General features: G+C 39.8%; 2 protein-coding genes and 1 long non-coding RNA gene across 8 annotated transcripts in view; 1 reads left to right on the forward strand and 2 right to left on the reverse strand.

Moving 5' to 3' along the window:
• Positions 1 to 11074: 11074 nt before the first annotated feature.
• On the reverse strand, positions 11075 to 29700 carry LOC132477555 (uncharacterized). 5 transcript variants are annotated; one of them, XR_009530289.1, is made up of 7 exons: positions 29604 to 29700; positions 20411 to 20623; positions 15768 to 15850; positions 14744 to 14862; positions 13282 to 13346; positions 13039 to 13189; positions 11075 to 12319 (listed from the first exon to the last, which is right to left on the reverse strand). It is a non-coding gene; the product is annotated as an uncharacterized LOC132477555 (long non-coding RNA). The 5 variants fall into 5 exon arrangements; XR_009530291.1 differs by lacking the exons at positions 14744 to 14862; positions 15768 to 15850; XR_009530290.1 differs by lacking the exons at positions 13282 to 13346; positions 14744 to 14862; positions 15768 to 15850 and having other exon boundaries at positions 29610 to 29700.
• An 18-nt stretch (positions 29701 to 29718) lies between these two features.
• POMP (proteasome maturation protein) lies at positions 29719 to 42427 on the forward strand. Its single transcript, XM_060079967.1, has 6 exons — positions 29719 to 29823; positions 32314 to 32411; positions 34131 to 34191; positions 35948 to 36049; positions 37764 to 37857; positions 42258 to 42427. The coding sequence occupies exons 1-6, from the start codon at positions 29821 to 29823 to the stop codon at positions 42323 to 42325; spliced, it is 426 nt and encodes a 141-aa protein (XP_059935950.1). The 5' UTR covers positions 29719 to 29820; the 3' UTR covers positions 42326 to 42427.
• Positions 42428 to 60782: 18355 nt separating this feature from the next.
• SLC46A3 (solute carrier family 46 member 3) overlaps positions 60783 to 72089 on the reverse strand; it is a 16800-nt gene continuing 5493 nt past the window's right edge. The window contains exons 3-6 of one of the 2 annotated variants that reach the window (XM_060079890.1): positions 69934 to 70804; positions 68381 to 68464; positions 64079 to 64235; positions 60783 to 62079 (exon numbers count right to left, since the gene is read on the reverse strand). In XM_060079890.1, the coding sequence (XP_059935873.1) occupies positions 61995 to 62079; positions 64079 to 64235; positions 68381 to 68464; positions 69934 to 70804 (1197 nt within the window). In that variant the 3' untranslated portion in view covers positions 60783 to 61994. The remainder of the gene's footprint in view (positions 62080 to 64078; positions 64236 to 68380; positions 68465 to 69933; positions 70805 to 72089) is intronic. The other variant, XM_060079891.1, reaches the window with a different exon arrangement.

Raw genomic sequence — 72089 nt, forward strand, 5'->3', positions numbered from 1 at the left:
GTACTTTGTCTACTTCTTTTCTTTCTTTCTTTTTGCACTAGCACAACGTTGGTTAATTGTAATGGGTTAATTGGTTAAGGAACACTGTCGTTCCAGGCATGGCCCTCTCCTGCTCGTCTTTTATTCATATTTTCATTTAAAAAAATGAACTTGCCAATGAACTTTCCACCCAACCCAAGAACCAGAACATGAACAGTAACTCGCATCCATCTCTGTGCTCTGTGCTCCTCCCAACCCATTCTCTCACCCCACACACAACCACTATCCAGAATTTTGCATTTCCTTGTTTTTTTCTACTGTACACCCAAATACTTGATTGCTTAGTTTTAGTTAGATTTGGACTTGATGAGAAGGGTGGCAGGCTTTTGTCCACTGAGCATCACATTCCTTAGGTTCATCCATGCTTTTCACAAGGGGCTGGAGTTCATTCATTTTCTCAGCTGTGTAATTTTTCCATACATTCTTCTGTTGATGGGCATTTCTGTTGCTTTCTATTCTTTGTTATTATGAAGGGCTGTTTCTCTTGGGTATAATGTCAATTTTACAGAGGAAGAAATGGAGGCACAGAGAAGTTAAATAACTTACCCAAGATCTCCCAGCCAATAAGTGGCTGAACCAGGATTTGAACCTAGGTCTCTCTAGCTCTGAAGCATGTCATCTTTCACCACTTTATTCTATAGCCTCTATCAGCCTTCCCATAAGAAAAAGATAACAGGAGGTACAGAACACATTTTCCTTCCTCATTTTACTGGTAGAAAGTTACCCCACCCTCGCTTTGTCTATAGGAGAAGAAAAACTTGTACGTTGAGTTAATTAGCCCTTCAAATAAAATCACTAACTCTCTTGAATGAAGCAGCTATCCACTCCTCCCTATTTCAAAAAGTGACATTGTTGGGTACAGTATTTATCTCAGAGACTACGTGTCCAAATAGTTTGGCTTTACACCTACAATCTGTTTAACTCCTGGTTTGGAGCCTAAATTCCCTTTACAATAGAATCAATTGCATATGCCTGTGTATATTTCTTTTTTTTTTAATCAAAAGTTTTAAAGTAGAAAATGATAGGAAAATAAAGTAAAATGTTCATTTCTACAGCCTGCTATAATGTTCCTAGAAGCAAGATAACTAAATTCAACTCTTTGGGTTAAAAATAGGTTTTACATGGAAAACAGCTCAGTAAAATAAAAGAAGCTCTGATCATATAAACTGTAGATCACAATTTTTAAACAGAAATGATTTTACTTACTTGTGAGGAAACTTTCCAAAGAAAATGCTTAGTTATTTGGAATATAGAAAAAATAGGAATGAATGCAACATGTGTTTGTGTTTATACAGTTTGCTCTTTGAAAAAATAGACATTGCTGTACTTTGGGCACTAAACAGTGTAAACCTTGAATTTGTGTAGATGTTTGATGTGGACCAGATTGAGGTCTGGTTTCTACAAGGTCACGTTCTGGCTCCAGAAACCTCACTGACCCGGTGCTGTCCTAAAACAGACCATTCTGTGGGCAACCCATTTCTTTAACAGTTATTTCTCACTTCTATTTCCAACCTTTCTGTGTATGTGGATTTGAGGCACACAGATGTTTTTACTGTTGCTTAAAAATATAAAACAGAAAAAGTTTATACTCATATAACAACTTTATGGAAAATTTAGAAAATAGAAGGAAAAAAAATCTGACATACTCTCACCATTCTCATTCAAACTCCTGCTATTGTTGTGTTTTTCCTTTTCATCCTGGCCTGTGTGTATATACATCCTCTATAGGGCCAAACAGGGATGTGTCTAAATTTCCCTATGCTGCATGTCTTTGCTTGGATTTTCCCAGCAGCCGACCCTGAGACGAGGTATTCATGTAAAGGTAGTTTATTTGGATGTGTCTACAATCCCCTGTGCTGCATGTCTTTGCTTGGATTTTCCCAGCATCAGACCCCAAGATGAGGTATTCATGCAAAGGTAGTTTATTTGGGAAGTGCAGGCAACACCACGGGGGGCACGGGTATCAACACAGGGAAGGGAAAGCAGCTGACAAAGAGCACCCTAATCAAGTGATAGAAGCTTAACCCCATAGGAAATCTGGGGACACAGTGCAAAACACACAGCTCAAAGGGGTACTGAAGCTGGGGAACTTATACATCGACTCCCCACGGCCATTGTTTAAGGACTGCTCGGGGGTGGAGAAGGGGAGCCAATTTCTAATTAGCTAATTCCTAATTTCTGTGTGTGTGTCCATAATTGAGGGTGCTTGGGAAAGACCCCCCCCCCCATTCAGAGATGCTCAATCTGGCGGCTGGAACTTGGTTAGAACAACTGAGAACGCTTGGTGGCACGGGTGGACCCAGAGTGTCTGCTCTACTGATTTGTTCACTTTACACTCATTACAATACCTACCTACATGTCCTTGTTGTTACACAGTCTTTACCCTTATGAGATTAATTTCTGCACAGTATTTCATAATGGAATCATAATCTAACTATCCCTCTAATATTGGATATTTGCATTGCTTCAAAATGGAACCAGTGAATGGGCAACAAATAGCTAACTCATTTCTGTCCAAGCTCTAAAAGCTGGAGTTGTATACCGGGGGATGGAAACATGTGTTCTTAAAGATATTGGAAGTTCTCTAGTCAAACAAGCCAAGCAGAACGCCTCAGATGAAGACAACCAAGAGAATCATGACCAGGTAGCCCAGCAACATGTGCTCTGAATCGGATGTACTGTTATTTAGAGTGACACTTGAATTGTTGGTGTGTGTTCACATGATAGCTGTACTTTGTTCTTCAAAATGTCTAAAGGTCTACAAATTTTGTACATCAACACTTTGTACCCAGGCCATGATAGTTAGGAAGCACAAAGCTATCAAATCATTTGGTACCAGAAAGTAACACTGAAACAAGAGACCTAGATTTGGCTGTGGTTGGCTGCCATCTTGGGGTGGCCATGTGCTCTCTGTGTTTCACCTGGAAATCAAGGTGTGCAGCAGACATGGTCTGCAGCTTCTCCTACAGCCATACCACCCTCCTCCTTCTTCCTTGCTAACACTACTCTGATTTTATGTAAATGCCAGGTGGAGAGTCCCTCTTCTCAGGGAAATCAGTCCTGACACAACCCCAGGGGAAAGTCATATTTGGTTTGAGTCACTTGCAGTAATTCCTTTCTCCTTAGCCACATACTCACTTTCCCAGCTTCCTCTGAGGTTAGGAAAGGCCACGTTAAAATAATAATTCATAGATGATACAACATTTTCCACGTGCCTTTAGGTACTTTGTGTATATTTAAACTCATTTACTTCTCAAAACAACCCTAGGGGCTAAGCATAGTATTACCATCCTATTTTACCAAGGAGGAAACTGTGCAACAGAGAAGCTAAGTAAATTTCCTAGAGTCACATGGCTAGCAAGTGTTGGAGCAAAGACTCTCACTCAGGCATGCTTCCAAGATCAATGCTCCTTTGTCATATGGGGAATACCCAGGCTTGTCTTTATGTAACCAGGAGTCCATCCAAGTATATGCCTGAAGGAGCAAAGGTTCTCCTGTGGAGACATTGGCTTTCTTGTACCGCCTTCGTCATCACCAGTGATTCCCACAGGAGTTACCTCCTGGCTTTGAATCATCAAAATTCAGAGTTTCTCTTAAAGGCCTCACAATTAATCATAAACATGAGTCAGAATCACCTTTTTGAAAGGTAGCAGGTAAGAATGCTTAATTCCCTCTTTTTCCTACCCTTTTGAGGTTAGGTTGTGTAGATTAGACTGCCTGCAGAATTGCTTTCCCTCCAGTTCCTCCCTTGTCTCACACGAGTGCTTGCACACACACACGCACACACACAGCACCCACATTGGTGGTACTTCAGGACAGGCTCTGCTTCTCTTCCTGATCTTTCAACTTCCTGTTCAGAGAAACTTTTCCTCATACCTCATCCCAACCTGCTCTCAGCTTTTTAGGTCACTGACTTGTATTTTTTCTTTAGTTTTTCTGTTGACTCTCACTTGTTGGCCTAAGGCACACCATAATCTTTCAGGGGAGAAGGATGGGCTCTTTTCACAGAGTCCTTATGTTCTGTCTTAGCGACTGGCCAACACTGCGCCCAACTCCACAGGGCCTTTAGGTCCCACCTACCTTGACCCCAACCTCCAAAGTAGCAACTTGAGCTGGAGCATCAAAGACTCAGGCAGTAACCTTCTAATTGTCAGTTGTCAGTGATATTGGGCCCTCCAGCAAGTACCACATCCTTCATCTAGGTCCAGGTTAATAGAAATACAGTCCTGGGAAAAAAATGACTTGAGTTTTTACTTGAAGAACCATTCTGAGTTCTCTTTGAGAAATCACATAGAATGATAGAGTGGCCAGAACACTGGTTATAGGAAAACATTGCCTCAGTGTTCAAATGGGAGAAGGCTGTATCACAGAAACTCTAACCCTATAGCTTAATCCACTCTGGACATGACCTAGAACATTCTGAGAAGTCCAGGGAGAAGCCCCAAGAACCATCACAAATTCACAAAGAACAAATCAGGCCAGGCTGACCTTGCCTTCACTTTTGAGAGGGCTGGTAAATGAGAAAAGCAAATCTTAACCTCAGCTCTCAATACAATCAGTGCAAGAAGGAGTTATAACTTGCCCTCCAGGGATCAGACATATATTCAGTCTATATTACTCTGTTTCTGGCTCTTAAAATATAAAAGAGGAAGCTTTAAACCAGGCAGTTGTTACTCTTAAATACTCAGAGGGCTGTTGTGTAGTAAAGGATTAGACATCAGAGGGCAGAACCAGGATAAGTGTGCACAAAACATAGGGAGGCTGTTCTACACTCCGTATAGGGAAAAACTTTCTCACACTTAGAATGGGGTTTCTTAAACCTGACTCCCGTACAGACTCCCTCATAGAGAAAAAATAGTCTTGCAAATCCCCAGGGTTTACAAATATTTTTCTACAACTTTTTAAAAATTGAAGTATAGTTGATTTACAATATTATATTAGTTTCGGGTATACAACACAGTGATTCAGTATTTTTATAGATTATACTCCATTTAAAGTTATTACAAAACAATGGCTATATTTCTCAGTACTGTATCCCTTGTTGCGTATCTATCTTTTTTTTTTTTCTTTTTTTTTTTTTTTTTTTGCGGTATGCGGGCCTCTCACTGCTGTGGCCTCCCCCGCCGCGCAGCACAGGCTCCGGACGCGGAGGCCCAGCGGCCACGGCCCACGGGCCCAGCCGCTCCGCGGCACATGGGATCCTCCCAGACCGGGGCACGAACCCGTATCCCCTGCATCGGCAGGCGGACTCTCAACCACTGCGCCACCAGGGAGGCCCGCGTATCTATCTTATACAGAGTACTTTGTATCTCTCAATTCCCTGCTCCTATCTTGCCTGCCACACCCTCCCAACTGGTAACCACTAGTTCGTTCTCTAGATCTGTGAGTCTGTTTCTGTTTTGTTATATACATTTGTTTGTTTTATTTTTTAGATTCCACATATAAGTGATAACATAGAGCATTTTTCTTTCTCTGTCTGACTTACTTCACTAAACATAATACTCTCTAGGTCCATCCACATTGTTGCAAATGGCAGAATTTCATTCTTTTTTTCTTTTTAAAGGCTGAGTAACATTCCATTGTATATACATACATACCACATCTTCATTCGTCTGTTGAGGGACACTTAGGTGGCTTCCATATCTTGGCTATTGTAAATAATGCTACTGTGAACAATGGGGTGCACATATCTTTTCAGATTAGTGTTTTCATCTTCTTCAAACATATACCCAGGATTGAAATCGCTGGATCATATAGTAGCTCTGTTTTTAGTTTCTTGAGGACCCTCCATATAATTTTCCATAGTGGCTGCTCCAATTTACATTCCCACCACAATGTACAAGTGTTTCCTTTTCTCCACATGGTTGCCAACGGTTTTTATTTGTGTTTTTTTGATGATGGCCATCCTGACAGGTGTGAGGTGGTACCTCGTGGAGGTTTTGATTTGCATTTCTTTGATGATTAGCGACATTGAGCATCTTTTCATGTGGTTGTTGGCCATCTGTATGTCTTCTTTGGAAAAATGTTTATACGGTTCTTCTGCCCACTTTTTAATTGGGTTGTTTGTTTTTTTTGGATATTGAGTTGTATGTATGAGCTGTTTATATATTTTGGATATTAACCTTTTATTAGATCATTTGCAAGTATTTTCTCTATAGCCTTTCTTAATTATGGGGCATACAACTAGGTATAAGTCCTTATGCCTACAGTTATACAAATGTGGAAATTAAATTAACAAACTACATTTACAAATATATAAATTAAGTGCAAACAAACTACAATATCAACAATATTGAAATAGCCTTATTTTAATGTGAGAGATGATATCATTTGCCGAAACAAAATCACCCTTCAGGACATGAATACGGTACCCATGATGGCTTTTGCCTTGGGGAGGTGTAGACCGCTGCATACTTTGTGATAACTCAGACCAAACACATTTCTTTTTCTGAACCACAGACAAACCTTCATTTATGAGGCATACGATGATGTCACTTTCCTTCACTAAAAGTAACATCATTCGTTGCCTGTCAGTCCAGCTCTGTTCTTTACTTATTCATCCCAAACAATTAAAGTAGAACTAGTCCCATAACACAGAAACAACAGTATGACTGAAAATATCTCTGGTGGTCCTCAGATAAAAAGTGGTCATTGCATTTGTCAAAACCCCTAGGGGTAAGGGAGGGATGGATTAGGAGTTTGGGATTAGCAGATGCAAACTATTATACAGAGAGTAGATGAACAACAAGGTCTTACTGTACAGCACAGGGAACTATATTCAATATCCTATGATAAGCCATAATGGAAAAGGATATGAAAAAGAATGTATATATATAACTGAATCACTTTACTGTACAGCGGAAGTTAACACAACATTGTAAATCAACTATACTTCAATAAAATAAATTTAAAAAGTAAAATCCCTAGAAAGCACAACACAAAAAATGAATCCTAGCACTAAAGTACGGACTTTAATTAATAATAATGTATTGATATTGGCTCATCAACTGTAACAAACATGCTACACTGATGTAAGATATTAATCATAGGGAAATTGGAGGTGGAGGGGTTAGGGGGTATGAGGTATGTCTAAACTTTTCACTCAATTTCTCTGCAAACCTAAAGCAGCTCATAAACAGAAAGTTTACTAATGAGAAAAAAGTGGTCACGGTGGCATGTTACATATTAATTCTCTTTCAATTGTTGTCCAAATAAAACAACAAAAATTTGCAGATCTTGTTTAGAACACTTAGACCTCCAAAAATATGTCTGTGCGTTCTAGGTTCCTCACCGTGGTTCAAGAAGTGCTGAAATCGGGGTTTAGGAATGGAATGGGGTATTCTGAAAAGTTGCTAGAGCCCTTTCTTCAAAGTGTTCCAGAAAATGCCTAGAAGGTCACCTTTCAAAGACATTCTTCTGGGGATAGTTGCTTTGGGAGAGAGGTCAGAACACATTATCTCTAATTTCAAGATTATGTAATTCCAGTTTTTATGAAGATTTAACCTGGAATTAATTTGCTTTTAGCTCTGCTTTTCACAGACTTCAGTGACCCAATGCCAGAGTTATAATATGCTTGAACCTGCAGCTTTCTAAGTCTTTCTCCTAATTCCCACAACCCTGTCCAAATAGCAACAATTTCATTTAGGCCATCCAGTTGTCAATTTTTGGTCCTGGGAAAGAAAAACTAATAAACCCCACTTCATTCCAGCAAACCCAGATCACATTCCTTTCTGATGGCCTACCGCATTCCACTCTGAGCTAAGTACCATAGTTCTAGCTCTGCTTGACAACTTCGGGCAATTCATTTCCTAACTGTTCTCTTAGAGAAACCCTAGAAAATCTTTTTATTTCATGATTCCCTATGGAAAATATTTCCTTCCATGAATCTGAGGCTAGGATAGATCTGTAAATGACTCCTGTAATTCTAAACTTAAAAAAAAATCCACTTTTTATACTTTATTGAATTCACATGTGTACATCTTTGTTTAGTTTTAGCAAACGGTATTGGCATATTAGAAGCTGTAACATCATGGGCACTGAGTAAGTAAAAACCCTTCTGCAAAGTGTTCATTGGGTCTGAATATTTAATTTCACTTGGGGTAGAATAGTTTTCCATTTGAAAGTAAGGAAGCTGGATCCTAGTCATAAAAGTGGGTGTCTAAGGGAGGAGTAGACACCCAGGTTTTCTGGTTCCCATCTGTCTCTCTCTCCCCTGCCCCATTACATCAGACTTCTCACACTTCTGATTTGGGACTGCCAGAGGATGGCTGGCTGAGAGGCATGGCTTTTCATCGCCACCTACCGTCTACTCCAAGAACTGCATTAATATTTCAGACATCCCAGTCCCAAATCCATGAGTGGAGACAACTTTCCCAACCGCAGAAAGAAGAAACCTATTGGAATAGAAGGAAAGAATAAAATGCAAGAGCAAGTGAACAAAGATTCTGCGGAATAAGCCTGAAAAATGAGGCACCAAGGAAAACCTGTCTCTAACTCTATTTCGATATTTCCAAAAGGGAACCCTTATTTATAAAAGGTTACAATCAAACTCGAATAGGTTGGAATAAGGTGATGTTTCCAGTGCAATAAGATCTAGTAATTATTCTCAAATCGAATTAAAAGCAGTTATTTGATAACATATTTACTGAGCGATGTAAACACCCGTTTTTATCATTGCTATCCCTGTGTGTTCCTTGTCCGAAAGCTACTACAAGGTTAGCATCAAGATATTTTTGAACACAGTAACAATCTAAAAAAAGACAAAACATGCCTCCCTGATGTGTTGAGAGTCTTCTTTTTTCACTTCAGTGGTAATTTTTTTTTCATACTTTCACCAGTTTCAGGAAAGGGTGGGTTAGAGTCAGGGGCTTCCTGAAACTTTACAGAACAAGAATTCTAATTCAGTGTGTTTAGAGGGGCCCCCTGAGAATCGTGTTTTGGAACATACCAACCCCATGTGGTATTATCTTTGCCAATTTTGCAGTTTCGTGTGAGATTTATTTTTAATCTTTAACAAAGCATGCCCGTGTTTATCTTAAGTTAGGAAAAAGTGTAATCGTTTAAAACAAAACTTTTAAAAATAATTAAATATACAATGAATGCTGAAACATAAAAGTCAGACAGAATGTTACCTTAACAAGAAAGAGCTTCCTAAAGATCAAAGGATTGTTGTTTGTTCTATTTGCTAAAGACAAGTAACAAGTACTTTCACTTTAAGGGATTTGGTGGCTACTTGAAGGAGGCTAGGAGAAGTCTCCATTGCCCGACCCCAACAAGATAAACACTTCCCACCCCTCACATTCACAGAGCTGGAAAATTTACTTATTGATGCTAAAAATATATACTTCGTGTTTAGAATGGAATGCTGAGATTTGATTGAAGGCAGTACATGAATCAAGTCAATGGCATTTTGGGGGCACGTCTTTCAATCTTATTTAAAATTATGGGGGAGAGAATACTTTGGGCTTTCCTTTATTTTGTGTATGGGCAATATGTAATCAGTGCAGCACTGAGTAGGAATTAATTGAATGGGCTTCTGTATCCATCATGGAATGCAGCTGCTTCCAAGTTCAATGCACCTCTCATGTTGTGCTGATTTGATGCTACCTTTAATAAAGAAGGGAAGAAATGGGCTTTTAGAGCATGAAAGCCCCTTTTCCCTAAGTACCTACAGATCTGGGTTTTCTTTAAGTCAGTAATACTAGTTAAGTCACTTATGGACTGACATGTCAGTATAGGATAAGATGGAAATACACTCTCAGTTCAATTGGTGGTGGCCGTTAAGAGATGAGTTTGTATAACGGTGGACCCTACTTTTATGAAGCCATTGTAATCAGCTGAAGCAACTTTATTTATTTATTTATTTATTTATTTGTGGTACGTGGGCCTCTCACTGTTGTGGCCTCTCCCGTTGCGGAGCACAGGCTCGGGACGCGCAGGCTCAGTGGCCATGGCTCACGGGCCCAGCCGCTCTGCGGCATGTGGGATCTTCCTGGACCGGGGCATGAACCCGCGTTCTCTGCATCGGCAGGCGGACTCTCAACCACTGCGCCACCGGGGAAGCCCTGAAGCAACTTTAGATGGTGCAATATCAGGCTGTTTCCAATCTGCAGCTATCAGGTGAGCCCTACCAAATGCTGCAAAAACACTACTCAAAGAGAAACGACAGTTCTTTTCATTTATCTCCTATGTGTCCTCTCCAAAGAGCTTCAAAATATGCTTGCTATTTTTTATGAAATCTTTCAACTAATATTTATTTTGCATGTGGCTAGATTGTGATTTCTGTTTTTTTATGGCATTGTGGCTGAATTTTCTACCCAGGAAGTATAGCAAAATGCTAAGAGCTTGAGCTCTAGAGCTTGACAAACTGATTCTGTCACTGGCTTACGAGATCTGGGCAATGAAGTTTTCTAAGCCGTCATCTGCTCATTTGCAAAATGGCAAATGTTAATAGGAATGAACTTGCAAGGTTTGAACATAGGTCGGGGGCTCAGCACAGGGCCTGGCATTCTGTGGTAACTGTTGTTATAATACTGTTGTTATAATCACCTGTAAGTGATTTAGGGTCGTGTCCAAGACCCTAAATCACTTACAAGAAGCCTAAAAGACGTTAGGCAGTAGTTGAGGGAAATCCCATACCACCTCTCTTTTCACCTTGGTTCCTTTCTGCTATAGTCTCACGGGACGATCTGGAAGTTCTTAGTAGAGTGCTCCTCAGGGGGCAGTCCACAGCCTCATGCTGCAAGGGGTGGAAGAAGGAAGAAGGTCCTGCAGCAAAGAGAGTGATCCCGACAAATGCAGACATGACAGAACATTCATACTGAAGAGGGTTTTGCTGGTCCAATCATTCTTCAGAACCCTACCTGGGACTGAATTTAACTGCAGTGTGATAAATATCCCATGACTCTGGGAAATCTTACAGAAAACAAACAAACAAAAAAACCCTCTCCTGGTTGGCAGAGCAGTAATGCAAATATTCCGAACACCAGATACTCCCCGAATCATGGTTTAGGAATGCAATGAATCAGCAGATTACTTTGTTTTGCTTAGTTTACTTTATTTTATTTATTTATTTATTTATTTTCGGTACACGGGCCTCTCACTGTTGTGGCCTCTCCCGTTGCAGAGCACAGGCTCCGGACGCGCAGGCCCAGCGGCCATGGCTCACGGGCCCAGCCGCTCTGCGGCACATGGGATCCTCCCAGACCGGGGCACGAACCCGTATCCCCTGCATCGGCAGGCGGACTCTCAACCACTGCGCCACCAGGGAGGCCCTGCTTAGTTTACTTTAATGGGCATTATGGCAGAATGGTGAAGTCAGGAAGCTCGGTTGTTATTGTTGTTTTAAAAATTATTTCATGGTATTGTTATTAGTAGTTGTTTGTGATTGCTGATTGACAGTTTGTAATTACAAACCCATCATAACAGCTGGAAAGGTAGTTCATATCTATGAGAGATAATAAGTTTTAAAAGTATTGAAGACAGGGCAGGGGACTAGTTATTTTAAAAGGGAGGAAATAGGATAAATTATTTGGGGTAGACTAATTCTGTTAGATCAGGGTTCCAAGAGAGTTGTTTTTGGTTTGCAGAAAGACTTGAGCTTGGATCCTATCTATTAAATATGTTTCATACATAGGTTTCTACTTAGTTTCCAATTGACTGAATAAGTGATTTTTTAAAACCCTTCCTTTCATACACAGCATGATTAACATTAATATTTGGACTAAGTCTACAATGCTTTTCCTAAAGTTGATTTCATAGTTCCTTTGCAATTCTGGATTCGGAAAAGCTTTGGCCTGAGTATGGCTGACTCAGTGAAGGTAGACTGTGCTATGAGATGGCCCTGCCATATCTTTATTGGAAAGTTTTTTATAGTCACATCCTGATCTGCAAATTATTGGTGAGTAGACACTTGTAGCCCCAATTCCATAACTCTACCACAAAAATAGAATTTCAGACTCTGTCAATATGAACATTACCTAGATAAAACTATATCTAGGTCTCCCCTGACAAGTTTTATGATTCAGTGCTTTGTTTCTATATACTAAAGTTAGAAACTCAGAGTGACTCACTTTTCTTTTTTGCATGCATCTAAGTGAACAAGGAAGTTAGACTGCTTCTGGTGTTGCCTTCTTTAATTAAAAGAAAAAAAAAAAGACATGCTCCTTCTCAAGTATCCTTTTTAGGTCAGCAATTTTGAAGTGCAGGACTTATTGGTATCCAAGCGGAAAGGGCTGATGCTGAGTTACTGCGACTCCCTCTGAGTGGAGTTCTTCCATGGCTGGAGAAAGGAAGACATTTGTTGTACTAATACTGAATCTGCTTCCTGTGTAAAATAACCTTTAACTCTGCGGAGATCCCCCATTTTAATGACCAGGACATAGTGGAAATAGAAGGAAATCCAAACACCCCACTGGCAGCCATTCTCTTCCCCAGCAGGTCAAGCTGCAACCCTCCTCAGGACAGAGATGGTTGCTTGGGGAGTGTTCGGCTGGGCTGCTGTTTCTCCTATTTTAAGATATGACCATTTTGATTGTTTAAAGATGTGTATGACACTCTGACCCATTAAGAAGCCTGGGCTCTGTCGATCAGGGATCATGAGGTGGGTGGGCCTGGAGAATCGGGGAGGGAATCTTGTCAACTATAGGACCAGCTCTCAAACCCCAAGCCAGACTGCAGCTTCATATCTTCATTACAGAAACATGATTGAGTCTACAGTGACTGCCGTGACCATCGGAACTTCTCTTTCTGTGTAGAACCTCAAGTGGGATTCCTTACACTGAATGAGGTAAAAACCCAGCAGTGTTCAAAGTAGAGAAACAAGCTTTTCAAGTATATTTGAATTTTTGTAGTAAAGTAGCCCAGCTCTTTAGATTCTGGGAGAGTATGTCTGCGTGATGGGGAAAGGAGGTTAATAAATGCTTTCAGAGCTTCCCTGGAGCACGGGCACTAGGTGTCCTACTGCAGTACACAATCACGTTCTGTCTCAGGAAACCACACCTGAATAATGCAGTCGGTATTCCCAGAATGCAGTTAGCAGTGGATGAACAGGAGAACTTTCCACAGGTCAATCAATGGCATCTCTGCTTCCAGCTCACTTGCAGGTTGCTCCTTCTCAAAAGACATGTCTACTTTCTAAAAGACAGCTGAGCTGATTGGGAGAGAGAAGAAGAGTAAAGGGGTAAATGATCTATCTCTCATTCTCTATCTCACTCTCTCCTTCCTCCTCATCCCCACTTATACCTGCAACTCCCTCAAGCCAGATCTTCTGATTAATCTGGATTTTCATCTGTTTTGCCTCTTCCTCCCTAAGAATGAATGATTTGTCTCAATGAGTACAGACCAAACCTAATGACACAGGAGTCATGTATTTCACATGTTTTAGACTGCATTTCTGGTTCCTAAAACTCCAGCTAAGTCTGACAAACTATGGTGTAGTAGAAGAAACACTGACTGGTACTTTAGCAGGTATTTGATATTAGTTTGTCTTTTTAAAAAAATTGATCTGTAGGTCACCTATAGGTTTTTCATGAAAAATTCTTAAATATAATCAAATTTATCAATATTTTCAGAAATTTTCCAAGACAAAACACAGATTTCTCCATGTACATGATACAAAATGATCAGTAGTCATTTGAAAAATGTTACTGAGCACTTATTCTGTTACAATGTTTGTTGCACTTCACAGGAGAAATAAAGGATCATGTTTTAAGATTAATTTTGAATGTAACAGAATACCTGACTAAAGAGTACATATTAAGTAAAAAGGCAATTATTTTCCTACTATAGCATGAAGCCTAGAGGTAGGCAATTCAGTGCTCAGTGAGGTTATCAAGGACATGGATTCTTTCTCTTCAATTTCTCCATTCTTGTGTTTGTAACCTCATGATTTGAAGATGATTCTCACAGCTCCAGATCTCATAACTGTGTTCAAAGGAGGTGGTGGCAGTGGGGGGAAGGATAGGCAAGGGTAAATGTGACTTTTTTTGAGTGTCTCCCCTGTTTTAGTATAGAAATATGCCTAACAAATTTCAGGCAGGATATATAAAAAGGCATTCACACCAAGACACATTGTGGTCAAATGCAGACAAAGGGAAAATCTTAAAAGCAGTTAGAGAGAGAAATACAGACTATTCACAGAGGAATAACAGACTTTGGGCATACTTATCAAAAGCAACATGGATTCCAGAAAGTAGTGGAATAATATCTTCAATGCAGAGTGAAAATAACTGACAACCTAAATTTCTATACCCAGCAAAACTACCTTTCAAGAATGAGAGCAGGGCTTCCCTGGTGGTGCAGTGGTTAAGAATCTGACTGCCAGTGCAGGGGACACGGGTTTGAGCCCTGGTCCGGGAAGATCCCACATGCCGCGGAGCAACTAAGCCCGTGTGCCACAGCTACTGAGCCTGCACTCCAGAGCCTGTGAGCCACAACTACTGAAGCCTGCGCAACTAGAGCCTGTGCTCCGCAACAAGAGAAGACACTGCAATGAGAAGCCCACACACTGCAACGAAGAGCAGCCCCCGCTCAACACAACTAGAGAAAGCCCGCGTACAGCAACCAAGACCCAATGCAGCCAAAAATAAACTAAAAAAAAAAAAGACCCAATGCAAGCATAAATAAATAAATAAATTTATTTAAAAAAAGAATGAGGGCAAAATAAAAACATTTATTTACAAAATGAGAGTTTACTATCACTCACCAGAGAAATCTCTATAGGATGTACGTCAGGATGAAGAAAACTCATCCCAGAAAGAAGGTCAGAGATCCAAAATAGCAAAGAAAATGATGAATACATGGGTGAATCTAAACAATCACTGGCTGTGTTAAATAACAATAATAATGTCTTAATTATGGGGTTAAGAAATAATACAGAATCAAAATGCTAGTAAAAAATGGCATATAAGTAGGAAGGAGATAATAGAAATAAGGCATTCAAACGTCTGTACTTTGCTCAAGAGGGTAAAACACTGACTAACTTAAGACGTTAAATTACACATTTGATTAGTTATACACTTTACTAAATTACACATACACATATGTATATTAAAAAGTCTAGGACATCCCATAAAATATAAAAAAAACAAAGGTGTAAGTGCTAAACAAATAAAGGGGAAAAACAGATTAAGAGAAAACAGATAAGAGAAAAATAAAACATGAAACTTAATCAAAAAAACATTCAAGGAGATAAAAAAAGAATATAGAAAAAGTAGAACAGAATTCATAAAATATGGTAGAAATGGAATCCAAATATATTAAAATAAGAATAAGGGTTAGTGGGGCCTCCCTGGTGGCGCAGTGGTTGAGAGTCCGCCTGCCGATGCAGGGGACGCGGGTTCGTGCCCCGATCCCGGAGGATCCCGCGTGCCGCGGAGCGGCTGGGCCCGCGAGCCATGGCCGCGGGGCCTGTGTGTCCGGAGCCTGTGCTCCGCAACGGGAGAGGCCACAGCAGTGAGAGGCCCGCGTGCAGCAAAAAAAAAAAAAAAAAAAAAAGAATAAGGGTTAGTGGACAAAATTTTTTATCAGATTGGATAAAAAGCAAAATCTTGCTACATGTTGTTTATGAGAGAGACATAAAACAAATAAGTTCATAAACGAGTTGAAAGTAAAAAGATAGAAAGACATTTAATAAATACTGACCAAAAGGAAACTTGTGTGAATATATTACCAGATAAGTAAAAAATACCTTAAGGTAAAAAGCAATACTAGAGATAGAGGTTCATTACCTATTGAGGAAGGTCCAATTCATTAGGGAGATGGAAACAATTCTACACTTGCATACTTCTAATAGCATAGCTTCAAAAAATATCTAACAAAAAATGACAAAACAAGAAAAAGAAACGGACAAATACACCATTACTGAGGTAGAATTTAACAAGTCTTTGTCACAAGTTGACAAGATAAAAATATCAGTAAGAATATGAATGATTTGACCATCACTATAAACAAACCAGGTCTAATGAACATATGCAGATGCCTGTACCCAGTAACTAGAGAATACACTTCTGTTCACAGGAACAATTATAAAAACTGACAATATACTAGCTCACAGAGAAAATCTCAACAAATGTCAAAGAATCACTATCTCATAGACCACAGTCTCTGACCATTACACGATTAATAACAAAAACAAAAAGACTTGGAAATTTAAAAGCTCAAATCTAAATTGTTCATGGGACAAAAGAGAAAGCAAAGGGAAATTAGAAAATACTTAGAACCAACAATAATGATTATATAGGAAAGCTTGTGAGATACAGCTCAAGTGGTAGATGGAGGAGGTGAATAGCTTTATAATACTTACATTAATAAAAAAGTTGAAATTACAAAAATAACCCCCCAAATCTAAATAGAATTGAATAAAGGAAATAATTAAAAATAAGAGCAAAAATTAACAAAACAGAAAACATATTCAATAGAAAGGATCAACAAAGCAAAATGTTGGCTCATTGAAAAAATTTTAATAAAACTGACAAACCTTTAGCAAATTAATGAAGAAAGAGAAAAAGCAGGTAAAATTTTAAGAATGGAAAAGGAAGTCAAAAATATAACAGAAATTACACAGATAAAACATTACAAGCAATTTAGCAATAAATCTTAAAACTTAAATAAAATGGAGAAATTCCTGGCAACATAAACTTACAAAACTGACTTAAGAAGAAATTGTAAATCTGAAATTTAAAATATAAGGGCTGATACTTAGCTTATATGCAACTGTATGATCATACAGTTTGCTCAGGGCCAGGGTCATTTCTGATTGATTAGTGCAACCATCCTAATTGGTTAAGTAACTTGATTACCACCTAGCTTATAATCATTCATAAAATTTTATCAATAGTTAAAATTTTTCACACAGAGGAAATTTTTCCCACACCAGGGCCAGGCAGTTTTATAGGCAGACTTACCAAGATTCGAGGAATGGATAATTCCAATCTTAAACTCCTTCAGAGAATATAAAAGGAGGAACATCTCCTAACTAATTTTATGAGTCTAGTATAACTTTATACAAAGACCAGACAAGAAAAAAGTTACAGTCCAACTTCATTCTTGATCATGGATGCAAAAATCTTAAACAAAACATTAGCAACTATATATGTAAGAAAATAATGATCAGTTGGGTTTATTCCGAGGATGGAAAATTGTTGCACCATTAGAGAATTTATTAATGTAATTTACCATACTAACAGATTAAAAGAGGAGAACAACAAGGTCATTTCAAAAGAGATTAAAAAAGCATTCAAAAAAAATTTACAAGGCATTTATAATAGAAACAAATGGAAAACTCATAGCCAAAAAGGAATAGAACATCCTTAGCCTACCTAACAAAGGATATCTGCAAAAACAGCTCCAGCAAATATAATACTCCACAGTAAAAACGTTAAAAGCATTTCCTTTAAAAATAAGGACTAAGACAAGGAGATAAGCTATTACCATTCCTGACAACTCTGTGCTGGAGTTCTAGTCATTGCAGAGCATCAAGAAAAATAACAAAGGGGTATAAGGATTGGAGAGGAAGAAACCAAGTTATCATTATTTACAAGTTAAATGATTGCCTATGTAGAAAACTCAAAGAATCTTATTTCTTATAAGAAATAAGAAAATTTATCAAGGTTGCTAGATATAGGGTCAAAGGCAAAAGTTAATTGCATTTCTTTGCATTTCTACATACCAGCAAAACAGCTGTAAATTTTAACTTTAAAAGGATACCATTTACAATAGCACAAAAAATAAGATATCTAGGAATAAACCTAGCACAAATATTTAGGAAACTTCATGTTGAATGCTATAAAAACTTATGGAAATATATGTAAAAACACCTAATGAAGAATATACTGTATGAATGGAGAAGTTCCATCTTTTCCATTAAAGTTGTCAATCTTCCCCAAACTCTAAAGATTCAATAAAAATCCAAATAACCTCTTTAACTAACTCAACTTTAAATGAAAGAGCAAAGTGCCAAAGATAGACAAGTTACTTCTAAAGAAGGAAGTAGAAAGGTTCAATATTAAGAGATCTGTCAACATAATTCATTGTACCAACAAATTAATGGAGAAAATGTTTATATAAGTAGATGATTAAAAGCCATCTGAAAAAGGTGAGCAGTCATTTCAAATATAAACTCTACCTAAACTCTTATTAGCAGATGTACTACTAGCATAGGCTTGCTTATCTTACAAATAGCCCCAGACCTCAGTGGCTTCACATAATAAATGATTTCTCATCACATCATAATCCAATGTGGGTCAGCAATGCAGCTCTCCTACAGACAGTTATTCAGAGACCCAGGATATTTCCATCAGTAGCTCTGCCATCTTAGAGGACCTCAGGGTTCTCCACGAAGTCCTTTGCATCTGAATGGCAGAGAAGGGAAGACAGAGTGGAGAACCACATGGCAGGCTGAGGTAGGACTGGAAGTGTGGCAAATCTTTTCCACTCACATTCTTTTGACCAAAATTCAGTTAGACGGACCTGAATCTTAATACCTGCTATCACCATTATTTACTCAACATCGTTTTGGAGGTTGTAACAAGGGCAGTAAGAAAAGGAAATAACATAAATTTGAAAAAGAGATTAAATTATCTTTTGCTGATAACCTATTTAGAGACTGCAAGATAATGCTTTTAAAAAGAGCATACTACATTAGAATGGGTATCATCAGAAAATCTACAAACAACAAATGCTGGAGAGGGTGTGGAGAAAAGGGAGCCTTCTTGCACTGTTGGTGGGAATGTAAATTGCTACAGCCACTATGGTGAACAGTATGGAGGTTCCTTAGGAAACTAAAAATAGAATTACCATATGACCCAGCAATTCCACTACTGGGCATATACCCAGAGAAAACCATAATTCAAAAAGACACATGCACCCCAATGTTCATTGCAGCACTATTTACAGTAGCCAGGCCATGGAAACAACCTAAATGCCCATCGACAGATGAATGGATAAAGAAGATGTGGTACATATATACAGTGGAATATTACTCAGCCATAAAAAGGAACGAAGTTAGGTCATTTGCAGAGATGTGGATGGACCTAGAGACTGTCATACAGAGTGAAGTAAGTCAGAAAGAGAAAAACAAATATCATATATTAACACATATATGGGGAATCTAGAAAAATGGTACAGATGAACCGGTTTGCAAGGTAGAAATAGAGACACAGACATAGAGAACAAACGTATGGACACAAAGGGGGGAAAGCGGCGGGTAGGGTTGGTGGGGTGGGATGAATTGGGAAACTGGGATTGACATGTATACACTAATATGTATAAAATAGTTAACTAATAAGAACCTGCTGTATAAAAAAAAAATTAAAAAAAATTTTTTAAAAGAGCATACTACAAAAAATTTTTAAAAAATAAAAAAATAAAGGGACTTCCCTGGTGGTCCAGTGGTTAAGACTCCTCCCCACCTCCAATGCAGGGGTCGTGGGTTCGATTTCTGATTGGGGAACTAAGATCTCACATGCCACGGGGCACGGCCAAACAAACAAAGAAAAAAGCATACTAGAATTAATAAGATAATTGAGTAATGTGGCTGGACACAAGATAAATAAAACAGACAGAGACACATACATATACAAATTAGTACCTGCACGCATATAAATATAGTACAAAGAGTACAGAAGCTCTCTTAATTCACTTCTCTTTAAATGACCCTTGGGACTTATGAGGCTCTCAATTTCATCTGTAAAACCTACAGATTATTAGCTACAGCAAGATAAATGTTCTCACCTTGTGAAATAACCATTTATCCCACTTTCACCAGTTGACTGTACACTTACTAATATCCAGTTGTGCTTGCTCCTAAACATTTTTACAACAGTTGTACTATTATTATAAATAAGTAATTTAAAGAAATATTACTGAATCCAATAAACAATAATGTGAAAAGAATGAATTGTTTTTATGAAAACTAAGTTGTCTGCTTTAGAAAGATTAAACAAAGTTACAAAAAATGCTGTTGGTTTGGGTGTGACAATTATAAAAGATTAAGGGGAAGTTGTAAGATTCTGTATTTCTATTTTCCTACAAGTATTTTAAAGTTCTTGATCCATGGTAGAGAAATCCAAACTGGAAACTGTATAGGATGCCCTATGAATGTGGTTTATGCCATATTATGGCATCCAAATCACTGGACCGATCCTTAAAGAACTCTGTCCTACATAACAATATGGATCAATGAATACACACACACACACACACACACACACACACACACACACACACACACACGTTTTTTGTTAAAATATGTAAAATAGGTATGTTGTATTAGTCAGGATAGGATAGGCTATGTTGCAGTAAAACAAACAAACAAACCAAAAAACAAATAAAATCCCTTAAATCTCAGAACTTAAAATCATAAGCTCTTCACCTGGGTGGCATGCAAGGCATCTGTCTTCTATACGATGGCCCAGCATTCTAGCTGCATTGGTCTTTTGGTACTTCCGCATCAACACATACTTCCACAACCAACATGGCAGGGAAGATAATGTGGGGAATCAGTCTCCAGCTCCTCAGTGCTTCCAGGCAAAGTGAAACACATCAGTTCCACTCATATTTTCACTGGCCAGGATCAGTCAGATGGCTGTGTATAATTTTAAGAGACAAGGAAGTATAATCTTACCAACTGGGAAGGAGACAGGGACAGGATATTGTTGAACAGTGATATCTATCACCTAAGTATCACTTTCTAGGATTTCTCAATCTTGCCAATGTAAAAACCAAACACTGTGATACATTGTGTTACTGATCAGGACATTTGCTGCCCTTCACGTTGGAGTATTACTCATCTCCATCCCACTGACGTCAGGCTTGGTATTGTGACTTGAAGGGCCCTTCCCTGTGGGAGGATTATGCATCCTTGACACTTCAGTGTCAGATACGGGCTTGTGCTTTGCTTTGGCTTAAAAAATGTAAGGGGGGGGAGGGGTGTGACATGGGGCACTTCTTTGTAGAAGCTTTATGAGCCAGAAGACGCTGTACCTTGATTCCTTTCTCTCTACCCCAAGGCTGCAATGTGCCTGACAGCAGTTACTCCATTAGCCTGGGTCCCAGGGTGAAGATGATGTGAAGGAGATGCTGCCAGCTTGTGGTGGACACGTAGCGTGAGCAGAAAATTATCTGTTGTTCTATACTACCAAGAATTCAGTTTGCCACTGCAGCATAATTTACCCTAAGCTGAATAATAGACACACTATCCTTACTGCATCAGTAAGAATGCTTATAGGAATAGCCAGAGAGAAGTGAAAATGAAAAAAACATATATTCCATTTCTAATAGTGATAAAAGTACAGAATACTTAAGGCTAAATTTGACAAGACAGGTTTAAGATATATGATAAAATTTACAAAATATTATTGAAGGATACAAAACATGTTAATTTCCCCAAAATTACTGTACAAATCTAATGTAATTCTAATCATAATTCCGACGGTTTCTTTTTATTTGATAAAAGCATTTTAAAGTTCATATGGAATAATAAAATTGACCTACAATGTTACTGCCAGAATTAAATGAGCTGAAATATGTAAAGTGCTTAGGACAGTATTTGGCACAGATATGCCCAATGAATGTTACCTAATTTGGTTATTTGGAAAAATAATTAGATCATTAGAATGGAGAGGCTCAAAATGTATCTTAGTACAAGCAAGATTTTAACATAGCCTCTAAAGGAAAATAAAATCAGACTCCTACCTTAATCCATATTCAAAACTAAATTCCATATGAATTAAAAGCAAAATGTGAAAAACTATTTTAGAATAAAATTTGAGAATAACTTTATACACTAGGAGTCAGGGAAACATTTTCAACTGAAACAGTTAAAGCAGAGAGTTGTAAAGGAAAAGAGACATTTATTCAAAATGTTTAGGTAAAAGATACCATAAACAAAAGAAAAATATTACAACAGATTGTGGGAAATCTTTGTAATGCGTAAGACAAAGGTTAATATCTATAGTATATAACAAGCACCTACAAATTTATAGGAAGAAGAAAAACTCGGTAGAAAAATGAGCAAAGACTGTGTGAACAAGCATTTCCAGAAAAGCAAATCTAAATGATAAATAAACATGAAAAGTTGCTTAATCTTACTAGCAATCAGGAAGACACAAACTAAACTGACAATGAATGAGCCATCACTTCTAACCCATCAGATCAATTTTAATTGTTGGCAGAAATACGAATTTATACATTCTGAATCACTGTTTTCTTTTAGAAAATGTCTCAAAACAATCCTTTAATAAATACAGTGGCAAAGGAATTACTTTGTATTCCAAGTAATCACACACAAACTACAGTATTTTGAAATTTCAGATTCTCAGGGAATATATTTTGAAAAGACTGATTCCTGTTGCTCTATGTATTTCCCATACTGTACGTCTCTCTCAGCTCCAAACAGAGAATTCTGCTACTACTTGTGGTCACTGGACAGTGTCTTTTGACTTCATTACCACTCTGAGCCAGGACCCCAAGGAAGCCCCAGTAACACACCCCTGAATGCCCAACCCATGCAAGTTCCGGCTGTCTGCACCTGATACCGCGCCTAGTTTCTCACAGACCCTGGCGCTAGGGTCAAGGCAATCTTGATATAGGAAATAAATTACACCCATGTTAATCGTGCCCTGAGGCTAAATCCACCCAGTCCCCATCAGACCTTTGAAACACCAGCCATCATTTACTGAGCTTAGAGTACTCTGGAGATGGCATGGAGAGTGGAGGGGGGCAGTCAAGCTGAAAGGCTGTTATAATGTTCCTAAAGAAAGATGAAAACTTCAAAAGGATCTATCAGCTCCCAAAAGATGGTGAATGGGGTTTGCAGACTAAAAAGCTTTGAAAAAGACAAGGAGAGGCACATGTGCAAACAAGTGCAACAACGTGTTACAGATGCAGTGAAACAAGTATGTATATGTGAGGGGCACAAAGGGTCCCCTCTCCCAGAAAGGGGGTGCGCAGAGCAAGTCAGGCAAGACGTCACAGAGGAAGTGATGCTGAGCTGAGACAGTGCAATAGAGCATTCCACAAAGAGGGGGAAACAGGAATAAAAGTGCAGGGGCGTGAAAGCAGTGACATTTTCAGAGAATTCCAAGTAATTTAATATGACTAGTGTAAAGGATTTAAGCATAAGGTTGAGGGTCAGATCACTGAAGGCCTGTTTGCCATTGGACAGAGTCTGGAATTAATCCTGAAGGGCAGGAACCAGGAGCAAGGGAAGGGGTTTAAGGAGGGAAGTCACAGATTTGAGTTTTAGGGGACAAAACATCTTTGGCAGCAGTAGAGAAGATGTTTTGGAATAAGGCAAGGAGTTCTTGTGGCTCAGGCGTCGGGTAATTACTTCCGTTAACTATGATACCCTATTTCTCAGGAGATTTCACTGAGATATTTTAGAAATAATACTTTCCTTTCTCGCTGATGTAAAGATACCTAAGTAGAATGATAAACAAGGTCTTTTTTTCCCATCTAAACTCCATTGTGTAAACTTAGTTGTACACTCTAATTTAATAAATGGAGTGAGGCTGAATAGCCTTTGGCATCAATCCCAGACACTAAAACAGTGAGAAAACAACAAAACATGGAACATAATATCTATCCATAAATCCAATTGTATGGTTAGGGTTATGGAGCATTTTAAGAGTTATGATTTCCCTGGCCAAGTACCAAAAAAACATACCTTCAAAAATTAGAACAGCCATTTGGCATCCAACCATGCTGACAGAATGAAAAATGTTGAGTAAATGGCCTACGTGTAATTCACCGCTCTTGAAGAAGTAAAGGAAGGGTGTTTTCTAAGGCTTCAGAATGACATACTTTATTAAGTAATAACATGGTCATGAAAAAAGCCAAGAGAAAACTTCCCAGCTCACTTAGAAAATGGAGTCACTCTATTTTCTTCAGAATGATAAATAGATATATTCTGTCATATAAAAGAATGTCTCAGATCTGGTGCATTCACAGTGGTTATCTCTGCTCTCCATTCCCTTCTTTTTGCCTTTTGTTGTTTTCTAATTTTCTGCAGTGAGCATGCATTGCTTCTAGAAAGAAAAACAGTGAAATAAACCAGTCATACAATCAGAGTGACTTAGGCTGTCTTTTTCAGCTTTCTGATTCCAACTAAGATTAATGTAAATTGCTTTTGAGATAACCTTCTAGTGTGCTTGGAATATAGGCAAATTTTCTCTCAAGTCTTTGTCTTCAAGGAATAAATTTTTGAATTTTCAAAAATACAAAAACTTCCCTTCTCAATTATTCATGCCAGTGAAGGGAACACTGACAGTAGTATTCGAAAACAGCATCCAAATAGAAAACATCCAGCATATGGGTATAATATATTAGGCTTTGTAAGGCGCTGTACAATGTTTTTGGCAGAAACGCTTTCTGAATTACATTTTTTAGTTAATATGAAAATGATTCTATGCTCCTACATGTGGGCTGGCAAATGAAGGGTAAAAGAAACAGGTCTAGAATTTAAAATTCATTGCATATAATCTACAAGAGGCATGCTCCACAGGCAAATGAATAAAGACTATGCTGAAAATATAAACCGCTTCCTAAAAACACAAACCTGAAACAGGGCTATGAAAGCATGGAAAAATGGAACGCTAACCTCAGCTGTGTCTGATGCAATGCAGATGTAAAACAGTAAAACAAAACTCCTGGATTCAAAAGAGTCAACTTTAGTAAGTACTATCAAAACCCAGCTTTTCATAATCAGAGGACACTCTTTTAAAAGCAGCTCCAACTGAAGTCAGAGTCAGCAAAGTACTTCAGAAGGAATATGAAACATCTCTTAGGGTTAAAGAGAAGCGTCTGTCAAATAAACTTGATGTAATGGATTCCTCCATCTCTTAACACTTATAAAGGGACTTGCAAAGAAAAATGTGTAAATAGGATTTATCTTAAATTAAGCACATTGAACCTTTCCCAACACTGTAAGAACTTAGATAGTTTAAAGAGGATCTGGATGTACTCTTTATAATCTGTAGATTCTTTTCAGGTCCTCTGAAACACAGTAACTTTCTTCCTAGTTGAGATGTGTACGCCCTTGCCAAACTTTGTAGGGGAGCAATTTCTGAAATTTACACTTAATACAACATTCTAAGTTTTAGGTACTTTGAAGAGAGTATGTCTTACAAGCTTCCCACACCAACTGAATTACTTTCCCTCCCGTATCTCTCATTCTTCCACCCTGAACGCCGAGGGAAAACCATCACTACCTACCCTTGCCGCCAGCCCCTCTCCAAATCCCCCCATTCTGATTTCAAAGCTCTACAGAATCCATTTGGCTGAGAAGAAGTGCCACAGAGGCTGGGAGGGAGAGAGGCCAAGTGGGCCAGAATTGGTAGCTGGTGGGGGAGAGGAAGGCTGGGCACATCACACACACACACACACACTCCTGATGTTCGAGGATGTCAGAATTGTAGACTTTGTGGTGGGATGCCAGTTTTTGTTGAGTCTAGCCCCAGGGGAAAGGGCATAACTGTAACCAGACAAGGATTTAGGGCCTTGGCGTACAGTCCTGAGCTTTCAGGTTGGGCTCCAGGCCCAGGAAGGTGCTTCTGGAAACTTCTCCAAATAAGTTATCTTGGATCGCCCATATCTACCTCCAGCCTATTTCCCAACCATATTAGTCAGTCTTACCTATTAGGCACAAGTATCCATTCATCCATTTTCCCCCCACTTTTCATTTAATAAACATTTACTGGGTGCTTTCTATGTGCAAGGTGCAGATACAATAATGTGTAAGACATCGCCCCTGGCTGTAGGAGCTTGTGGGAGAGAAACAGATAGATGTGGCCACAGATCAACACAACTGAGTGCTAGAGGTTATGGTAAAGGGCGTAGAGGTTGCACGGGGGCAAAAAGGAGAGAATTAACTTCTCTGCCCCACGTACTCCGCTGCTACTGTTACCTGCTCAGGCCCCGAACCCCCTGAAATCACTCGTCTTCCCTCACAAACCCCTGCCACTGTGTCCCTTGGAACATGCAACCAAACTTCCCGGTATTTTTTTTTTTTTTTGCTGTACGCGGGCCTCTCACTGTTGCGGCCTCTCCCGTTGCAGAGCGCAGGCTCCGGACGCGCAGGCTCAGCGGCCATGGCTCACGGGCCCAGCCGCTCCGCGGCACGTGGGATCCTCCCGGACCGGGGCACGAACCCGTGTCCCCTGCGTCGGCAGGCGGACTCTCAACCACTGCGCCACCAGGGGGGAAGCCCTCCGGTATTTTTTACTTTGCTACAAGATCTTTGCACATCTCAGCCCTGGCTAAAACCTAGGTTTCTCAAAAATGATGCCACTTTCCTCAAACGCTTGTCCGGTGGTATCTACTCTTTCTCCCACTTTCGCTGACTCACGGGGCAAGAAAATGTCGACGCGACCTCTCGCTGCCGACAGTTACTGCTGATTCTTAACTTCCTCACTCAACTACCTCTTCTCGAAGTGCAGCATCTGCTCGACTCCACCCTTTCTCTTCTTTTGGAGGGAAGAGGATTCAACCAAAGTCATGGGGATCTTTCAACTCGGCACGCTCTTACGTCTCCTAATAACCAGCTCAGCTCTTGTTTGGCTGTGCTCATTCACATGCTTCTCAACCATGTTTCATCACCGGCCTGCAGTCTAGATGGGAGTTTTTTTCTACATTCAACAACACACTTTCAACAAGTATTTCTGCCAGAGAGGCCTAAGAGTAAGTCAAGAAAGACAACAAAAAGTAAAGTAAAATGGGGTACTTGTTCTCATACAAGGCACATAACAAGGCTTATTATTTAAAATGTGGGTATAGTAGGACCTACATCATAAGAGTAATTGAGGATTAACTGAAATGACATACGTAAAGAACTAAGAACAGGGCCTGACACATAACAGATGTTAACTATTATTACTGTATCCTCCAAACTATATAACATACACAAAGCTTAAGCAATGATATCAAACCATTCTAGAATCAAATCTAATTCTTCAAATTACTTTAGCATACTCAACACTGTCTTGTGTTAATTGATGCTATAACAATGTGTGAGCTGCTCAAAATGAGGTGATTTTTCTCCTTGCTTGCCTTCACATTGGTCACAAAGGCCCATTTTTAAGACTTCATGATTTTTTTAAGCTATTTTAAAACCACTTTCTAACCTCTCTTTTGAACTGCTTTCAACGCCTCAGCACTTTCTTCCCCTTTGGATTCTAAGACAGCAGTTTGCTTTTCCTTCTGCCTCTCTGACCATTTCTGTTTTGTCTCCATGGCAGGCCCCCCTCCCTCTGGCTTCCCCTTGCAGTCTATGTTTCTCAGGGTCATCCCTCCTTTTTGCTGCTTCTCAAAGTCTTTCCAAGATGCTGTGCCACCTTCATTTATACCTTTACCGTCTCTGCCTTGAACTACTGCAATGCTCTAGGTGGTATTCTGGTGTCTGGTTTCTCCTGACTGCATATATCCCTCATGCTGCCACCACAATAATTTTTTTTTAAATGTCAAGTGTTTATGACAAGGCCTCCATCATCCCCTGTTCCCTGTAAGAAAAAGCCCCAAACCTCAGCACACCATCCAAGGGCCCTTCCCGTCAGCTCCGACCAATCCCTCCAGTCTCATATCATCTTGGTCCACCTACTAACCCAGAACTCCAGCCCCATGGAAACAGTCTTCAAACGTGCCCTTCTGCAAATCCTCACCTTTCCACGTTTCCTCTTCCTCAAGTGCCGTCCTTCCCTGTTCCCAACCTGATCCAGCTCCTTTCTCTATTAAGCATTGACCACAGTGCATTTTAAATACCTGTTTATGCGTCTATTGCCCCAGGAAAACAAAAGCATCTCAAGTACAGGGAAATGGCTTTTTCTTCTCTTTAGCTCCAGAATCTAGTATCAAGCCAATGCTCAACAAATATTCAATGACTGAACTGTGAGCAATCAACAAACATTAAAAAAAAACTTTTTAAAAAAGATGCAGTTTTTGGGCTTCCCTGGTGGCACAGTGGTTGAGAATCTGCCTGCCAATGCAGGGGACATGGGTTCGAGCCCTGCCTGGGAAGATACCACATGCCGCGGAGCAACCGGGCCCCTGAGCCACAACGACTGAGCCTGCGCGTCTGGAGCCGGTGCTCCGCAACAAGAGAGGCCGCGATAGTGAGAGGCCCGCGCACCGCGATGAAGAGTGGCCCCCGCTTGCCACAACTAGAGAAAGCCCTCGCACAGAAACGAAGACCCAACACAGCCATAAATTAAAAAAAAAAAAAAAAAAGGTGAACTTTAAAAAAAAAAGTAAACTTAAAAAAAAAAGATGCAGTTTTAGAACGGATATATGTGTCTGTATAACTGAACCACTTTGCTGTACACCTGATACTAACACAACACTGTAAATCAACTATACCTCAAAATAAAATAAAAATTAAATTAAAAAAATAAATAGAGATGCAGTTTTAAAATTTCTCCTTAGGTAGAACTGAGTGAAAGGAAAAGGATGCAAATGAAACACTCGATCTCAAATCTCAAGGTAAACATGGATATTCTGAAGAGCGAGAAGGAAACACATGAGGACAGCAGTGCACAATACTCAAAAGGTGGATTATCGCAGAAGTTCAAGGTTGTGGAATCCATGACAGCATCCACTGTCATGCACTGCATAACACATACAACCTTATGACCTCCCTCCTTAACATCCTTCCATGTCTTTTTAAAGATAAAGCCTCATCCTTAATCTGGCACACAAAGGCCTCCACGATAAATCTGCCTCCATCTCCTAAGCCTCATCTCACACTCCTCTCTACCTTACTCACTGAAATTTAGCCACACAGGCCTTCTTTCCCACTTGAGCTTTTGCACAAGCAAATCTACCAGCAATGTCTTTCATATTCTCTCCTAATTCACTCTTATACCTTGACTGTCAGCCCAAGGATTCCTTAAATTAGCTCCACTACATGGTGACAACGCGTGAGTCCGTTTTACCACATCACATTTGGAAGGCAACAGAGTATAGCGTATGACTGTAACTATAATAGATAATGTGTCCTTGGGCATATCTATTTAAACTCTTTTATATCTTGCTTTCAGCGCCTGTAAAACTGAGGTAAGTGTAGAACTCACTTCATAAGATTATTCAAAGGGTTAAAGGAGACAGTTCACGTACAGCACTTGGAATTGTGTTACTACATAGTAAAAGCCCTCAAAGGTCACTGATTATCATACTTACTTAGTTGTCACCCTGCCCACCCCAAGAGTTCCTCTACTGCTGGAGCCCAGGAACGACACGAGCCTGTTCATTTCTGTATTCTTAGTCTCAGCCCAGGGTCCTGAACATAGCTGGCCTTCGATAAGTAATTTAAAAAAATAAAAGCAAACCGGCAAAAGCTTTGGCTTCCACGTTTGCCTCACTAGCTGGATGACTGCACGCGAATCACTCATTCCACCTGGGCCTCGTTTGCCCTTATGAAAAACGTAATCTCGACCTCAAAGAGATTTTGGATGAACAGGGCGATGCATCCAACAAAGTACACTGCCCATCTCCCAACGCCGCACAAGCGGTCGGGGCTGATCACGAACAGAGTGGACACCCGCGTCCCCTCTCCCCCGCCCTCCTCCAGTCCACACCCTTACTGCGCCCTCGGTCCCCGATCCCTCGGGACTTCAGGCGTGGGAGCTCCGGCCCCGCGCAGCTCCCTCCAGGTGCCCCGCACCCTTCTTCCTTCCTCACCCGGACGGACGCACTTCCGGCGGATGTGGGTGGGGGCAACCCCGGAAACGGAAGTGAGCCGCGGGGTCGGCTGACGGTAACGGGCTGAGGAGCTGTTCGCAGAGCGAGTTGAAGATGGTGAGTGAGACCCTGGGCGACCCGTGTGGCCTGCGGGCTCGGGTCCGTGGGCGCAGGAGCAGGCCGCCGCTCCCCAGCCCGTTCCCGGGGCTGGGGCGGCGGCGGCGGCGGGAGGAGAAGGCCGGCCTCGGGCGCCATGATTTGTCGAGTCACGGGCCCGGGGGTTCGTGGCCGCCGCTTCATCCTTTCCCACCGCCTTCTCTCTCCCATCCCCAAGTCCCCCAGTCGGCCCCGACCCCGGTCCCTTCCCGTAGTTGGCGCCGAGCCGGAAAGGACACCCCCCAAAGTGCAACGGTCTGGGGTGCGGCGCGGCCGACTACTCCTCCCCCGAGGGGAGGACCTTTGGGAGCCGAGTGCCGGACATTCTAACCCACCCCTGACCCTCGGAACTGCCTTGATAACAAACCCACGCTGTGGGTCGCATTTCCATCACTCACCTTTACCCCACAAACATTTTTGGGAGCTCGTGGTATGGCAGGTGTTGGAGGGGGGAAAATTGGATAGTTGCTACTCCCCGTTTGTCAGTATTGTTAGTGGATCTCCTCCTGCCCCGCCTTTTCTTTCTTTTTAACTTAAAAGTTTGATATTTGGGAGAGACTCTTGAATCGTCATTGCTCGCGATACCACCAGTACTGCTGCTGGGCCATCCAAATCTAGAAAGTGTCTGTTGGTAAATACTGCTGAACATAGTAAAGAGGTTTTATAAACATCCTCAAGTAACTAGTGTTAATTAACTTTTCATAGATTTGTTTTTCTCTGCTACTTTATTAGAAATATCATGTACTGATTCTGATGTTTTACAGGAGGGAATTGGGAAAGTGATAACAGTAGATCCCAGAGATCAGAATCCCCCTTTTCTTTGTGTGTAGAAGAAACTTTTCTTCCGTTACTCTACAATAAAGCAGTCTGGGAGGAGGAGAACCTTTATGTAGGAAAGGAACAGAAGGTATTTTTGGAAAGGTACAGTCATACAACTCTGGTCCTGGAAAGAGTTCAGGCAGCTGGAAGGATGAGGGAACAGGGCCAGAGAGGTTCTGTGCCTTCATCAGGTTAGTGGCATCCACACCAGATTTCAGTTTCTTTTCCTAATTAACTATGACTTCTGTGTGGGAGAGTTGAAACCTGTTGTACAGCTTCTTGAGTTCCAGGCTTCCGACCTTGGACATTATTCTTCAGGCAAGACATTGACAAACCAGTGAAAGGTTTTTGTTTTTCGTTTTGTTTTGTTTTTTTAACAGCTTTGGTGAGGAAAATTGCTTATCAGGCAAATCTTGCTGTGCAGAATTGGAAAACAGAACAGGCTAGAGGCAGCGCTGTTAACATTATCCAGGTGTGAGCCTAGACTGGGGCGGTAGATTGAAGAAACCCGGGACACTGTGCAGCACCTGACCTAGTAAAATATACAAATAAAGTAAAACATCAATTTAAAAAGCTGGTTTCTCAGAATAGTTTCTCCTAGAAGAGTATAACACTCCATACTACCTGCAGCTGTTTTACGTTTTTCTGCAGAATTGCAGGGATGATGTATTTCAGCAACAAGTAACTTTAACTCAGCATCTTGTGTTTTAACTATGGTAACATGTATTACATTTTAGTTGCATGTTTACTCTATCTTCATTAGATTAAGCCCTGGAAGACAGATATGTATCTTCAGTATCTAGTAGACAACCTGCCACATAGTAGATATTTAATAAATATTTGGTGATTAAATTATAGTATAAAGGAGTAGGGTGACAATGCAGTAGTACCAAATATACCGTGAGTCTTTGTTTTTATTTCTTTTTATTTATACCATCCTGATTAGGTACATTTATTTTTCATAGGTAGTACCCTCTTAGGGGAACCAAATACTTTCTGAAATTCCCTTTTTTTCTTAGCTTCTGTGACTCCTCTCTTCTAGCTGTTCTCTCTGTTCTTAATCCCATTTTCCTTGTTCTTCCTTGTCCATAAGGAATGGTATTCCCCAGGATTCTGCCCTCAACATTTTTCATTCTGTGCCGATCATTCTAACCTAAGGGGGGGATCTTTCCAATAAAAGTAAATCTGATCATGCCATAACCCTTCAGAGGCTCTCTGTCTATTTCAGAATAAAACAGAAGTTTCTTTGCATATTTAAGCCTTTTCATTTTTTCTTTTTGCCAGCCTTTACTGCTCTACTCAGACATGTAGTTACCTGGTCACCTCAAACTACTTGTAGCTTGTTCATTTGTACTTTTACCCATGTTTTTTCTTTTACTTGAATGCCTTTCAATCTGACAGCACTCAGAGACCAACTCAGGAATTCTTCCTACCCCAAATTCGATTTTATTCACTGAACCATGTATATTCCTCTACCATAATGCTAAGGCTCATGGTACTTGTCTAGACTGGGCCCTTTGAGGGCAAAGACCTTATCTTTAATTTCCAGTGCTTAAGCAGTGTTTTTTACAGAGATGTTCAGTGTTTTTTTGAACTGTTTATATTTAATAGTGTTTTTCCTTTCTGTTGTAGAATGCCAGAGGACTGGGATCTCAGCTAAAGGACAGTATTCCAGTTACTGAACTTTCAGCAAGTGGACCTTTTGAAAGTCATGATCTTCTTCGAAAAGGGTATATGGGGGAATTGTGACTTTGACTTTGTTATGGTAAAATGTGAATTATTTCTCACAGTATTCTTTAAATATTTTGATAGGCCATAAATGTATATTTAATTTAGGAGGTAGCAAGTAATACACTTTAGGGGAGGAGGGGGAGGGTAGGATTGGATGTGTTCTGTAGTGGAAGAAGCATCTTATCAGAGTAGTAGGTTCCCAGGAAAGGGCATCTTCCTAGGAGATGTTATCCAGTAGCATGATTTGGTCGGATTCTTCTTTGTGCTGCTGATAACTTGGAGGGCCATTTGTCTCTTTATCTGATTAACTATTGGAGTAATTGACTTTTCTTTGGGAGACACTAGAACACAGCAGTAAAGAGCATGGACTCTGGGTTTTGGTCCTGGCTCCGCCATTTACTAGATGTATGCCTGTGGGCAGGTTACTTAATTGTTATACGTCTCAGTGTCCACACCTGTGAAATAAGGCTAGTAATAGCATATATGTTACTTTGAATGAGCTAACACATGGAAAATACTTAGACCAGTACATGGCATTAGTAAGCTCTGGGTAAGTCTTAGCTGCTCTTATTTTTCTTTTCTAGTTTCAGTACAGTTATGCCCCTTCCCTCGATTTTCTTTATTTTTCTATATGTTTAGGTCTGAATTTCTAGTACTGGTCCTTTTCCTTGGCAGATTGTTTTTCTGCTTAATCAAATAAGGATAATGCTTTCCTCCCCCCTTTGTACGTACTGTGTTTTGAATTTTTGAATTTTATATCTAATTTTAAGGTGTTTAATCTTACTGTCTTAGAATATCATTCTAATATTGGTCTCTGGGAGCAGATATAATACCTCACTATTGTCTTTTCATTCCGTAGTAGAAGATGCACTATATTGCCTTTGGAATTGGCAGTAGTATAGTATCATCAGATTTATAAGCTAGCCAGTAACCAATCCGGGTGATTCTTTTTTGTTTTTTTTGTTTTCACATGAAATGCTTTTCCTTCCCAGTTAGACTGTAAGATTGCCATGAGCAGAGCCATTATCAAATTCCACTTTGGGGATAATGTTCTGTACAAAGATAGTATTCAGTAAACGATCGTTCCAGGATTTCTAAGGTTTCCTTCAGCTCTCAGATCCTGGTTTGGACAATAAGATAGTCATCTTTATATATCAAGGGTGATAAAGACCAGCGGCCTGGTTCTAGCTGTATATCACCTAATATGGTACTTTATACATAGTAGGTGTTTGGTAAAATGTCAAACAGATCGTTCAACATGTGTTTACCAAAAATATATTAACTATTGAATATGCATTAGATCTGAACAAAAGAGGCTTAGACATTTTATATAATACAAGAATCATGTCATCAGAGTAATAGTATTAAACATACTTTATTAAATTTCTTCTAGATACAGGGCATCATTTAGCACCATTTTTGGGGGGGTTCTCCCCAGTGAATTGAAGTCTTGACCACCAGTATCTATAATAGATGCATTTCAAACAATATTCAGTAAATTTGACTTCTTGTCTTCCTTTTGGTATATAGTTCTATGAATTTTAAAACATGTGTTAATTCCCAGAACCATCACCACCACACTCAGGATGCAGAAGAGTTCACTCCTCCCCCCAGAACTCCCTTGTGCCATTTATTTACACGACAACAGTGATAGATGTGCTTTTGAGCTCTGGGTATTCAGTAATGTATAATCTTCCATCTTATATGTTTATTTTCAGGTTTTCTTATGTGAAAAATGAACTTTTGCCCAGTCATCCTCTTGAATTATCAGAAAAAAATGTAAGTATGTTACCTGTGTTTTTATTTTTATCCTCTAGTAGAAAAATATTTTTAATAATACTTGATTAAGACACTTCTGGTGTTGAGCATTTAACCATGAAGAACTTGAGGCCTTGTTTTCAATATCCTAATCTTTGAGTTATCATTGTATTGCTTCACTAAAGCTCCCTTTCTACACATTCTTCTTTGTCTTTTTTTATAGACATTTCTAGAGGTTAGTCCACCTTTCCATTCCTTTCATATGTTCTCTTTGATGACCCCGTTTTCTTTTATATTTTTTCTCTGCCATTTTTGCTGTTGATCTTCCCAAGCCCATATCTCTAGCCTTGACCTCTTTTTCAAGCCCTGCATCTCCAAGTTACTGCTGGGCACAGTAGGTGCACAGGTGAATATGCCATAGTCCTCATCCTTAAGGGGCTGAAATTTTAATGGGAGGATAAGCAGTGGATAGGGGTTTCATAAAGTGTTGTAGAGGACTAGGGATGGAGCAACCACCTGTGGAAAGCTTTCTAGAAGAGGGCATTTGAACAGTTTTAGAACAGTATTAACCAGATAAATAGGTGGGGAAAGGTTATTCCTCAGAGGGTATAGCTTGTACAGATGTCCTAAAGACAACCTAAAGGGTTTTTAAATAACACATTCAGAGCAAGAAGAAGGAGGTGTCTTACTACTTGGGGCTGATGGTGCAGTGTTACCCAGTTAACAGGAAGCTGACCTATTCCGTTTTGTTTTGTTTTGTTTCCTCCCTCTTCAGCAAGGGGAAAGATTTTTCGTTAAGAAAGAGTAGAACAAATAATTTGATGATGAAATTGCAGTTCAAATTAGACGAGAAAATAAAGAGGCCCCTGGCTGCTTTAGCTGCATTCTAGTTTCATGCTCAGAAGATGACTTGAGAAGGTTGTTTTTCAGAGACTTCGGATTAGCCATAGGAAACATATAAATCAGGTTTATGGAAGAAAAGGCCAATAAGGGTAGCTCATTTTGATGAATAAGTGAACTACATCATAGATGACCCAATAGACCAAAAGACTAGGCCACAACTTCAAGAAAAACAAAGAGGTGAATGTGAAGCTCTGCATTTGGGTTCAAAAGATAAATTATACATATTTAGATGGGGGTAAACCTGACACGTTTTTTAGAAGTAGTATTAGTGCTTAGAGTATGATTCCAGAATAAAATTGCTTATTAGTACCCAACACAAATTGGACAGGCTTCAGAGTTTGGGTTTCTTTTTTCCCCCAGACTCAATTACTCAGAAAGGTGGAGTTTAAGCATTGTAGTTTAATTAACAGGACCGTATAATGGGTCTGATTATTTCTTTTATGAAATCCTTTCATACTTAAAAATTTCTTACTAATTATTGTCCCTGTATAAAACTTTCTGGATCTGAGGTTATTTATACCTTTTCTTTGCTCTACCAGTTTTGCAGTAATTCTAATCAACAGCACTGAAATATGATTATGCTTTGTAAATACACTTCTGCAATGTGAAAAACATTCCCTTAATGTATTAGTTCTGTAAATCTGAATTTTAGGTGGTAATTTTACACCAGTGAAGGACACCTGCATGCCAGGTAAAATATAGACATACATATTCTAAAATTTGTCAAAGAAATTAGTAAAAATACTTCGTTTTTATTTCAGTTAATAGATACTGAAATCCTTCCTCTAAGTATTGTGTCACGTGCGTATCAGTGCTAACTGTTTTGAAAGCAGAATGTTGAGTAACATCTAAAATTACATTGTTGTCTTTGTAGTTCCAGCTCAACCAAGATAAAATGAACTTTTCCACACTAAGAAACATCCAGGGTCTATTTGCTCCATTAAAACTACAAATGGAATTCAAGGCAGTGCAGCAGGTGGGTTTATGAATGTCAGTTTGTGTGCATCCCACCTGTGTGTTGACATCAGTTGGAAGGAGCCTTCTATTTTAATAGCAGCTGTACAAACCTTACCTTCTCTTCTCCCCTACAATCTATCCTACTTTCCCCCTTTTAGGATATGACCTTGATTTCTACTTCATAGAGAAAAGAAGCTTTGAAATGGAAAACTCCTTTAAATTATAGGCTCAGTATCTGAAAACTTACCTGTGTTCACTTTCCATGTTTTTCTCCTTTGGGGGGTTACACTGAATCTGAGATGCCTCTAGGAATATCCAGGTGGAGGTATCTAATAGGCAGGTTGTATATTGCTGAGTATACCTGTTGCTTAGGAAGAAGATCTTCGGAAATGTCCTTCCAAGTGTGTAAGAATTGTCTCCCCATCTGTGCTCTGGATTCTGTCACATCACACTACATTGATTCCAATGATTGCTGGACAACTTACAAAGGACAGAAAAACTGAAAATTTGGTTTGGCTACATTAAAGTTTGTTGGGTACAAACTATATGCCAGTGACTATATATGTATACTTCACACTGCAGCATGCTACAGGTTTGAGAGGAAGGTGCTACTATCCTAGTTCACAGATACGGAAACAGGGTGAGACAGGTCAGGTAACTTAGGCAAAGCCTAAGTAAGTAATAAAAGCAGAATTTGAATCCAGATCTCTCTGACTCTACAGCCCATGCTTTCTCCACTGTACTTAGATACTAGTCTGCAGTATATTTATTTAATAATTGAAAAAAGTATATAACACTAGTTCACAATGGCATTGTGGTTTTTAAAGGCCCACAGGTGACTTTGAGATTCATTTCTAGTTACCACTACTGTTTTTTTTTTTTTTTAATTAATTAGTTTATTTTTTGCTGCATTAGGTCTTTGTTGCTGCATGGGCTTTCTCTAGTTGTGGCGAGTGGGGGCTACTCTTTGTTGCGGTGCCTGGGCTTCTCATTGTGGTGGCTTCTCTTGTGGAGCACGGGCTCTAGGCATGCTGGCTTCAGCAGTTGTGGCACGCAGGCTCAGTAGTTGTGGCTCGTGGGCTCTAGAGCATGGGCTCAGTAGTTGGGGCGTACGGGCTTAGTTGCTCCACGGCATGTGGGATATTCCCAGACCAGGGATCAAACCCGTGCCCCTTGCATTGGCAGGCGGATTCTTAACCACTGTGCCACCAGGGAAGTCCCTATCGGTACTGTTTTAAAGGGTCATAACTTAAACATTTGTGTGAACAATACAGAACAACGTAAAAAATGAATAATTGGTTTACTAAATAGAATAATGCTCTCGCTGAGTTGGAATTTCTTAAGGAATTTGATCATCCCACGTTTATTAGGAACAAAGAATGGTGTTAGGCTCTAGCATTTTGCATTTCATCACATGGTACGTGCTTTGGTTTTCCTGGACAGAAGCAAAGCCCTCAAATATGAGCAAACCTGATGGGATTATTAAGTGTTAGTAAAAAGCTTTCAGTTTCAGTGTATATATTTTGCGTAAAGTGTTGAGGAATTTTTAAAATTTTGGTTTGGGTCTCAAATGTGAACTTGCGTGTTAAATTGATTAACCCACATTGGTTAAATTGATATGTTACTTAGTTTTGTGAATTTTACAAATAAAGAATGAAGAATGTGAAATTTGGTCATGTATATTTTTTCCCCTTGGTTTTTTCTAATTTTGCCTTTTTATACTTTTCCTGAAGGTTCAGCGTCTTCCATTTCTTCCAAGCTCAAACCTTTCATTGGATATTTTGAGGGGTAATGATGAGACTATTGGATTTGAAGATATTCTTAATGGTAAGTGTCATTCCATATCTTTTTATAGAGCCCCAATAATGTACAAGACAACAGCAGCAGATGAAACCTACAGCGTCTTCGTCCTCGTGGAGTTTATAGCTGATTGAATTCATTTGTGTTTATTTAATGAAATAAGATAAAATTGAATGGTAATAACTGTTCTTTAACTGGTTTTAAAAGTGAAAATTATTTATGGAGCTCTGAGATTATAGTCATTTCAGTCAACTAATGACAGTCATTCCTTTCATATCCTGAGGATAAAGTCTGATGTGTGAGTCCAATACAATATTCTTAGGGTAGCTTAAACAAAGATTGTTGTTGCGCTATTCAGAATGTGTGTGGGATGTGACTAGTTTTAAAAACAACTAGAAAAAATAAGATCAGAGTTTTCTTTAAAAAATACCCACCCTGTCCTCCTAAGTAATTGTTGTGTTTCTGTAGATGGTGAATAGTAAAGAAGAATCTGTCATTTTTAACAAAATTCTCTGCATGATTATCTTATGTATGACATAAATGACTTTTAAGTAAGAGCAGTACATGCAGCATCCCTTATTTTTTTCTGGTTCTGAGGAAGGTAAACAAATATAATTCTGTCCAGTATTACCTCTGTTCATTATGCCTCAGCAGTTTAGGAGAAACAGAAAAACCCAACAGGATTAAATTATATTACTTTTGCTTGGCTGCTAATGTCCGGTAACGAGATGCTGTGGACGCAGCAGAAGTCTCATAAGCCTCCTCTTTGAGAATCTTCCTTGAGGGAACTTTCTGAATGAAGGAAAACCTGGAATCCCTAAGCTTTTACATTGAATTTAGACCTCATTTAAAATTAGTAAGGTGATAGTTCAGGTTTATAATTATCTTTTAGTTATAAAAATGGACTCATTTAAAAATCGGCCTCTGTAAAGTCATGTGAAAGAAAGGGAGAGGGACTTATACTGAGCATTTATTCAGTCAGTAAAATAATTGTTATACATCAGGCACTGGGCTAGGCTTTGAATATATGACGGTGAAAAAAACAAAACATCTGTGCTTCCTAATGGGGGAGGTAAACATTAACAGATAAAACACAAACATGTAGTTACAAACAGTGATTAAATTCTAGGAATAAAAAGGGTAGGTGTATAGTTTGTTGATAGGTAGGAGGGCCAGGCACCTCTGGGAATATGACATATAAATTGATTCCTGAAAGATACATGAATTAGTTGAGCTAAAAGTAGAGGGAAGAATATTTCAGACAGAAGAAGCTATATGTCCAGGGTCTCTAACCTGAGAACAGCCAAAGAGCTCTGAAGGGTTTATTCCACTTAAAAGCTAACAAGTTAGACCTCTGTGGTTTCATGGATGCTGGCAGAGACAGACTCCTCGAGACAAAGGGCAGTTTGTTATTCACAGCAGTAGCAGAAGCCAGAGCATCAGCTTTTCTGTTGGGTCCCTAAGCCCCAGTTCCCACAGGGCAGCAAGAAGAGGGTTAGATGAAACCTGCATATAGAGTGTATTTTGTTACAGTAAGGGGAACCTGAAGTTCAGGGCACCTGAATCTTATAATGGGCAGTCAGCCTGCCTATTCTGTGCCCCAAGGGCAACACAATCTCTCTTTAGAAACAGCCTTGGAAAGAGAGTCCAGAACAAAGGCAGACAGTGCCTCTGCCTCCAAGACTTGTGGAATCAAGAAAGGCTCCTAGAGAATTGTCTCTCAACACACATAAGAACATGTTAAGAAGGCCCATGTAGCTGGAGTGTTTCGAGGGAAGTGGAAAGTAGAATAAGGTGAGGTTGAAAAGCCAGGCAGGTACAGAGGAGCCAGAGCCTTGCAGACCATAAAAAGTTTATTCAGAATGCAACAGAAAGCCATTGAGTGATTTGTTTTTTCTTTTGACATCTGAAGATTGTAACTTTATTTTTTCTTCAGCTCTTTTGTTTTCTTTCAGTCTATAATCTTTTTTTTTGAATTTTATTTTTTTAAACACAGGTTCTTATTATCTATTTTATGCATATTAGTGTATTTGTGTCAATCCCAGTCTCCCAATTCATCCCACCACCACCACGCCTGCCCCCACTCCGACGTTCCCCCCTTGGTGTCCATACCCATTGAGTGATTTTAAGCCACGACGTGTGATGGAATTTCAGATTTAAAAAGATCCCTAGCGGGGGCTTCCCTGATGGCGCAGTGGTTGAGAGTCCGCCTGCCGATGCAGGGGACACGGGTTCGTGCCCCGGTCCGGCAAGATCCCACATGCCGCGGAGTGGCTGGGCCCGTGAGCCATGGCCACTGAGCCTGCGCGTCCGGAGCCTGTGCTCCGCAACGGGAGAGGTCACAACACTGAGAGGCCCGCGTACCGCAAAAAAAAAAAAAGATCACTAGCTATCTTATGGACATCTTTATATATTCATTCCTTTCATCTCTGTAAGGCAGCTAAGAACTAGAAAGATCTTCTGTTTAGGTAGGTGATTTTTGTCAGGATGAGATCACTGCACTGTACTTTGGGTAGTTTCCCCCTTGTGGGGACTGTGACTGTATAATTTATGGACAGTTTATGGCTTCACCTTAGGGCCTTGCCTTAGCTGTTCCTTCTGCTTAGAATACTTTCCCCCTCAGTTTTCAGATGCCAGTTTAAATGTCACTCCTTCAGAGACTACCCAGTCTAAAGTAGTCCCAGTCACCCTGTCACCTCATTTTCATTCTTTGCTTATCACTTTTTCAGTATTTTTCTTGTTTCTTATTTGTTTTCCCCAACTTAAATACAGGCCTCATGAGAGCTGGGGACTTTGTCTTGTTAACTCTTGTGTCTCCAGTGCCTCATAAGGTGCTTAATCCATGATGAGTGTTGAAAGCTGTTGCTCACCACATTCTCATCACATTTGACCCAGAAGGAATTTTAATGTCTCTAATGAGGGAGTAGTGTGTTAATCTAAGCGTGATATGAAGACTAGTCAACTGTGATGAAAATCTGTATAATTCTGCAATTTACATTTTTTAAAGTGTTGGAGGTGATCAGGGTTTTGTTTGCTTGCTCATCGGGGAAGTGCTTGGCCAAGAAAAATCTGCACATTATATTTTAAGGAAGGGAAGAGAATGTGAGGAAGGCAGTAAGAAAGTCACAGCTAGACTTTTTCTTAATGCTGAAAGCGGCCTTCTGTTTACTCTAGTTCTGTCACTTTAAGATGAGGGAACTGAGACTGACCAAGAGGCCGGGTCCTCCCTGGGAGTCTCACGGGCCAGGGCCTTGCTTACATGGTGTGCTGTCTTCTGGTGCAAGTGATTTATTTAATAAGCACGTATTTTATTAAAGTCAAAAGCTTTAAAAAGCAGAGTTTAAAAGGAAAGTTGTTATTATATAAATAAGGATATTCTTTGTTTAAAAATTGAAAACATTACAGCTGAGACTCAAGTCCTCCATGTTTACCCCAAACCCATTTCTCTCCCTCCTTCCCTATTTGCCTGCTGCTTGCTGCTTTTAGTTAGTGTATGTCCTTCCAGACTTTTTTCTGTGTCTTCATACAAATATATATAATCAGAAAATATCTGGCATTGCTTTGTGTATATATTTTTTTATCACAATTGGTATCATACTGTGTCTATCTTATGGTACTAGGTATGCTGCATCAATACATGTATTGAGTTTTCTCTGTTATTAACACAAAACAGTGCTGCAGCAAACATCTTTGTTCTTTGTACTTATGTGCGGACATACTTTTTCTTAATTTGGGTTTGGATGCCTGTTGTGTACATAGCCATTTACTCTTAATAATTGTAACAGTATCAGTTGTTGCTAAGGTTACTTTGTTGTGTGACAGATGTCAAGAGTAGAGATTGCTGAACTAATGTGACACAGTAATCTCCAGTCTCTTAGGAGATCCAGTGAGGAAACATCCGAATTGATCTGTTACTCTTGGTAATCATTATTTTAATGATTATTTATTTTTACAAACTGATTTTACAGTTTATTTCGTTGGGTATTTATTCTGTTTCTTGTCCTGTGTGGAGGAGAGGAGGCTTTGTTTGTAGGAAGCTTAATGTTGTTATTCATTTTAAAAACTCTTAGATGCATTATTGCAGTTAAAGTAAGACTTTCGTCTGACATCAGTACAGACAAGAGAGAAGGTTTTTAAGGTTTTCTTGCTCTAGAATTCTGGTTTGTGTATATATGTATTTGCAACAGAGCACAGAGTGATAGAAATAAAATGGGTTTTGCAAATTAGATTACGGATTGTTTAATCTCTTAGAGATTGTTCCTAGAGTCAACTGAAAGCACTGGAAAACTGAAGAACTTTGAAAAAGAATTTATTCAATCTATATTTTCTTTTACAATCACCTGAATTGAGGTATACTTGACATACAGTAGAATGCATCCATTTTAAGTGTCTCGTTCTTTAATATGTTTGTTTTTGTTTGTTTTCAGACCCGTCACAAAGTGAACTAATGGGAGAACCACATTTGATGGTTGAATATAAGCTCGGTTTACTGTAATGCAGTGTGCTGTTCATGGAAATAGAGGGGCTGCATCTTGCTTATAGTCATTTTTTACTATAATTTGACGTGCACAACATTAAAAGTACTGACACATGAGAATTTTTGCCTAAATAGTATCTGTGATCATTTGAAATTATTTGGGTTTTTGGTTTATGTGATAATTGAAGGCACTAAAGGGAGGTGGTTTAAAAACTTCTAATTTATATTAAAACAATAGGCTTCTGTGTCTTTAAAAAATGTAGCTAATTAATATCATAAAACTACGCACAGGTTCCAATTCAGCCTATTTCCTGGTTATTTCATAAATTTAATTTTGAATAACCATTATTGGTATTTGAGCCTGCAAACTTCATATTAGCATCTCTCAGAATAAACATCTGTTCAGTGGCAGCATTTCAAAGTAAGTACAAAATAAGAGTATTATATTTTACCTTGTTTCAGTATAGTCCTTTAATACTCATAAGAATAACACTTGCTTTATTGATGCTACTTTAGAATTATAACTACATTCTTTGATTCTTTCAGGTTGAAAAGTATAAGTTCAGAGGTTTTGACTTTGGTCTTGTCTTTAAAGTGAAAAATTAAACAATTAACAGATGTCAATTAAACTGTACTACTGCATAGATTAATATAAGATGCTTAAATTAAAAAAAAAAGAACATTCATGTACACACACAATTGTTCATGAACAAATTCCATAATAGTTTATTTAAAAATAAATCTTCCCTATGGTTGTTCTTTGTTAATAAGGTATTTTTTTATGGACCTAGTATACAAAATTAAAGATTATCAATTTCTCAGGAGTATTTTTATTGTCTAAGTCACTGATTTATGACTGAAGGCAATGTTTCCCCTCCCCACTGGGAGTCAGGGGGGTCATTTAACAATGTCTAGAGAAATTTCTGGTTGCCACAACTTTGGGGAGGGTTTCCAACTGGCATCTAGTGCAAGGAGGCTAGGGATGCTGCTAAACATCCTACGGTAAAAATTGCTCCTGACCGTTGAGATTGAGCTTAAAACTGTCTTTGCCAACACAATATTTGCCAACCCACTTTACACTTAAATTATGAGAAAATATAGAAATAATGAAGGTTCACTAATGGATTGTTTCTAAATGTGTTCTCTTTCAACTAATTAACAAAGTTGGAGATTTCTGTACCTTAGTTTTAGGAATAATAGATACTCTTCCTGACCAGTAGAAGGTACTGTAAAATTAATGAACATAGTTTAAATGGAAAAGCTGATGCTTTAAACACAGAAATTGGTAATCATGATTAGTGCTTATTCTCTGAAGGTCTTCATGCTTCCCCCTCTCTCCTTTTCCTCTTTTACCTCCTTTGTGTTTACACCCATGATCCTTATCCCTGGGTGCGTGTAAAATCACCTGGAAATCTTGTGAAAAAATTTTGGTGTCAGGGTCTGAATTTCAGAAATTCCAGAAGGACGAGTCGGGGGTGGATCCCAGGAAGTCTACTTTTGAAAAGCTCTCCAGGGATGAGAACCTTTGATTTATATGCTTGCTTTTGCCTTTATAGTAATAACATTCATTAGCATCAGTTAATTCTTCCTGTGTACCTCGGTGCTGGAAAGTTTTCTAGTAGTTTCTGCAAACTACAGTGTGTGCCTGGAGTTGGGATGATTTGGGTTCCTTCATAAGAGTAAATTTCAGGTTCCTCTGAGATACTTTGCCTAGGTGTCAGACTCTTCAGTTAGGCATTTTTTCTTTCAGATGCTGTGGGGTTTGTTTTAAGGAATTAGTTTAGTATTTTGGGGGTTTAAGAGATACTTCACAGATCGGTGCCTGATTAAAATTAATTTTATTAACACTAATATGATAAAATTCACAATACAAGAGATATAAACATAATTAATGGACTATAATATAGTTCTGTGTTACTTTTTAAAATATATATGTGAATAAAGGAATTTGTGGGTTTTATTGTCTCAAAGCGTTGGGTGGGTTTGCAAATAACTGAGCGCTGTTTGGCACATCATGGGATGGCTCTTTCACTAGACACGTCTCTTCACTCCTACCCTCTGTACAAAATATAAATGATAGGCTTATTATTTTTTATTAATTTTTCTTTTTGCAGTGGGTTTTATCCCTCTTTCAGGAGTACACATAAGTATAACCCAGTGCTTTCCTGCATTTTATTACTCCTTTGAATGCAGCCATTTCAGGAGTGTAGAAAATTGTCTGAACAGGTAGATTACTTTTGAAAAGCTGAAAGACTGTATAGTGTATAATCTTCCACTGGAGTCTACAATTGGATGAATCTAAGTTTAACCAAATTTTGACTTGATATTTCAATAAAGCAAAACCAAAAATGTGATACTTCATTGAACTTATTTAGCTCATGATTTCAAAGTTGAAATTCAGGTTCCTTCAAGTACAACAAATCCTTAATTAAGAGCCCATACCTTGGTGGGGGCAGTGGCCAAGATGGTGGAGTAGAAAGTCCCTGAACTCACCTCCTCCCATGGGCATGCCCAAATGACAACTGTTTACAGCACACAGCTGTCTATGGAAACAACCTGAAGACGAACAGAAAAGATTTCCCACAATTAAAAACATAAAGAAGGAAGCAGGGGCTTCCCTGGTGGCACAGTGGTTGAGAGTCTGCCTGCCGATGCAGGGGACACGGGTTCGTGCCCCGGTCCGGGAAGATCCCACATGCCGCAGAGCGGCTGGGCCCGTGAGCCGTGGCCACTGAGCCTGCGCTCCGCAATGGGAGAGGCCACAACAGTGAGAGGCCCGCATACCGCAAAAAAAAAAAAAAAAAAAAAAGAAGGAAGCACGAGTCAGGTAGGAAGGACAGAGATACAGTATATCAGGACCCACACCCACAGGTTGGTGAGGAAGTGGGAGGAGTATCACAATTATAGAGATCCTCCCCAAGGAGCAAGGGGTTTGAGCCCATTGGACTCCCCAGTCTGGGGGTCCTCCACCAGGAAAATGAGCCCCCAGAACATCTGGCTTTGCAAACCAGTGGGGCTTATGTTCAGAAGAGCCAGAGGGCTACGGGAAACAGACTTCTCTCTGAAAGGGTAAATGCAACCTGACTCCCAGTGTAGACGTTAATTCAAAAGGACAGAGGGTCAGACCTGCTTGCTGATCTTGGATCCAGGGAGGCAGGAGGCAACTGGGACTCCCCCTGGGGAGAGTTGCTGGCAGCATCCATTTTGGGGAACTTGTGCTACCACATTAACACCAGCATTGTGAAGCACCATTTTGGAATTCTCATGTCCTGTTAGTGCCAGGGACCTGGTCCCACCTATCAGTGGGCCAGCAGCAGCCCTGTGCCCCCCTGGGTCAAACACCCAACCACGTGGGAAGCCTACCCTGCCCTCCAGCAAGTACAAGCCACTGCACAAGGCACAACCTCGCAACCAAATGGGCCAGGGTCCAGCCCCACTGCCAGCGCACCCACAGTAGTCAGTCTTGCTACAAGAGAAGGGCACACACAGCCTCCCTAGAGCATAAAGCTCTGGTGACCAGAGGGAAGCATGCTGCTGAACCCCATAGAATATCTCCAACATAGGAACACTTCTCCAAGATTAGGAAAGTGGCTGACCTATGTAACATAGAAATAAATTTGCCCAAGAATTGGGCAAAATGAGGAGACAGAGGAATATGTTCCAAGAGAAGGAATAAGAACCTCAGAAAAAGAACTAAATGAAGTGGAGATAAACAACCTCCCTGATACAAAGTTCAAGGTATCGATCTTTAAGATACTCAACAAACTGGAGAGAAGAATGATTAATATAGTGAGATTTTCAACAAAGAGTTAGAAAATATAAAAAAGAACCAAACAGAGCTGAAGAATACAATAAAAAAATACACCAGGAGGAATCAACAGTGGCTTAGATGATACAGAGGAATGGATCAGTGATCTGGAAGGCAGAGTAGTGGAAATCACCTAAGCTGAACAGAAAACAGTTTTAAAACAGGATGACAGTTTTAAAGAGACCTCTGAGACAGTATCCAGCATACTAACATCTGCATTACAAGGGTGCCAGGAGGAGAAGAGAGAGAGACAGGCAGAGAACGTACGTGAAGAAATCACAGAGGAAAACCTTCCTAATCCGGGGAAGGCAACAGACATCCAGGTCCGGGAAGCACAGAGAGTCCTAAACAAGAGGAACCCATAGAGGTTCACACCAAGACACATTATAATTAAAGTGGCAAAAAAATAAAGAGAGAGAATCTTAAAAGCAGCAAGAGAAAAGCAACTAGTTACATTGAAGGAAACTCCCATAAGACTGTCAGCTGACTGTAGCAGAAACATTGCAGGCCAGAAGGGAGTGACACAATATATTCAAAGTGACGAAAGGAAAAAACTTAACAACCAAGAGTATTCCACCTGGCAAGGTTATCATTCAGAATTGAAAGAGAGAGAAAGAATTCTACAGACAAGCAAAAGCTAAAGAGTTTGGTGTCACTAAACTGGCTTTACAAGATAATGTTAGGGCTTCTCTGGTGGTGCAGTGGTTGAGAGTCCGCCTGCCGACGCAGGGGATACGGGTTTGTGTCCCGGTCCAGGAGGATCCCAGATGCCGCGGGGCGGCTGGGCCCGTGAGCCATGGCCGCTGAGCCTGCGCGTCCGGAGCCTGTGCTCCACAATGGGAGAGGCCTCAACAGTGAGAGGCCTGCGTACCGCAGAAAAAAAAAAAAAAAAAAAAAAAGAAAGAAAAAAAATGTTAAAGGGACTTCTCTAAGCAGAAAAGAAAAATCCACAACTAGAAAATGAAAATTATGAAAGGAAAATCTCACTGGTAAATGCAAACATACAGTAAAGGTAGTAGATCAGCCACTTATATAGCTAAGAGGAAGGTTAAAAGACAAAGGTAGTAAAATCACCTATATCCACAATAAGTAAAGGTTACAGAAAAAGATGTAAAATATACCAAAAACATTAAACATGGGGTGGGGAGTAAAAATGTAGGTTAGTAATGCATTCGAACTTAAAGAGAGAAAATAATCATATACATGTTGTTATATATGTGTCATGGTAACCAAAACCCCAAATCTATAATACACACCCCCCAACACACACCAAAAAAAAAAAAAAAGAATTCAAACATAACACTAAAGATAGTCATCAAATTACAAGGGAAGAGAGCAAAAGAAGAACAAAAAAGAACTACAAAAACGACCAGAAAACAATTAAAAAAAATGGTAATAGGTACATATCTATCAATAATTACTTTAAATGTAAACATAGGAAATTCTCCAATCAGAAGACAGAGTGGCCAAATAAAAAAAAACAGACCCATATATATGCTGCCTACAAGAGATACACAAGACTAAAAGTGGGGGATGGGAAAAGATGCAAATGAAATCTGTTGTGGAATGCTTATATCAGACAAAATAGACTTTCAAACAGACTGTAACATGAGACAAAGGACTTCACCTAGTGATCAAGGGATCAATCCAACAAGAAGATATAACAATTGTAAATATATATGCACCCAAAATAGGAGCACCTAAATACATAAAGCAAATATTAACAAACATAAAGGGAGAAATTTACAGTAACACAATAGTAGGGGACTGCATTTACATCATTGGACAGATCATGCAGAAAAGAAGGAAACATTAGCCTTAAACAATACCTAGACCAGATGAACTTAACATGTATACATATATAAAACATCCCATCCAAAAACTACAGAATACAAATTCTTTTGAAGTATACATGGAACATTCTCTAGAATAGGTCATATGCTAGACCACAAAACAAATCTTAATAAATTTAAGGAGATTAAAATCATATCAAGCAACTTTTCTAACCACAACAGGATGAGACTAGAAATCAACTACAAGAAAAAAAAAAAAGAAACCTACAAAAAACACAAACGTGGAGGCTAAACAATATGCTACTAAACAACCAATGGGTCACTAAAGAAGTCAAAGATGGAATAAAAAATAATAATCTGGAGACAAATGAAAATGGAAATAACTAGCCAAAATCTATGGGATGCAGCAAAAGCAGTTCTAAGAAGGAAGTTTATAGCAATACAAGTCTACCTCAGCAAAAAAGAAAAATCTCAATCTAACCAAACCCAAAGTTAGTAGAAGGAAAGAAAGAAATCATAAAGAGCAGAGTGAAATAAATGAAATGGAGACAAAAAACAAACAGTAGAAAAGATCAATGAAACTAAGAGTTAGTTCTTTGAAGAGATAAACAAAATTGATAAACTTTTAACCAGGCTTATCAAGGAAGAAGAGAGGGGATCCAAATAAATAGTCAGAAAAAAAAGAAAAAAATAAAGCTTTTGCACAGCAAACTATCAACAAAATGAGAAGGCCGTCTACTGAATGGGAGAAGATATTTGCAAGTGATATATCCGATAAGGGGCTAACGTCCAAAACATACAAAGAACTCTTACAACTCAACATCAAAAAAACAGCCCAATTAAAAATGGGCAGAGGGACTCCCCTGGTGGCACAGTGGTTAAGAATCTGCCTGCCAATGCCAGGGACATGGGTTCCATCCCTGGTCTGGGAAGATCCCACAATGCTGCAGAGCAACTAAGCCTGTGCACCACAACTACTGAGCCTGTGCTCTAGGGCCTGCGTGCTGCAACTACTGAGCCCACGTGCTGCAACTACTGAAGCCCGAGTGCCTACAGCCCATGCTCCGCAACAAGAGAAGCCATTACATTGAGAAGCCCGAGCACCACAATGAAGAGTAGCCCCCGCTCGCTGCAACTAGAGAAAGCCCGTGCACAGCAAAGACCCAAACGCAGCCAAAAATAAATAAATAAAATTTAAAAAAGAAAGGGCAGAGGATCTGAATAGACATTTTTCTAAGGAAGACGTACAGATGGCCAACAGACACAAGAAAAGATGCTTGACATCACGTATTATCAGGGAAATGCCAATCAGAGCCACAATGAGATAACACCTCACATCTGTCAGAATGGCTGTTATCAAAAAGACCACAAATAACAAGTGTTGGCGAGGATGTGGAGAAAAGGGAGTCCTGAATCCTGTTGGTGGGAATGTAAATTGGTGCAGCCACTGTGGTAAACAGAGTGGTTCCTCAAAAAATTAACAATGGGACTACCATACAATCGAGCAGTTTACTTCTGGGTATTTATCTGAAGAAAACAAAAACACTAATTTGGAAAGATACATGCATTCCTATGTTCATTACAGCATTATTGACAATAGCCTAGATATGGAAGCAATGTAAGTGCCCATCAACAGATGAATGGATAAAGAAGATGTGGTATATATATATCATGGAATAATAGCCACAAAAAAGAATGAAATCTTGCCATTTGTGATAACATGGATGGACCGAGAGGGTGTTATGCTAAGTGAATAAGTCAGAGAAAGACAAATACCATATGATTTCACTTACTGTGGAATGTAAAAAAACAAAGGAATGCAACAAAACAGAAACAAACTCACAAATACAGAAAGCAAACTGGTGGTTGCCAAAGGGAGGAGGATGGGGGGTTGAGCAAAATCAGTAAAGGGGATTAAGAAGTAGAAAACTCTAGTTATAAAATAAATAAGCCACAGGGATGTAATATACAGCATAAGGAATATGTCAATAAAATTGTAATAACTTTGTACGGGGTCTGATGGTTACTAGAGTTATCATGACAATCATTTCATAATGTATGCAAATGTCAAATCATTATGTAGTACACCTGACACTAACATAATATTGTGGTCAACTATATTTCAATTTTTAAAAAAACTATACTTCTGTTGTATTATACATCCTTAAATATTGTTTAAGTATGAGAACATACTGTTAGGTTTGTTAATAGAATTTCAGCAGAGTTTTTTTTTTTTTTTTCCCAGATTGAAAAAGTATAAGGGACTTTAAAATGTTTTTTCTTTTTTCTTCTTCTTTTTTTTTTTTTTGCAGTATACGGGCCTCTCACTGTTGGGGCCTCTCCCGTTGCGGAGCACAGGCTCCGGACGCACAGGCTCAGCGGCCATGGCTTACGGGCCTAGCTGCTCCACGGCATGTGGGATCTTCCTGGACCAGGGCACGAACCCATGTCCCCTGCATCGGCAGGCGGACTCTCAACCACTGTGCCACCAGGGAAGCCCTAAAATGTTTTTTCTTTTAAAGATGAAAAATCAAGTTTTTTTTTTTTTTTTTTTTTTTTTTTTTTTTTTTGCGGTATGCGGGCCTCTCACTGTTGTGGCCTCTCCCGTTGCGGAGCACAGGCTCCGGACGCGCAGGCCCAGCGGCCATGGCTCACGGGCCCAGCAGCTCCGCGGCATATGGGATCCTCCCAGACCGGGGCACGAACCCGTATCCCCTGCATCGGCAGGCGGACTCTCAACCACTGCGCCACCAGGGAGGCCCAAAAAAATCAAGTTTTGAAAGTTTAGAGTTTGCTCCGAGATCTTGAATTTATGTCTAGAGCCAGTAGACATGCTTTGTCAGTTGTACTTTGTCTTTTTGCTTCTTTTCGGTGTCTCAACCTGGTGGAGACAAAAGCTATACTGTTCATCTCTGTGACGAAATAGAGGTCACATAGAGGATACAGCTTTGGATCAGTGAGGGACCAGAAGGAATTCAGCTTTCACTTTGGCTAGGCTTATTTGCTTTTGGAGAGATGAATTGATTTTAACTCAAGACTTCAGCCACTCTTTTTGTTTTCTGTATTGTATAGAAACCTTGCAAAACATAAACCAAATTATTTTTTTCACCAACTCTTATTAATTTGGAAACTTGGAGAAAAATAGAATAATACATAGAGGGGAAATGCTTGGCGGTCCAGTGATTAGGACTCTGGGCTTTCACTGCCATGGTTCCGGGTTCAGTCTCTGGTCGAAGAACTAAGATCACGTAAGCCATGCGGTGCAGCCAAAAGGAAAAAAAAAAAATACATAGAACACCCAGTATAACATTCATGAGATTCACCAATTGTCAGCATGCTGCCTTATTTCCTCACGAGTAGATTCAGGATAAACATTTTTGGCAAGAAGTCTACAAAGGTGATGTATGTACTTCCTGTGTCATGTCAAGAGCCATGTGAGGTCAGGTTGTCCCACTTATTGGTGATGCTAAGTACGATCACTTGGTGGACAAGTGGTGGCCGTCAGAGCTCTCCATTGTAATAGTACAGTTTTCCTTTTGTAATTAATAATAATAATCTGTGAAGTAATAACTTGAGACCTTGTATACATACTGTTCCCGAAGAACCTTTCACCCAGAGGTTTTAGCATCCATGAAAAATCTTTACCTCAGTCATGTGCAACATGGTCATTGGAGACAGGAAAGGGCCGAAAAATTGTGATATTTTATTATTCCTTCTGCATTTATTGGTTGACAGATTTTTGTAAAGCCAGGTTTCCCCCCCATTTCTCTTCCTCTTTAAGGTATCCTTTGGACTCATGGATTCCTACTTAATGTATTATAATCCATTTCTATCATTACTCTTCTTAATGACCTAAATCTAATCATTTTAATGAATACATAGACGTTCCATTTGAACAGAAAATTACATTGGTTTTAAAGTGCTACATTTAATTTTTAGCATTACTAATTAATGTTTTTCACAGAATATTGAATATATTTGAGATACTTTAGTTATCATAATCGTAGTTATCATTAGCCATAGGGAAACACTGCTGCCCTTAATACTGCTGATGTCTTGCCCGATCACATGAGAAAGTCACCAGTCCAGGACAAGCAAGGGCAGCCAGAGCCTTCTCCATTTGGCACTGTGGCTTAAAAGTAGGCACTATATTATGAACATTTAAGAAAAGACAATGGGAACTGATAAGGCCCAAGAAGCATTGCATTTTTCTTCTTTTTAAACTTTTTATCATGGAAAATTTCAAAAATCTAAAAGTAGGTGGAAAAATACAATATAATCTCATGTTTCCATCATCTAACTTCCATAATTTATCCATGGCCAATCTTATTTCATCTATCTATCTATCTATCTATATTTTTTTTGCCATATGAGGGCCTCTCACTGCTGAGGCCTCTCCCGTTGCGGAGCACAGGCTCCGGACACACAGGCCTAGTGGCCATGGCTCACGGGCCCAGCTGCTCCAAGGCACGTGGGATCTTCCCAGACCGGGGCACGAACCCACGTCCCCTGCATCGGCAGGTGGACTCTCAACCACTGCGCCACCAGGGAAGCCCTCATCTATATTTTTTACCCACTTTCCTCCTCAACGTCATTTTGAAAGAAATTCCAGATATTATTTACAGGTGTAAATGTTTCAGTTTATAAAGCTAACCTAACCACAGTACTTTTATTATCATACCTAAGTTAACAATAATTCCTTATAATTAAATGTCCAGTCAGTATTCAGATTTCTGAAGGTCCAGTAATAGTTTTTAAGCTATTTTGTTTGAATCAGATCCAAGTAATTTACACACATTGTGATTGGTTTTGTGCCAGCTGTTTCATAATTTACGGCTTTTTACCTCCCATTTCTTTCTCTTTTTCTTGCTAGTTGGTGAAGAAACCAAGTTGTTTGTTCCATAGAGTTTTCTACAGTCTGGTTTTTACCGTTTGCATCTTTGTGATACAGTTTAACGTGTTCTTGTCACCCCTGGCTTCAGAGGCTCTCTCTTTCCTTAATAAAATGAGAACTGAATACTTACAGGGTTTGGCTTTGGGTGAAAGATAGGCAAGGTCAGCACCCAGATCCCATTTCTCTTTATTTCACCTTGCACTTTGTAGGACTCATTTGTCTTATTTTGGCTGTCCGGCATCTACTCTGATAGACTCTGAATGCTTTAGGGGAACCACCTTTCCTCTGAGTTGTGTTGTCTTGGGGGAGGTCGTGCTGTTCCCTCTCTAGAGTGCTAAGAGGGTCCACCTCTCTGCTCCTAATGCCTCCTGGGGAAGGCTTGTGACCCAGGTCAGCTGATCAAGCTTCAGTCCTGGACTTGGATTCTAGAGCAAGGACAGGAGGGGAACAGTGAGGTGACGCATCACTGCCAGAGGCAGTGCCCTTCGCCCTTCGTGCTGCATGAGCATTGCTGTGTCGCTGCTGCTTTATGTCTGGAGCCCCCCTGGCTCTTGATTGTTTTCTTAGGCTGTTCCTAAGCTTTTTATTGGAGCTGTGAGCTCCTACTATTATTCCAGTAAATCCCCGTGGGCTTAAATAAACAGAAATAAACAGTACACGTTGTTGCCTGTAAACGGGATCTCTGAATGATGCAGTGATTGGCATTAAACAGTTGGTGTTACAGGAAACACGTCCCCAGAGAAATTTGGGAACTGGGGCCGAGTTATCTCACTGAGTCAGGTTAGGCAGTGAATCCAGGTAGGAAATCTAGCTGTCCCTGGCAGGCACTTGTAAAATAGCTACCCCATCTGGTCACTTGAAGTCACACACGCAATTTACAGCAAGGTTCTGGGCAACCAGAATGGGAAGAAGTCAGGATGGTGGGGTGGCTGCTTCTGACAGCAGTGAAAGTTTAAAGCAAGTAAATAACATATTCAAATCTCCAGACCAACCTACAGAAACCTAAAGAGTGTCATTTCTTACAGGTAGAGAGCACTTGGCAAAAGACAGATGTGAGTCTCCTGACTTAGTACAGCTGGTGCAGTTACTGCCCTGCCAGGTTTAAAGTGTGAAAACTGGAGCGCTGTGTAGGACCCTGAGAACTAAGGGGGAGTATGACTGAGGAAGGAAGCAGATTCTTCACTTAGAAGGAAGAATTCACTTCACTTAGAAGTCGTCCTTTTTTTCCTTAAGACTTTCTTCACCTGAGGGGTCAGTGTATCAGGGAAGCCAGTAAGCCTCTTGCCCCGGTGCTCTTTATTTCCAAACCCAGAGCTAGTGGTTAGAGCCCAGCATGCCCCCTGGAGGCCAAACCCAAAGAAATTTAACATGTAGAAAGAATGTGGGGACTTTGCCAGTTTATGTCTACAGGAATTTCAGGGACATGTGAAGGAAGAGATCTTGAATGTGCTTTTAGATTAACAATATGATGCCCTTACACAAGATAATTCCAGAGTCATTTAACTCAAGAAAGTGGATGTGTTTTTAATAATTTCCAAAACTGGATTCAACACAGGCCTATAAGGAATGAAGATGAGATGCCAGAAGTCCTTCGTGTCATGCAGAGCAGTGGTTCTCAGACTTCTTTGTGCATTAGAATCATGGGGCAGCTTTTAAAATCACAGATGGCTGGGTCCTGCCCCTCGAGTTTGTGATTTGGGAGGTTTGAGGTGAAGCCTGAGAATCTGTGTTTCCAGCAAGTTCTCAGGTGATGGTGATGCTGCTAATCCAGGGACCACACTCTGAGAACTGCTGGTATAGAGGGAGGAGATCAAATGCTTTGAGAGGAAGGAAGGTTGGAGTAGTTCGCCGATGTAAATCCCCTGTTCACTGGCCACCTAACTCTTTCGCCAGACAAGCTGGATAACATACCTTTACCAAGGCTTTCAGACATATATTAGTGCTGGCTTCAAAGCCCTGATATAGTCTTTCTTGTTTAACATTATGGAGGTGTAATTACCTAAAACAGATGTACCCACGTAAAGTATACAGTTACATACACTTTGACAAATACATGTATACAACTGTATAAGCACCACCAAACCACCCCTAAAAGTTCTGCCCTGTCCCTTTTTACCCCTGTCTTGCCTGATGCGAGCCCCAGGCAAACACTGATCTGCTTTCTGACGTTGTAGATTAGTTTTTTTTTTTTCAAGAATTTCATATAAGTCATACAGGGGCTTCCCTGGTGGCGCAGTGGTTGAGAGTCCACCTGCCAATGCAGGGGACACGGGTTCATGTCATGGTCCGGGAGGATCCCATGTGCCGCGGAGCGGCTGGGCCCGTGAGCCATGGACGCTGAGCCTGTGCTTCCGGAGCCTGTGCTCCATAACGGGAGAGGCCATAGCAGTGAGAGGCCCGCATACCGCAAAAAAAAAAAAAATAGAGTCATACAGTATGTAATTTTTTGTGTCTGGCTTCTGCTTTGTATAATGTTTAAAAACTTATCAATGTTGAGTAGTTTTGTTCTCTTTTATTGTTGATTAATATTTCATTATATGGATATAGCAATATTTTGTCTACTCATTCATGTATTGAAGGATATTTGGGTCATTTCCAGTTTGGGGCTATAATGGATGAAGCTTCTATGAACATTTATATACAAGCCTTTGTATGGACATCTGTTTTCATTTGTCTTGATAAATAACCTAGGTGGCATTGCTGAGTCACATGGTAAGTGCATGAAAATTCCAGGTGCTTGCACCCTCATTAGTACTTGGTCTTGTCACACTTTTTAAACTTAGCCATTCTAGAGAGTACATGGTGGTATCTCATTGTGGTTTTAATTTGCATCTCTCTGATGACTAATGGTGTTGAGCATTACTGTATCTTTGTTTTGTGAACTGGTTTCTCAAATCTTTTGCCCTTTCCTCCACCTTTTAAAAGGTACAGCCAGTCCCCAACTTACGATGGTTTGGCTTACGATTTTTCGACTTTTCCATCGTGCAAAAACAATTGGCATTCAGTAAAAACCATACTTTGAATGTTGACTGTGGCTCTTTTTCTGGGCTAGCGAAATGCATAGATCCTCTCTTGTGATGCTGGGCAGTGGCAGTGAGCAGAGCTCCCCATCAGCCACGCCGTCACAAGAGCGAACAACCAGTGAACTTACAACCATTCTGGACCCAGACAACTATTCTGTTTTTCACTTTCAGTACAGTACTTGATGAATTACGTGAGATATTCAACACTTTATTTTGAAATAGGCTTTGTGTTAGATGATTTTGCCCAGCTGTAGGCTAATGTTGAGTGTTCTGAGCACGTTCAAGGTAGGCTGGGCTAAGCAGTGATGTTCGGTACGTTCAGGGTATGAAGTGCATGTTTGACTTAGGCTATTTTCAGTTTATGATGGGTTCATCTGGATGTAACCCCATCATAAGTTGAGGCAGATCTGTAGTTTGCTTACTTCGTTGAGTTGCAAGAGTTTTTTTTTTTTTTAAATGTATACTGGATATAAAGCATCTGTCAGATATATGTACTGCAAATACCTTCTGGAGTCTTGGCTTGCCTTTTCGTTTTCTCATTGGTGTGTTTCAAACAGCAGAAAATTTTAATTTACATGAAATCCAATTAATCTGAGTGTTGGTGTTTTGTGTCTTTGGCATCCTATCTAAGGAATTTTGCCTAACCCATGATTATAAAGATTTTCTTGAATGTTTTCTTCTGGAACTTTTATATCTTAACAGTGTTGTCTTCTAATACATAAGCACATATCTTTCCATTTATTTAGGTTTTCCTTACTTTCTCTCAGCAGTGTTTTATAGTTTTCGGTGTATAGGTCTTAAACATATTTTTTAAATTTGTCCCTAGATATTTTGTGGTTTTTTTTCAATACTATTTTTAAGTGGTATTGGTTTTGATTTTGATTTTATTAGTTGCTTGTTGCTAGTATGTAGACATAGAATTGATTCTTGTACATTGACTTTGTATTCTATGACATTGCTAAGTTCATTTATTAGTTCTAGTAGTTTTTTTTTTTTAATGAAGCTTTAGAATTTTCTGTGTCATGTCATATGCAGGTAAACGGCTTTACTTTGTCCTTCCCCATCTGTATGCCTTCTTGCCTTACAGCTAGGACTTCCAGTATAGTGTTGAATAGGAATTGTAAGATGGGGTATCCTTGTCTCATTCCCAGTCTTAGGGGGAAAGTATCCAGTCTTTTTACTATTAAATATCGAGTTAGCTGTATGGGTTTTTTTTGTTTGTTTTTGTTTTGTAGGTGCCCTTTATTAGCTTGATCCTAGGTTCTTGAGAATTTTTATCATGAATAGATGCTGAATTTTGTTAAATATTTTTTCTGCATCTATTGATATGACCATGTGGTTTTTTTATCCTTAGTCTGTTAATAGGATGCATTATTACATTAAGTGATTTTCAAATATTGAGTCAGCCTTACAGTTTCTGGATACCCTCACTTCGTCAGGATGTAGTATCTTTCTTATATATTACCTGATTTGTTAATATTTTCTTGTGAATTTTTTGTTTATGTTCATAAGACATATGAGTGTGCAGTGTTGAAATAACTTTCTAGGCCCAGGATGGAGCTGCTCCTGCCTGGGTGCCACATCAGCAAACCAAAACTTAGGTAACTTTTGTGTCCATAAATTTTTCCCTTGACCAGAAAGGCAGTATATCCAGTCAGCCCATCCCCAAATGCCAAACCAACTCTGGGCTTTATACAGTTGGTCCTTTGTATCCACAGATTCCACATCTTCAGATTCATCCAACCTCAGATAAAAAATATTTGAAAAAAAAATTCCAGAAAATTCCAAAAAGCAAAACTGGAATTTGCCATTCCAGCAACTATTGTATTAGGTATCATAAGTAATCTAGAGATGATTTAAAGTGCACAGGAGGATGTGCATAGGTTATATGCAAGTACTGTGCCATTTTACATGAGGAACTTGAGCATCCATGGATTTGGGTATCCTCAGGGGGAGGGGGAGGGAAGGGTCCTGGAACTGATCCTGAGTGATGACTTTTCTTGATCCGTGTTCTTTATCCTATAAAAAGCTTCCTGCCTTCCACTCCATTTTGCCGTTCTCCCAATGTAGATTGTCCCCTTCATGAAGTGTTAAAGTTTGTATCACCTAACTTGTCTTTTAAAATTATTATTTTTTTTAGGAATAGTTTGCTTTTCTTGTCGTTTCTTTGTCTGGTTTTGTATCAGGATAATGCTGACCTCATAAAACAAGTTGGGAAATGTTCCTTGCTTCTATTTTATGGAAACACTTGTGTAGAATTGATCTGTTTGTTCCTTAAATGTTTGGCAATGAAACCATCTGGGCTATGTCCCATCTTGATCACATTCTAGCTGCATATCATTCCCAAGAAAGCTGTCTCTAAGTAATGATCTGTAGCCATGTAAGTCCAGAAACTTCTGTCAAGTGCAACCAGAATCAGTTTGACTCAAGGGATTACCTCACGCTAATCAAATGAGACTGATTTTTTAAGCCTGAACTGAGCCAGGCGCTATAACAAGTGTTTTATATTAACACTATTTTATGTATTCTATAACCTAGAATCCCAGTAATTACAATGAGGGACATATCTCTCCAGTAACCAAAATATGTGTGTCCTCCACTGAGAGCAGGGGTTCAGCACACTACTGCCCTGGGCCAAATTCAGCTTGCTGCTTGTTTTGTTTATTGGAGCACAGCTATATGCATGTTCGCTTATGCACAGTCTAGGATGCTTTGTGCTACGACAGCAGGTAAGTGAGTAGCCGTGACAGACTGTGTAGCCCACAAAGCCTAAAATATTTACGTTCTGGCTCTCTGGCCACTTACAGAAAAAGTTTGCTGACCCCTGATCTAGAGCAGTGATTCTCAACCCTGGCCACATACTGGAATCACCTGGAGAACATTTGAAAAACTACTGTTGTCTGCCTCCCACTCCCAGCAATTCTGACTTGGTTGGCCTGGGCTGGGAGCTGGGCATCAGCGGTGTTTAAAGCTCCCCAGCAGTTCTGCCCAGCAGCCAAGGCTGAGAACCACTGGCCTAAAGTAAGGCTTGGTATTTGTATTTGTTAAACTGCCCGCCCATGCTGACTGTCTGAATGTGCACTTAGGGGTGAGAAGCACTTATCTAGAGCAGTAGTTTCCGGATCTGAATGTGTATCTGTCACCTGGGGAGATTTTTTTCATAGATTCTAAGACCCCACTCCAGACCAACTGAATTAGAATCTCCAGAGATTTTTTAAAAATTCCTTAGGTAGTCCTGATATACAGACATTTCTTTAAGAAAGCCTGAACTTAGGGCACCTTATTGTTATTAGCAAGATTTTTGGATACTGAGTGAGTAACCAGAGGATTATTTAGTGAGCATAGGAGTGGAGAAAAGGGGTTTCTTGAGTTGTGCAGTGCAGGCTATGGAGGATCCTACTGAATAGTCCAGCCTCATAGAAACGGAAATACACCCTCCCGAGTCATGAAAATATTTATTTCTGTTAGATATGGTATATCTAACCGCCCTTGTACAGTCCTAGATGAAAGGAACATGTTTTTCTTTTTGGTTCCTCTTTATATAGACACCATAAAAACAAGTCATCCATTAATATTCTTTGTTCAGATAATTAGATAATCAGGTCACATTACAGGAGGTTAGATAATAGCTTCCCCTCCACCCCTGCCACCCCATGTCTTGGCTAAATACCCCCATCAGCTTGCATGCTTCTCTAGGCTCCCGGCATCCCATTTACTAATTATCTCTTAGGACAGACTCTTTGGAGATGGCTAAGCCCATTCATGCTGTGTTCTTACCCTGGGCTACCCCAGTCCAGTCCCCTGATACACTTATTGCATCTCAAATGGTCTTTGCTCAACTGAGAAACTATCTGTTAATCCTCCCACTGTATTAAACATTCCCATGTGTGTTCTCTTCAGTTCAGGTGGAATGTGTAAAATCAGGGAAGGTTGAGCTGGAAGGGACTTTGTTATAGACCTTATTTAACCTCAAAAAAGTCAATCTTCGGGCTTCCCTGGTGGCGCAGTGGTTGAGAGTCCGCCTGCAGATGCAGGGGATGCGGGTTCATGCCCCGGTCCGGGAAGATCCCACATGCCGTGGAGCGGCTGGGCCCGTGAGCCATGGCCGCGGAGCCTGCGCGTCCGGAGCCTGTGCTCCGCAACGGGAGAGTCCACAACAGTGAGAGGCCCGCGTACCGCAACAAGGAAAAAAAAAGTCAATCTTATGGGCAGTTAGTTGGGTACTGGTAGTGCTAATGTGTTTGGGGGGGTACTTTATACTCTCCTTGATACAATTCTCAATATTGGATTTATAATCTGTCACCCTTCTGTGAAGAACCTCAGCAGTGCCAAATCCATCTCTGTATAATACTATTGCTTAGTGGTAGCTGAATAACCATGGTCAGGTGAAGCCTGAGACTTGCCTTCCTTGTCCATAAAATGGGAAAAAGGAAGATCTACTTTGCAGGGTTGTTAAGAGGGTAAAATAACTTGACATAGCATTTTGTAAACCATAAAGTACTTCTTCTTTTGTTCTGGGAAGAGCATTGAACAGGAAGTAAAACAAAAATCAATCGATCGGTCATTCTGAGAATAGCCCAGAAGGCATTAGCTAAACCTGAAAGGAATGGTCTTGGAAAAAAGAATTTCTAGTCTTTTAAATTGTGAGTGCTATTTGCTGGTCAAACAATCATCGATTACCTTACAGGAAAAAGCCGTAAACAATGTTATGAAACAGAAGACTCTACCTACTTTCAAGAGATTACAGAGGAGTTAGTCAGCTAGGTGTACTTCAAGACATTTGTGTTCTTATGTATGGAAACTTAGAACATGGGAGATATTGAAGGACCTGTGACAATACCATAAACCATAAATGCATATGGGCTACATATTTTTCAATTTATTTGCAAGGCTGGCTTAATGACTATGGCATGGTATCAGTGGTTACTCTCATAATGCATTAAATATATAGCTTTAAATGATTTTTACAAGTGAAAACAAAACTCTGTGTTTAGTTCAAATTTTATTGTGGATATAATGAGGAATCAAAGATTGTCCCTGTCCTCAGCTGCTCATTGTCTAGTAGGGGAACAAACATTACAAGACAAGGGAAAATGCTTGGATGGCAGTACCCAGAGAGCTGTGGGAGCCCTGCAGGGACGGGGGTGGGGGGTGGAGGTGGGCAGGAGGTGAGGGTAGAAATGTCCGGAAGGGACACGGAGGAAGCGGAAGCTATGCCTTGGCTGAGACTTAAAAGTTTCAACGTAGGGAGGGAAGAAGGCCCCATGGAACCCCGTGTGCAGACAGGAGGCAGGAGAGGATGCAGTGTTTTCAGGGACCATGGTGGTCCCAGGATGAGTATAAGGCAGTAAGAGATGGATACCCTTTGACAGAAAGAAGGAATGAATATTGACTCTATAAATACTAGTTACTTTACATCATGATTGCCTGTTTACTCAGTTTTTACATTTCTTTAGGAACTACTTGTAATCTTTTTTTTCAGTCACCCCTGTGTTACTTATGGAAATATTATCATGCCTGTCACTGATGAAACGTATTAGGAAAAGTGAAAACGTATTCATTAAAGTTCTTCCCTTTGAAGGATATTGCAGCTACTGAGAGCTTTGACTATCACTAACACCTTGATGGGCTCTAAAAAACAAAGCATTACCCAAGTAGAAGAAAATTATATTATGAATACTTGAAACTTCTATCATTTTCCTATAAGCGACTGACTCATCATAATTTTCAACAGTTATTCCTTCAAAATCTTTGAGAGGGGTCAAAAAGTCATTTTGCAGATGAAGAAACTGAGGCAGACAAAGAGTTCTTCCTTGTCTTAATGTGAGAGACTGGAGTGTATCAGGGAGATTATTGCTTTTGATTGTATCAGATTTCTTAGTCCCATCTTATACCGATCAGTTTCAGTTTCTTTTGTAAATCCCAAAGTGGGAGGTGTCTTGAGATTTGTTCTTTTATCTACTGGGAATATGTCACATGATCTTCGTAAAGTGCTCAAAGCGCATGGTGCTGTAAGAAGCTAGAGCAGCAACTATTTCTCTGACTGTTTAGAAGAAAGGACTTGCAGCCTTGATTATTCATGAAGTGCTGATTGTGGAGCTAGTTTGTATCCTTCAGAAGTCAAGGGTATATGATATGAGCATTTGGATTTTTTTCAAATCACAATTAATCATCTGTCTGAAGTGTCTCCGCTGGATTCTTCTTGTATAAGCAGGACATAGCTTCCCGCATTCCTGCTGATGCACGTGACAGCACTGCCAAAGCAAGTAAGACATCGATCAAGGCAGCACATAAGTAATCTGTATTCCATCTTTTCCCTGGGCACACGGCTTTTAATAAATATACAAAGAAGGAGGACACTGGTACTTTGAATCTAACAGGCTTGTTATGCGTAGCTTTCCGAAAATAAAAGAATCTACGTGAGTTCTTCCCCTTCCAGATCCCTAAAATGTCCACCTGTCCCACTGTCTAGTCTGCACAGTCCACGTAAAATAGTTGTAACTAAAGCTATTACTGAAGTTCATGTTTAATACCTGTAACTGAAGCTAGGATAGAAGACATCAGGAAATAATGAAAATAGCATGTAATTTGAATTTTAAAAATATTGAACAGATTAAAAAAAAAACTCAGAAGACCAACTACAGTTACACTAGATGCATTATTAAAAGCATAATGACCTTTGATCTCTCTGCACTAATTTTTCCAATTATAAAAGTTATATGTGTTCATACAGAATATTTATAAATATATGAAGAATAAAATTAAAATGATCCATTATTCTACTTCCCACGTAATACAGTTCTTATTAAAGTCATTTTTCATGATATGGATGCACCATCATTTACTTAACCATTTCCTGTTGTTGGCCTTTTTGGTCATTAAAATATTTTTTGCTGTAATGAACTTCTTTATATATAAAATTTTGACATTTCTGATCATTTCCTCAGGATAGGATTCTAAATGGGATCACTGGTTCAAATACCATGAATTTTTGGGGAAACTTCTGATACATGTTCATGAATTGCTTTCCAAGAACGATAATGCCGAATAACACTACTCCCAGCGGAGTATAAGGCTGATGGTCTCATCACGTGCTCACTAGCAAAGCATGGAGTTTTAATTTTGCCAATTCAATAGGTGATAGTCTCCTTCTAAAAAGATACCTAGTAAAAATAGCTTTTCATCACAGTTACAGAGGAACTGTAAATACTACTGTAGTCCATCTAACATGGATCTAGGTATCAGCATCCCACTGAGACAGTATGTACCGAGGTCCTACTCTGAATAAGACGCAGGCCAGCCCTTTAAGGAGTTCACAGCCATGGCAGAGTTTAAAGCCCGTGTGGATAGATTCTGTCCTCCCTCCCTCACAGCCACAGCCCACAGTGCTTAGGGGAAGGCAGATGCCAGACCCTGTGCCCCACCTTCTACCCATCCCCATCACCCTGCTCTGCGGCAGCCGTGTGAAATGGGCAAGCCCAGCAGAGGCAGGTTAATGAGCTCTTAGCTCAATGCTTGGGCCCCAGAGAATGTGTCAAATATATTTGCTTGTGCGTTTTCACAACCACTTATCTAGTTGGCTTACACAGTTTGTTCATTGAAAGGGAGAGGGAGAAGACCTATTTCTTGTAAGTTTATGCCTCTGGTCTTTTCATTCTATGTACTATTCACAAATAGAATTTTGTAGTTTGTATTTACTTGGATATTTACATTTGAAAAGGAAATCATCAAATAAGCCAACTCTCTGTAAAGGGAAGAGAATTCTTAATATCCAGTGTATGGTATCTGCTCTTGTCATTTACCCAAGAATCTGTATTAAAGTATATCTTCTTAGAGTAATCGTTGACCTTCAGGGGATAGTATACTGTAGGAAATCATTGTTTGAATGTACATATATGTATATACATATTCATAGAATATATGTGTATTGAATATACATATCAATATATATGTACTGATTATACTTATATATTCTTAGACACTAAATTCATCAGTTGTTCATATTTAAAGATAAGGGGGTAACTTCTCAGAGTCTCTGTCTAACCCAGTGTTTCCTTCTCTTAGTCCTGGTTGGCCACACCACTGTCTCTTTCTAAGTCTCCAAAATTATTGACAGATGTCTTCATGTCTAAAAGTTCTTGAGAAAAGTACATTCCGAGGCAAAACTTCAACAGACCTATGTAATTGTACTGGTGAGGTCAGGGAATTCAATCCATCTGTCCTTTGATAAAAGGATAAAAAGTAATGACATACCATAGACTGATGGCTGGAATTAGTAATAAAACAGCGGAGAGCAGAAAGACGAAGCCTTTGTACCAAGCAACGGTGGCTGAATAAATTCCGTTGAAAGTAGAAACTGCAGTGATTCCGCCAAGTGTTTCTAAGAAAGCGAGACAAGCGAACATGGTGCCTGTTTGGGGTCAGGGTGTGGAGGGAGAGAGAGAAAAGGCTGAGTTACAAAACAACAGACAAAAATAATGCAGAAAACGGCTACTCAGTGAAAAGTGCAGACCTGGGGGCACTGCTTGGTGAAGGAAAGCTACTCCCTCAAAATCCCTGAGAAGGCAGTCACCCGTTTTGTGGGTGAAGAAACGGAGCTCAGGAGCTCTCCCTGGACCTGGTGTGAGAGGAGCTGGAATCAGTACTTCCAGGGTCCGTGCGGCAAAGCTAAAAGGCACTGGCAGCTGAGGCGTGTGGAATCCGCCGCATCTCCCGTCCCTGCTACAGCCTAAGACGCAGCCCCACCTGCCCCTGAGGTTCGCGGTGCCACCTTCCACTCTCAGTCCCTGCGCTAATTTGGGACACACCTGCAGGGGCAGGATGGCTCCCAGGCAAGCAACGTCCCACCCACCGGCCCTCTGAAAGGTCAAGTCAGATCTGGCGAGAGTGACAGGCAAGGCGGAGAGATAATCTTCTTACCATACATTCTGCAATTTGAATTTGATCTCTTCCTCCAGAGTAACAAGAAGTTCAGTCACACAAGATTCCTGTGTGACTCATCAAGTAACTACGTAAGTGCCCGGTGCTGTAGTGAAGGTTATGCCACAGTCTGACATTGAGTGATTCTTTAAAACATATTTTTCTGTCTTACGTGCTTACAACTGGCTCCCCTCTGAGGGGACTCTGCTGTCCTTCCCGCTTGCCACACGCTGAGTGTGGGAAAGGGCAGGCCATGGAGCATTGCTCAAGAAGCCTGAAATGGCTGCATGGTCGGCCCAAGCTCACAATCAGAGAAATGGTCATTATTCTACAAGTTTTGAGTTTAGTCTGGAATCCAAGACCATACTGACTGAAGAGTGAAACTTCCGAAAGACAGCTGGTCATCTTGATGTGTTTTTTCCTCTTTGTCAAATCCTGTATCACTACAAATGTGGCTGTTCTCAGCTCTCTGTGGCTTCCGTGGCATAAGTTCCTACGTAGTTTCTGCAGACTCTTCTTAAGCCATTGCTTGTTCCCTACTTTGCCGAGTTTACTTTTCCATGACGAATTGTAATATATTTTTCTTACAGACAGTGCAAATCCTGTAAATAATTGTGTTTGATTGGACTGATAGGAAGGAAAAGGGCAAGCTTGGGGACCCAGCTTGGTTATAGTTTACATGTCTAGACTCTAACTTTCCCCACGGTCTTGATCTTTTAGACTGTGTATTGATTTTTATCTATTTAAACTTTCACTTTATTAAACATATTCTCATACACTGCGCTTCAGAGTCTTCACTGAACAACAGGACACATGTTCATAAAACAAACATCTCTCTGCAGAATGCTGGGTTATCAGAGATGTGTCTTCTTTTGACCAAAATGAAAGTTCTGTCAATGTCAAGGGCACATATGCTTTTTTCACTGCTGTGTCCTCAGGGCGTAGCTGTGCTGGCACCTGGTAGACATTTAATATATATTTGTCAAATGAATGAGTAAAAGCTTCATTCAAGGGCAATTACCAGTCATCAAGTAGCATATGGACTTAATGCCTCTATGATTTATGACAATAGAGGAAGTTAGTTTAATTGGAAAGAAGTTCTCCTAGTTACGTATCTACGTTATTGTTTCATTTTACTTCTGATCCCTTGCTACAGCCGGGGACAGGTGGTATGGTGCTAATCCTATTATGCAGCCGCTTGAGTCCTTTCTTGTTGGGAACTCGGTCAGGCCGTGCTGTGTTCTGACAACCATCTCGTGAAGTAGCTCTAACTTGTTGCTGAACTTCCCTGAGCAGCACAACTTATTACTTCATTTCTTTTTAGTGCGAAATTATATTCCGTTGGACAGACACACCTCATTTTGTTTATTCATCAGTTCATGGACATTTGCATTGCTTATGCTTCTTGACTGTTACAGATAATGCTACTGTGAACATGTGTGTACAAGATTTTGTGTGGACATGTTTTCATTTCTCTTCGGTATATACCTAGGAATGGAATTGCTGAGTCATAAGGTAGCTCTGTTTAACTTTATGAGGAGCTACCAAACTGTTTGGTAAAATGGCTGCATCATTTTACATTCCCACCAGCAGTGTATGAGGGTTCCAATTTCTCCACATGCTCATCAACACTTCTTATGGTCTATCTTTTTCATCTTGGCCATCCTAGTGGGTCTCATTGTGGTTTTGATTTGCCTTTCCCTGATGCCTAATGATGTTGAGCACTTTTTCATGTGTCTGTTGGCCATTTGTACATCTTCTTTAGGGAGATGTCAATTCAAATCCTTTGCCCATTTTTTAATTGGGTTGTCTTTTTATTGCTGAGTTTTAATAGTTTTTATATATTTTGGATACAAGTTCCTTATCAGACGTATGATTTGCAAATATAGTCTCCCATTCAGTGGGCTGTCTTTTCACTTTCTTGATGGTGTCTTTTGAAGCATAACAGTTTTTAATTTTGATAAAGTCTAATTTATCTATTTTTTCTTTTTTTGTTGTGCTTTTGGTTTCGTATCTAAGAAACCGTTGCATAATTCAAGGAAGCAGGTAGGTTTTTACATACTGTAGTTTTTATATTCCTAAGTGGTTTTCCAATTAATCCTCATCACACAATCTATAAACAGCTGTGTGAATATATAGCTACATCTTACGAGTGGAAAAGAATCAAGAAATATATTTTCAACCTTATTGAATTATGCAGTCTTCTCCAGTGTTGACTAAAGTGCCATAAGTACAATAGCATAATTATGAATTATTCATAAACAATTGATATGAACATTTGCACCAGGCTAAGACATGGAACAAAAGCAAGCTCCAAGGTCTCATAATATTCGTATGATCAAAGGAAAAGGAGGTCAACCACAGATGCCTAATATCTAACAAGTACCCGGTTCTAACTAGAGATTTAATTTTTGTTTTCCGTCTGTACTGGTTATTCTCTGCCCTCCCCCTCAGCTGTTTGATCTTCTGTGCCCTGCTCTGTGCTCGGGAGGCTGACCCCCCGATACTATGACTTGGACCTCCTTGGACTTGGTCGTGGGGTCCAGGGGGAGACGGCTGTGCGGGTTCTCCTCTGTTCCCTCCCTCCGTGGGCCGTCCTCTCCTCTGCGCTGCCCCTCCCCGAAGTCTCTTGATTGAATCAGCTGAGTGGGAGGCTGTTTTCTCTAGGACTCTGACTCAGGCCCAGCTCTAACATTTGTGGGATCCAGCGTAAGAATACAATTAGAGGCCTCCAAGTTCTAAGTATTTAAAAGTTCTAATTCTGGGAGTTCCCTGGTGGCCTAGTGGTTAGGATTCTGGGCCTTCACTGATGTGGCCTGGGTTCAATCCCTGGTCGGGGAACTGAGATCATGTAAGACGTGTGGCGCAGCCAAAAACAAAAAGTTATAATTCTGACTAACAGACTGTTAACTAAGGTCTGTTCTGTCTCCCTGCTCTGAGGAAATACCTTCCTAACGATTTGGAGGTCAGACACAAACTTAGAGTTCTCAGACGTTGTAGAGCTCCATGTGGAACATGACAGCCCTGGGAGAGCTGCCCCTCACCACCCAGTCCCCACCCAGCCTGCAGACTGCAGCCACCCACATTGTATTCTACCTCTTGTTCTGCTCAGAAAGGGTCATTTACACGTGGGTGTAGACACCCCGCCCTGCAATTCCAAGGTTGGGCCAGACCCTCCTGTAAAGAGTCACCCTTTGGCTACCCCTTTGGTGTATAGGAGAGCACACTGGGGTCACAGTCTACCCTCAGGGGAATGGGTCTGAGGAAGAGGATCATCAAGGCATTCACTGGATGTGAGCTGTTCAGCTGGGAGTTATGGGGACCCACGTACCCTGAGTGTAGTCTAGAAGTGGGGAGTGTTGTGGGCTCCCAGGGGGCATATAGCCTGGCCCTGAGGTCTCCTCTCCCCTTGGGGCGGAGCAGCTCCAGAGAAAGCCCTCTAAAGCACCAGGCCCCGGGCAGGGGCTCCCTTGCTTGAATATAAGCTCTTCCTAACACAGACCTTACCAATTCAAAAGGAGTTCTGTGCAGAAAAAGGATTGTAGAATATCCTGAAGAATCAAACACTGATTATACACAGATATGAATTGGTACAGATCATAGATTCATTCTATTCCTTAAGCAAATTAAACTCACCTTGTTCAGTAGAACGAACCACTTTTGATATCATGGACCGTAGAACAGAGAGTGGCACAACAGTGAAAAGGAATGGCAGCCTGACTGTGAGAGGAATAGTCGGAAATTACTGGCTGAATCAGAAAACTAAGGGTTCGTTTTAAAGGTGGTACACTTAATCTCTAAATACTTCATTTTCTTTAAGCATCTTAACTCATTGCATCTAACGGCTGAATTAATTAATGGTAGAATTCTGTTTAATGAATTAAGATAGACTATAGACAGGTCAGTTTAAGATTACTCTCAAGTTTAAGTTTACTCTTAAATTCTTATTCTAGTGCAGAGAACAAGAGTTCATGGAAGTTACAGGTCCAGATCTATATAATCTGCCACTTGAAATTGATCTGTTTCCCTAGTTATTATAGTAACGTCGTGTTTATTAGCAGGTTGCGACTGTTGATAAATTTTTTGTTTTCTGTTTTTGCTCTTTCAGACTTGGCATTCTCATTGTTAAAATTCTTTTATTATATTGATCTACTTATTGGTAAATTGGTTTCTTATCTTCTTGCTTGTTCATCTTTGTGGCTGAATAATTTCACGAACACAAGTTGCCTCTGCTCTTAAATTGACCCTTAATAGTAGCATTTTTAGTTATATGACAAAATGGTAAGATATTACATTTGCAGACCACTTTAAAGTTTTCAACATGTTTTCACATATATTAACTTACTTGGCGTTGGCAACTCCAAGGGAAACAGGGAGGGAGAACTGGCATTTACTGAACCCTTGGCATTGCGCTAAGTGATTTACAGTTATCTCTTCTAATATTCGTTATAACCCTCTGAATTAGGTACCACTATGCCCATTTTATAGATGAAAAAACAAGGGCTCAGAGTAGTTCAGTAACTTGCCCAAGGTCACTTAGTGCTGTAGATGGAAATTAAGCCCAATTCTGTTTGGTCACCCTGCTTCCCTGCAAGATAGCAAGAGGTTAACACTGCCTTTGTAGAAAAAGACTAAATTGGATCTTTCTTGAGGTCCCACTTTAACAGATCCTTTAACCCTTTCAAACACAGTATCTCACTCAAGCCCTAGTTAAGGAAGCAGTCCTATTTGCCAGAAAGTGATTCATCAAAAGCCAATTCATGAAATGACCAATTTGCTGAAAGATCAATTTGCAAAATCTTCTTGAATATATTCAATGAATTTTTTTAATGTATCTTTTGAGTATACTTTACACAGTTGTCTTAAAATTGTAGCCTTCTTAGCATCATTTTAAGAAATATTCAAGTTGGTGAATGCTATTTTGAAGGACTGATTCACAAGAAGAATGTTCCTCAAAACAATTTTTCGGCAAATATGCAAATTTGGAAAATTGTGGTTATTCAACTTTTTTTTTTTTCTTTAAAGTCAGTTGGTTTTCAGCTTCTGGCAAACTGGCTTTAAACAAATTACCTTTACTTGAACTAAAATGCATTAAATAGAGAATTTTATATTAAAGTTTCTCACCCAACAGACTAAATTCATTTTATGTAAACATCAATACACAGTTCTAGGCTACATTTGTAACTTACCTAAAAACATCATCAGTGTTGTTCTGGCAAAAGCAGTCATAGCCATTCCTACCATGGTGGTAAAAATTCCAATGAAGGCCATGTGAATATCTTCCATACAATAAGAAAAAAGCCATATTCCTAGGAAACTACTGAAAAAAGAGACACTACCCAAAGCTGATCCATAACCTATTAAAACTTCATCCCAGCAGAGTGGTGAATCCAATTCATAAAGGATAAAAATGGGGGAAATGCCAACTGTCACGAAAAAATAAGTGATCATTGTAAAAAGCAACAAACAGAGCAAAGATCGTTGCTCACCAGAATTATTTTTAAAAAGCATGTAAGTTCGGTAAAATAAGTTTTTAAAGCCTTCAGTCCATGATATAGAAACATTCTGAGATGAAGGCTCTTTCATCGAATCCTCAAGAAAGAATAAAATATAAATCAAGTTAACAGCAAGAGCCATAGTAGCAATTAAAAACGACCACACAAAACCTAGTTCTCTAATAAAATAGCCAGAAGACAATCCTGTTAATCCAGTGACAATTCCAAGGAGGAAGTCAATTATAGCTATTCGAATTGTTCTTTGTTTCTTTTCTTTACACTGATCAACTATGTAGGCAAAAGAGGCGCCCAGAAGTGTGGTGTAATTGCCACAAAGTGCACCCAAAAAGGTAGATGCAATCAAAAGCTGGATTGGAAAGGCAAAATAGGAAAGCAAACAGAGCCAAGCACTGTTTGCAAGAGCACCAACAGAAGACAGAATCAAAGGGAACTTCCGTCCTCCGTGGTCACTATGAGACAGAAGCATGAATGTAGACACGAGACCAGGAATTAACCCACTTATGTCCATCTGCAGGTTAAAGAGAGACACTTTTTTCTGAACTTCCTGCAAAGAAATAAAAAGAAGACAAAGTGTTTACAGAGGCTTATACAATATGCCTAAAAATACCCTGGTACATACTTTTTCTTGATATTGCCAGTAGGTCAGGGATGGGGAATCTCTAGTACAGGGGTTTGATATAGCTTAAATCTTCATCCAGTTCACAAAGCAAGTATCAAGAGGTGATACAATCATCAGTGCTCAGTCACAGTATTCAAGTACCACAGTGGAGACATTAATCCATAAAAATAAAAGTGTGTGTACTGGTGTATGTCTGACTTATACAGAGGATCCACAGAACCCAAGGCCTCGGGGACGGGTCATGTAATGACTTCTCTTTCTTCTGTGAACAGTTAGCACTAAGACATCATGACCACTGTTCTAAAGCAAGAACGGTACCTTTTCCATGATACACCTTTCTGTCTACTCTAAAGGGAAATGAATATCACATGTAAACATCGTATCTGATAGGCCTTTATTTAGATAGAGCTCAGTTGTCCTTTTCACGTGTCTCCACAAATATTCCTTTATTTACTAAAAATTAAGTTTATTTATTTATTATTATTAATTTATTTATTTACTAAAACTCAAAGAGGAGCTTTGCATTGACTAAAGATGGTAGCGTGCCATGAACTAAGGAGTGAGCTAAACTCAACTTTCCTGAGGCCCAAAACAACTACGTACACGTGGATTGGCAGATGTAACAATTGTTACACTAGGTATTTGATGGGAAGAACTTGGGGTGATTTAAAAGCATTTTCTTCTCGCCACTTCTCTGTATTTTCCAAACTTTATATTAAAGGATATGTGCCGTTTTTATAATGGGGATTACTAAACTCATTTTAAAAAAGATTTATTCACGTAATATTTAGAAAGTACCTTAAAAACCACAAAAATATCACAAAAATATGATGAACCACAAAAATATCAGATACGGAATTAAGGGTTTTTTAAAATAGTGAGCCTATTTTTATTTTTATATATTTATATAATTCAGGCCATTCCATGTTGCCAGGAAATGTTGTGGTCACTCAAACCCAAAACTTCAGTCATCTTTGCTTCTAGCCTTTCCCTTCGTCCATGCTCCCCAACACAATCTATCCTGTCCCCCTAAAATTTCTCACTTTACCTTCTTGATGGTCCCATAGTTGCCACTTGGATGACAACTCCCATTGGTTTTCACCTGGACCACTCTGGCATCTAACCGGTCTCTTCATTCAATTCAGAATATAATGTCAGTCTTACCACTTTGGAGATCACAGACACTGCTGCTGGGCACGTGCTGCAGGGC

Source organism: Mesoplodon densirostris, chromosome 17 (assembly GCF_025265405.1).
Source record: "Mesoplodon densirostris isolate mMesDen1 chromosome 17, mMesDen1 primary haplotype, whole genome shotgun sequence".
In the NCBI taxonomy this organism is placed as follows: domain Eukaryota; kingdom Metazoa; phylum Chordata; class Mammalia; order Artiodactyla; family Ziphiidae; genus Mesoplodon; species Mesoplodon densirostris.

What these genes read in the sequence shown, in the direction of transcription:
- POMP (XM_060079967.1), top strand. An exon ending in TTGAATTATCAGAAAAAAAT is followed by an intron (nt 34,192 to 35,947) that starts GTAAGTATGTTA and finishes TTGTCTTTGTAG; the next exon opens with TTCCAGCTCAACCAAGATAA. An exon ending in AATTCAAGGCAGTGCAGCAG is followed by an intron (nt 36,050 to 37,763) that starts GTGGGTTTATGA and finishes CTTTTCCTGAAG; the next exon opens with GTTCAGCGTCTTCCATTTCT.